Source organism: Xenopus laevis, chromosome 5L (assembly GCF_017654675.1).
Source record: "Xenopus laevis strain J_2021 chromosome 5L, Xenopus_laevis_v10.1, whole genome shotgun sequence".
Taxonomy (NCBI): Eukaryota; Metazoa; Chordata; class Amphibia; order Anura; family Pipidae; genus Xenopus; species Xenopus laevis.
The window spans coordinates 139,959,217-140,031,305 of NC_054379.1; the positions used below are offsets into that span (position 1 = coordinate 139,959,217).

General features: G+C 39.9%; 1 protein-coding gene across 1 annotated transcript; it reads right to left on the minus strand.

Moving 5' to 3' along the window:
• Window positions 1-19,163: 19,163 nt before the first annotated feature.
• Window positions 19,164-48,906, minus strand: slco2a1.L (solute carrier organic anion transporter family member 2A1 L homeolog). Its single transcript, NM_001089868.1, is given in 14 exon segments — window positions 19,164-20,040; window positions 20,667-20,790; window positions 20,937-21,001; window positions 21,088-21,257; window positions 24,005-24,152; window positions 24,490-24,688; window positions 26,997-27,161; window positions 28,139-28,220; window positions 29,065-29,198; window positions 29,319-29,417; window positions 29,505-29,729; window positions 30,710-30,872; window positions 30,983-31,120; window positions 48,623-48,906. Coding segments are annotated over 14 exon segments (1,914 nt in total). The 5' UTR covers window positions 48,704-48,906; the 3' UTR covers window positions 19,164-19,919.
• Window positions 48,907-72,089: the final 23,183 nt, after the last annotated feature.

Genomic DNA, 72,089 nt, shown 5'->3' on the forward strand with positions numbered 1-72,089 from the left:
GAGCGGCATATTGGCACATGCACAGTTGGAGCAATCTTCCAGTTCGCGACAACTGTGCATGCGCCGAAAGAGATAGAAGTTGCCGAAGGGGAGAAAGAAGAGACAAAGATTACCGAAGAGAAGAGGATGGCGCCTGTGAGCACCGCTGAGCTCACTCTGCAAGTGAGGTCTCCTTTTCTTGGAGGGGCAAAATTCAGGGGTAAGGTAGAGGGGGGGCAGCAGAGGGGGACCAATGGGGGCTTTTCACAATGGGGGTTTAGTTCCCGTTTAAAGGTGAACCACCCCTTTCATTTTCTTGCTCACATGTTCAATATGCCTTCAGTTCGGCCACTCACTGTTAAGTTCCAAACTGTCTTTGAAAACAATGTCAGCACAAGAACTAATAATTAGGAGTATGGACTTTTTATGGGTCATCAAAAAATCTAACATCTACAGTGCCAAGCGTCGGCTGCTTTGTTTCACCTTCACTGAACTCTGAAACAGTGGATGTGTGAAATGATAAAAGTCATTTAACCTTGTGGCAATCTGGTGCAAATCTTGGTTCTGGCAGATGCCAGGAGAAGACTACCTGCCTAAATACATAATGCCAGTAATAAATAATAATAATAATATAAATAAATAAATAATAAATACAAGAAAATAACAGTTTGGTGGAGCAGGAATAATGGTCCAGGGTTGTTTTCCATAGTTTGAGCTAGGGAATCCTGGTTCTTCTTGACAATTCTTTGCTTCCCATTTCAGCACAATAATGTTCCTATGCACAAAGTGATCTCTGCACTGAATGGGTTTGCTGAGATGAAAGTGAAAGTACTTGACTTTCCTGCACAGAGCGTCAACCTCAACCCAACTGAACATCTGTGGGATGAATTGAAACACAGACTGAAGCTGGCCATAGATGCAAAGATCTGATCGTACGAATCCTCGATTCTCAATTTATGTCGGCTGCTGATAATATCTCTGCATGTATTTCAGAAGGAGACTGTCACAAGCTTTTGTCGGACATAACTTTCGTACGATTGCTGTCAGGGGCAGAACATCGGCTGATCTGTTCTTTTACTACTTTATTTGATCTGAATGGTTAGTGGCGGGTCTGGAGATCGGGAAGTCCGATCATTTGAGGATTCGAACGATCGGATCTTTGCATCTATGGCCAGCTTAGGCCAAGCCTGATCCACAACCTCACTAATGCTTTTTTAGTTGAATGGGAGCAAATCCCATCAACTATGTTCCAGCATCTAGTGAAAACCTTCCCAGAAGAGCATAGGCTGTTATAGCAGCACAGGGACAATCAACTTCATTATAATCAGATGTTGGACACACAGGTGTAAGGATAATTTTGGCAAAAGTGTATATATCTGTGTAGTAAATGGGCTGGTCAAAGTAAGCTATCACTTATGTGTTTGCATACAAACTGTTATGTTTTGGGTAGCCGAGGATGAGGAGAGTATAACAGTGCTTTATTAGCAGAGTCATGCAGGCATTACACAACAGTAACTTTCACTTTTAAGCTACCAGGAAGTATGCACAGTATAAGTATGAGCACAGTGACATCTCTGGGCCATTTGTATAAACACCATATAATCCCCCTATAATATACATTATTCACATCACATAGTCCTTGGTCCATGCAGGTAGTTTTCTGATTCTCTCAGTACGCCTTATAGGTTCACTTTCTTCAGGCCTATTGCAGTTGACATCAGGAGTAGGAAAATGTCCATCATCAAATGGAGCTTCTCCAAAGTCATATCTAACAGGAGCAAGATGACTTGCATTCCATATGCGTCCATCAGACAGTTCATATGTGTATGGTCCTCGCTGGAGTCTCACTTGAAGTGGTGTAGTAAATTTAGATTGTCCTTGTTTCAGTATTCCTGGTTTCTTAATTCTGACTTGAGATCCAGGCTGAAAGTGTACTTCTCTTGCACCACATTTTCTGTCAGTATAAGCTTTACATTTGACTTGTTGATGTTTCACAATGTCAGCAGAAGATGATTTTGTAGGCACAGTATTTTGTGGAAGTTTTATGTCTGCAACATGTAACTTAGTGCGCATCTGTCTTCCATGTAATAATTCAGCTGGAGATGATTGGGTTGTTGCATGGCACGTTGCTCTGTAGTTATGTAGGAACTGTGTTGTAAATACTTTCCAAGATTTCCCAGTAAGATTTGCTGTCTGTAGTGCTTCTTTCAGACTTCTGTTGAATTGCTCAATTTCTCCATTTGCTTGTGGGTAATACACTGAAGATTTCCTATGCACAATATTCCTCTCTCTCAGAAACTATTCAAACTCAGATGAGACAAACTGAGGTCCGTTGTCTGATATTAACTCCTTTGGATTACCTTCTCTGCTGAAGATTATAGACAGAAATGTTATTACTGTAGCTGATGTTATATGAGAAACAAACGAAATGTTAGGCAATTTACTGTTATAGTCCATCAAGGTTATAGCAAAGCTACAGTCTATAGGAGCATCTGTAAAAGGACCGACAATATCACTAGCAAGTTTTTCCTATGCTGAATCAGGGAATGGTACTGGTTTTACATCTGGTCTCAACTTAACTTTGTGTACAAAGTTCTTTGCACAGCCTAGTGAAGTGTTGCTTTGTGGTGAAATTTAAACACTGGCTGTGTGGCAGGCACTGGTGCTGTAGTAATGAGACCATCAACTAATTGTAGGTTTAATGCAGCAAAGAGATCCCTTCCAAGTATAGCAGTACCCTTATTCACAATGTAAAAGTCACATTTTGCAGTATTTGATTCAAATTGTACAGTCACTGGCAAGTAACCAAGCACAGGGATTGGATCCTTTAAGTAACTGACCAGTTTCAGGGCAGGTGCAACAATTGGATCTTTTGCAAAGTATTTCAAGAAAATATCCTTTGGTAGTATAGAAACATCTGAACCTGTATCAAGCATCAGGTTAATGGAGTGTCCCTTGTCAGCAGAGGCAGAACTGACACTGACAGTGCATATAAACTAGTCTGGAATAAATGTACCAGCTTTATCCACACTTAATACTGTGACATTTGTAGTAGTGACTTCATGAACATCTTTAGCAGAACTACGGCAGATCTTAGCAAAATGTCCTACCTTTGTGCATCTGTGGCACCGTTTAGCTTTTGCAGGACATGTAACATGATTTGCAGTGTGTTGTGTTGAACCACAGTGAAAGCAGTATTTTCTATTTGTATTTGCTGCACGGTTTTGCAGTGTAGATGAATCCCTTTCCTTAGCACTGTATTTTGCCTGTGACTGTGCATTATTAGGCCACAGTGCTGAATTCACAGTCTGTACATTCCCAGCAGTTCCCTGACTGAGAGTTTTAGCCTCTGCCACTGCTGTTTCAATTTGGCAACTGTAATAGTCTTTGCAAGGGTTAAATCCTGCTCTAGGAGCAGTCTCTCTCTAATGCGAGGTGAGTTTGTTTTTTCCACTATTTGGTATCTTAGCATTTCATCTGTTAGATTCCCAAACTCACAGGTAACAACCAGCTCTCTCAAAGCTGCTACAAATTGTTCTGTGGATTCGCCATTACGTTGTCCACGTTGGCGGAATTTATATCTTTCAGCAACAACCACATTTACTCTTGGCACAAAAAAGTTCTTTATATCAGTAAGAGCAGTTTCATAAGTATCATCAGTTAATGGTAATGTATAGAATATACGCTGTCCCTCTGCTCCCAGGCAGTGAATAAGTAAAGCACGCTTTCTAGCAGCAGAAATCTCCCCTTGGTCAAAACATATGGATCCAAGCAGTAAAAGGGATAGTAGGCTCACCAGGGTTTGGAAGAAAAGGTGCAGGCTGCTGCAGAGGTAGAAGAGACATCCTTGTCGCCATTTGTTATGTTTTGGGTAGCCGAGGATGAGGAGAGTATAACAGTGCTTTAACAGCAGAGTCATGCAGGCATTACACAACAGTAACTTCCACTTTTAAGCTACCAGGAAGTATGCACAGTATAAGTATGAGCACAGTGACCTCTACAGGCCATTTGTATAAACACCACACAAACTTGGGCTCCACAATTAGTTGTGTAGACAGGTGCATATATACAGTCATATGAAAAAGTTTGGAAACTCCTCTCAGCCTGCATAATAATTGACTCCACTTTCAACAAAAAAATATAACAGTGGTATGTCTTTCATTTCCCAGGAACATCTGAGTACTGGGGTGTTTTCTGAACAAAGATTTTTAGTGAAGCAGTATTCAGTTTTATAAGACAACACCAAATTAGTTGGATTAGCTCATGAAGTCTTGAACTTCATAGGCAGGTGTGTCCAATCATGAGAAAAGTTATCTAAGGTGTCCAATTGCAAGTTGTGCTTCTGTTTGACTCTCCTCTGAAGAGTGACAGCATGGGATCCTCAAAGCAACTCTCAAAAGATCTGAAAACAAAGATTGTTCAGTATCCTGGTTTAGGGGAAGGCTACAAAAAGCTATCTCAGAGGTTGAAAATGTCAGTTTCAATTGTAAGGAAAGTAATCAGGAAACGGAAGGACACAGACACAGCTGCTGTTAAACCCAGGTCTGGCAGGCCAAGAAAAATACAGGAGCAGCATATGAGGAGGATTGTAAGAATGGTTACAGACAACCCAAAGATCACCCCCAAGGCGTCTAGAGGCTGTTACATTTGCAAAAGAGCTTCAACTAAGTACTGATGTAATATCTCTGTTGGGGTGCCCAAATTTATGCAAGTGTCTAATTTTGTTATGATGCATATTGCATATTTTCTGTTAATCCAATATGTCACTGTTGAAATACTACTTTTTACATAAGGTATTTTTTTTTAACTTAATCTTTTTATTGTTTTGTACAATACATGCAGTAGTTCACAGTTGTTAACCAATAAGTTTCCAATACATGTCATACGTACAGTAATGCCAGTATTTTTACATAATAACATTGTTATGCATGTAAGTTGAAGCAAGATTTACCTATTTCTACCTCTTTATCAACAAAGTGGTTCCTTTAACCCTTACTATCTTTATACTGTAATATTGTTTCTCCTTTTACCCATTGTGCTCAGTCAGCAAAGCCATTGCGTTTCCTGATTACCTGATGTATTAGGCTTGTTATATATTAAAAGGAAATTGCTACTTTGAAAGCTCAGCCAATGATAAACAAAACTCCAAAGAATTCACAGGGGTTCCCAAACTTTTTCATATGGCTCTATTATGAAACCTATCCCCCTGTCCGTATTATTATAATTGTTGTGTAAGAATGTTAAGTTTCACATAGGTTGTGCTTTATATAACGGGAATAAAATTTGGAGTCACCAAGGACTTCCATTGCTTTATAAACACATGAAGTTGGAGCCTGAGTGCTTTTATCCTCATCATGGAACTCCAAGGTAGTTAATGGCATCTCTAAGGACTATTTATAAGGGTATATTTACTAGTGATTTATGGCTCTTGTCACATTAAAACACCAAAATGCACCACTGCTTGTGAAGGCACCAAGCTTAAATATTTTATATAATGTGCTGCAGACAGGAGATGCTAATTGTCTCTTTATGTTTTTATGAATGGAGTAATTTAGCAATAAACCTCCTAATCTTAATCTTTTGCCGTTCAGATATTTGGCAAGTGCCCGTCAGTAGAATCTATTTATTTATAAGTTAATTATTTGTGAGATTGTGAAGAGAGCTTTTATTCTGCTGTCTTGGTGACTTCAGTCCACTGCACCTGATGTTTCATTACTAGTAACGCTGCCACTTACAGTTGCATTACTAACCCAAAAAAAAGATTCTGCCCTTGCTACTGTATTTACTGACCTCAGCATTTTCAGTACATTTATTCCTTCACGCACTGATATTTTTTATCAGTTCTTTGTTAGAAAAAAAAAAACCTCTGTAATGAAGATTTGCTTTTCTTACCTGGTCTTGAGGGTGCCAGTGACATTTGTGATATAAAAATGTAGGGTTATGTAATAAAATGCACTAAGTTTGCCCAGGAGCAGTAGCCCATAGCAACCAATCAGCAGGTTTGCTATGAGTTAAGGTGGCCATACACAGGGAGATCCGGTCATTTGGCAACAAACGAGCGGATCAGAATGGAGGCCAAACGGGCGGTTGGAACGCAGGACTGCATCAACAAAAAGAAGCAGCCACGTTCTGACGGGATTTTTTAACCTGCCCGATATCAATCGGGGAAGCCCATCAGAGGGCCCCACACGGGCCAATAAGCTGCCGACTCTGTCTGGGCCTTTACTGCTCCTGGGCTAACTTAGTGCCTTTTATTACGTATGGTGGATTGTGTGTTAAAGGGGAAGGAAACCTAGTTGGCGCAAACCCCCCCCCTCCCGTGTGTTGCCCACCCTCCCTCCTCCCCCCTGGCCTACCCGTCCTGCTAGGCAAATGCCCCTAACTTGTTACTTACCCTTCTGCGCAGGTCCAGTCCAGGGAGTTCACCGACGACATCTTCTTCCACGCGATCATCTTCCTGCTGTGAACGGCGTTTTGGCGCATGCGCAGTAGGAGCATTTCGCCGGTACGATCTACTGCTCATGCGCCAAAAGTACATCATGACTTTTGGCGCATGTGCAGTAGATCCGTACCGGCGAAATGCTCCTACTGCGCATGCGCCAAAACGCCGTTCAAAGCAGGAAGAAGATCGCATGGAAGATGATGGCGTCTGTGAATTCCGTGGACTGGACCTGCGCAGAAGGGTAAGTAACAAGTTAGGGGCATTTGCCCAGCAGGACGGGTAGGCCAGGGGGGAGGAGGGAGGGTGGGCAACACATGGGAGGGGGGAGGGTTTTTGCGCCAACTAGGTTTCCTTCCCCTTTAAGGCTGTTTATGTTTGAAGGTGGATCTTTAATTATTGCCTGTAGCTATGCAAATCATTCCAAGGAGACTTGTAAATCAACGCTGAGATTGTAACTTGACACATGGCTAAACTGATGATTTTTATAGAGTATGGAATGGAACAGATCAGAACAGACATTCCTTGTGGTGCCTGACCGGCTTTTATTGTGCGAGAATATTTTGGAAATTATCTTTAACTCCTTGTGGTGAAGAGGCATGGCAGGTTTCCAGAACATAATGAAACTCCTTGTTATAAATATTTCATTAATTATATAGATGATTAATCTTAGGGTTATAGTTTAGGCGTGAGAGTTTTCCTTTGCTTTTTGGGATCTTTGTTAAAGGATAAGTAAACCTTAAAATATATGTTCAATTTCTCAAGCTGCTTTTCTAAGCAAAATATAATGAATTGTGTAACAACAGCGGCACACAAGGTTGTTCCTGTAACTGTTTGGTCAACGAGATAAACCCTTTGTATGCAGAAATGGAAAAAGAGCATATTAACCACAGACATGTCAGTAAAATCAAGGTAGAAATTAATTATACGAATATTAACCACAGACATGTCAGTAAGATCACTGCAGAAAATGGTTTATGAGCACATTAACCGTAGCATATTAACACCAAACATGCCAGTGAAATCACTGCAGAAATGGATTATGAGCCCATTAACTCCAGGCATGGCAGAAAGATCACAGCAGGAAATGGACAATAAACATATTAACAGCAGATATGCTAGTAAAATGACTGCAGAAAATGGGCAGATTTACTCACCTACACTTGCAGAAATAATGCTGCAAACGTTTCTTCTCTTGCTCTTATTCTGGTTGCCACACGCTGCCTCCTTCACCGTGGAATGCACAGTAATTTTTGATGTTTTTTTTTCATCTGCTATCAAAGGAGAGAACGATGGTTGGAGATCAGATGAAAAACCCAGGTCCCAAGAATTCCAGATAATACACCCCATACCTGTAATTGTCTTCTACTAAATGAGTTCATGAATATGTGTTATAGGGATGTACAATTATATGATGGGATAACAAGATATGCTGTCAAAAATATATGTAAATCTGCCTGATAAATTGCCTTAAATATTTGATGAGGCTTTTAGTCAATTTAAATGGAACATTACAGTACTTGGGCTTGATCTAAAGATAGATTTAAATATAAAGCCTCTGGTTTAAAGAGGATAACTTTGAAGTTAGATGAATGGACATACCATTTAGCTTCTTTTATTATGCTGCTATTAGCTAAGCGTGGGCATGAAATCATTAATAAAATATCATACACAGCAGCAGCTACTTAGTGGTGATACCTATTGCTTTTTATACATATAATATTTTTACTGGGTCTAGTGGCATTTTGCTTGATGCTCCTATTAAAACTAACATAAACATATAGGATAGTCAAACATATTGCAGTCAGGAGTATGCAGCAAATCATGATCGGTGCCTGTATGCTACTACTTTTCAATCCTGTTCTTGGTTCAATACATGATAATGGATTAGTAAACCTATTTGTAATTTAAAATTGCTCTGTGTGCTTTTCTAAGCCCTTTTGCCATTTACATTATTTTTCATTTCAGAACTATTCAAATCTTATTTTCCTTTTTCACTGTAATAATATAACAGTACCTTGAACTTATCCTAACCAAGATGCAGTTAATCCTTATTGGAGGCAAAACAATCTTTATTTATTTAATGTTTAAACATTTTTGTATTAGACTTAAGATTCGGTGATCCAAATTACATAAAGATCCCTTATCCAGAAAACACTAGATCATGAGCATTCTGGATAACAGATCCCTTACCTGTATAATGAATTGTGTAACAACAGCATGCCTGCTGGTCAGTTCCTGTGACTGTACAATCAAAGAGATTTACTTTCAGAAGGAAAACAGAGAGGTTTTCTGATGTTGCTCTGCTTAGGAAGGAGATGGGTATCTGAGGCTCATAATCCATTTCTGCAGTGATTTTACTAGCATATCTGTGGTTAATATGCTCATAAACTAATTTCTGCAATGATTTTACTGGCATGTCTAAGATTAAATGTGCTTGTAATCTGTTTCTGCAGTGATTTTACTGGCATGTCTGAGATCAAAATTCTCATTGTCCATTTTTACAGTGTTCTTACTGGCATATCTAGGGTTATAGTGCTCATAAATTCTTGTCATGAAATGCTGGCACCACAGTTTGTTGTGGAATGTTTAGGGCCAATATGTCATAAAATGTTGGGGCCACTGTGTCACTTTGTGCATATGATGCTGCCATTCCAACCATGGAGTAGGGTGTCTATCTGTAAAATGGGCGTAGTATTTCGGGTTGTGGTTATAAAGCAGGCATGGCCAAAATGTATCTTTTTCCCTCTTTTTCTTTTTCAGATGTTGGAAGGTATGGTGTATAGTGTACTTTAGTAGGTCAGAAAAATACAAAGTTACAGGTAGTCAGTGGCAAAACTACCAGTTTCGCAAATTCGCGAAATTCGCGGCAAACCGAAACGGGACAAATTCGCCCATCACTAATAAGGAAGAATAGAATTCTTAATGAATCAGATGAAAGTTGAGTAATTGACCAGCTTAAATATATTGTTTTGTTTAAAGGGTAAGGCATTTTTTAGTAGCAGTATGCACAAAATGTCTCAATGTCTTAAATATATTGATAATGGGTTGAGTGCAGAGGACTCTTGTATTTGTCTATATGTATTTTGTGGTCACAGCCTCATTGCATATTTTAAAAATTAGTGGTGAGTACAACTTTCCCTTGTTTGTTATAGTTATACAGGAGCAGTGACCAGCTCCATGTTGTAGCTCCCACCCTTCCCAGCTATAGTCAGGTGATCCCAGTGGTGGCCAATAAAAGGGCAGCCACGTTTGGGAGTTTTAACCTTGAAAGCAGCTAGTAAGTTGCAGGTAAAACTTAGTTCCTGTGTAAAATGTATAACGAAGCAATAGAATTCTTAATGAATCAGATGCAATTTGAGTGTAGGACTGGCCAGATATGGGATGACTTTGACGTAGTTGGCCAGCTTAAATATATTGCAATATATGGACAAACAATCCCTGTTTTGTTTAAAGGGTAAGGCATTTTTAGTAGCAGTATGCACAAAATGTCGCTGTCTTAAATATATTGATAATGGATTGAGTGCAGAGGAATCTTGTATTTGTCGATGTCACTACTGTCACATAATTCACAGAAGCTTCTGTCTATAACAGATTTTCAAAAAAAAAAAAAAAAAAAGTATGTTAGATATTAACTTGGTGTTCTATGACTTATATTAAAGTACCTGTAGAAAAGAGTGTGGCCTTATATCTTTATGTGACCAGAAGCACAGAGATGAGTTCTAATATTCTTTTTTTTAATTTCCTATATATACACCGAGATCCAACACTCCATACATATTACATGGCAACAATAATATGTTTAGCCATTTTTATATCACACAGTCCTTGAGCGTTTCACAGAACAGTGTATCAGGGTTCCAGCCTCGTACCTTCTATATTTCACTCTCCAAAATACAGGAGGTGGGCTCCATATTGTTTTGGAGCTTTGCTTAACAAATACATATCACTGAGACGTAACACAGAGCAGTGCTAATTAACACTCATACACAGCAGGAACATAATGCCCTTAGAAATTTTTTGTAGATGAAGATTTATGACAGACCACATGAGGGCACTCTCTTGCCTGATATTGCAAGTCCTGCTGGTCTTTTGTATAAAGATGTAGGTTTGTTTTAAGTTTGTGGCTGTGTTCGGACACTGAATGGAGGAAACCTTCTGGTACCATCGACAACTCCTTTGTATACAAAACATATTGGATGCCTGACCGCAGTGGTATTCCCTATTGCCACATTTTATTAATTTAGGCACCGACTATCCCAGGGTTAAACGTGTGCATCCAGGGCTCACTGGGAGTGCAGCTGTCAGGGCCCTCCATGCCAATTGAAGGGCCCTCCTCTCAGAGCCCCCTTACACCACTCCCAGAGAGGAGAGGAATGGGAGAGCAGAGGCTACGGTTCAGGGTAGGGAGTGGGTTGGGTTGCCACCTGGCTGATAAATATTAGGTTTGATGTCAATGTTATTAATAAAAAACACTTTTTGTTCAGCTGCAGTTGATTGCCATGGGTTACTGCACTACTTCCAAATTTACTAGGCTGTCAGTGGGCACTAGAACCTACTTTAGCAGTGAGGTTAGAGTAGAGGTTGAATGCTGTGGGACAGGCAGGTAGGGATGTAGCGAACGTCGGAAAAAAAGTTCGCGAACATATTCGCGAACTTGCGTCAAAAATGCGAACGGTTCGCGAACGTCGCGAACCCCATAGACTTCAATGGGAAGGCGAATTTTAAAAGCTAGAAAAGACATTTCTGGCCAGAAAAATGATTTTAAAGTTGTTTAAAGGGTGCAACGACCTGGACAGTGCCATGCCAGAGGGGGATCAAGGGCAAAAATGTTTCTAAAAAATCCATTGTTGACAACAGCGCTGCGTTTTGGTGCTGTAAAGGGCAGAAATCACACTACATTTCTAAACCTGTGTAATAAAATGCTTTAAAACGTCCGGCGTCTACATGCCAATCAAGTCGTGTAAAGGTTACAGCCTGTTCACACGCAAAGACGAAACGCGGTGCTTACTGGCAACGCAAAAAGACGCAAAGAGCTTTAATGAATGATACCGTTAAGTGAGCAAATAATAGTTTTTAATTACTAGTTGCTTGTCACCTCCAGGATGTTCGTCCTGTTGGTGGCAATATTTCTGTAGTGGTGTGTTTAGCAGTCACCGTGCTTGTGCGCACGTGCACTGTCAGGCAGAGGTAATTCAATGTACAGTGAAGTGAACCAAAAAACACTGATTCTGCAGTGTGGGCCCAGTTTTGGTCTACTTTATTGATCACCTGCGGTGACCATAAAAGATGCGATTTTGCCACTGTTGCAGAACCCTGAAAAATTAGGCATGTGTACTTTCCTGAAAAATTATGTTTTTTTTGTCGCAGCCACTGGACCAGAAGTCCAGAAACAATATGCCATATAAATGCTGAAAATATTAATTTTTTTTTGTCGCAGCCACTGCAGCACAGAGGCCAGAAAAAATATGCCATATAAATGCAAACAATATTAATTTTTTTTGTTGCAGCCACTGCAGCACAGAGGCCAGGAAAAAATATGCCATATAAATGCTAACAATATAAATTTTTTTGTCGCAGACACTGAAGCACAGAGGCCAGAAAAAATATGCCATATAAATGCTGAAAATATTCTGTTTTTTTTGGTCGCAGCCACTGAAGCACAGAGGCCATAAAAAATATGCCATATAAATGCTGAAAATATTCTGTTTTTTTTGTCGCAGCCACTGAAGCACAGAGGCCAGAAAAAATATGCCATATAAATGCTGAAAATATTCATTTTTTTTGTCACAGCCACTGAAGCACAGAGGCCAGAAAAAATATGCCATATAAATGCTGAAAATATTCATTTTTTTGTCACAGCCACTGAAGCACAGAGGCCAGAAAAAATATGCCATATAAATGCAGAAAATATTCTGTTTTTTTTGGTCGCAGCCACTGAAGCACAGAGGCCAGAAAAAATATGCCATATAAATGCTGAAAATATTCATTTTTTTGTCACAGCCACTGAAGCACAGAGGCCAGAAAAAATATGCCATATAAATGCTGAAAATATTCTGTTTTTTTTGGTCGCAGCCACTGAAGCACAGAGGCCAGAAAAAATATGCCATATAAATGCTGAAAATATTCATTTTTTTGTCACAGCCACTGAAGCACAGAGGCCAGAAAAAATATGCCATATAAATGCAGAAAATATTCTGTTTTTTTTGGTCGCAGCCACTGAAGCACAGAGGCCATAAAAAATATGCCATATAAATGCTGAAAATATTCATTTTTTTGTCACAGCCACTGAAGCACAGAGGCCATAAAAAATATGCCATATAAATGCTGAAAATATTCTGTTTTTTTTGGTCGCAGCCACTGAAGCACAGAGGCCAGAAAAAATATGCCATATAAATGCTGAAAATATTCATTTTTTTGTCACAGCCACTGAAGCACAGAGGCCATAAAAAATATGCCATATAAATGCTGAAAATATTCAGTTTTTTTGTCACAGCCACTGAAGCACAGAGGCCAGAAAAACTCAGGATTTACCTGGATTCAAATTAAACCAGTAGGGTTTGCACCCTAGTTTGTAACGGTGGTGGAGGGAGGAGGACGCTAAAGGACAGCTGTATGTGGAGTCATGAGGCGTGCAGAGAAGGACAGCTGCATGGGGAGTCAGAATCAGAAACTCAGCACAAGTCTTCCGGCGTGCAGTAACCCTCCGAGATCCACCCCTCATTCATTTTAATAAAGGTCAGGTAATCCACACTTTTGTGACCTAGGCGAGTTCTCTTCTCAGTTACAATCCCTCCTGCTGCACTGAAGGTCCTTTCTGAGAGGACACTTGAGGCGGGGCAAGACAAGAGGTTCATGGCAAATTGTGACAGCTCTGGCCACAGATCAAGCCTGCGCACCCAGTAGTCCAGGGGTTCATCGCTCCTCAGAGTGTCGATATCTGCAGTTAATGCCAGGTAGTCCGCTACCTGCCGGTCGAGGCGTTCTTTGAGGGTGGATCCCGAACGGTTCTGCCGCTGCCTTGGACTGAAAAACATTTGCATGTCTGACGTTACAGAGTGGCCAAAGTGCTTTGTCCTTGCAGGTGCGCTCGTGGCAGGATTACTGGCACCTCTGCCCCTGGAATGTTGATGAGTTCCTGAAGTGACATCACCCTTAAAAGCATTGTACAACATGTTTTGCAGGCTGGTTTCTAAATGCAGCATCCTTTCAGACTTGTGGTATGTTGGTAACATTTCTGCCACTTTATGCTTGTACCGAGGGTCTAGTAGAGTCGCGACCCAGTACAGGTCCTTCTCCTTAAGCCTCTTGATACGGGGGTCCTTCAACAGGCATGACAGCATGAAAGACAAGGTTGGATGCAGAGGTATCCATCTCCGCTTCCTCGTTATCAAGGACTGCATCATCCACGGTCTCCTCCCCCCAGCCACGTACAAGACCAGGGGTCCCCAAAAGGTCACCACTAGCCCCCTGGGAAGCCTGCTCCTGTTGGTCCTCCTCCTCCACAAAGCCACCTTCCTCCTCTGACTCCACTTCTGACACCTCTCCCTGCGTTGCAGCAGGTGCCTGGGTTCGTTCTGGTGATTCCGACCAGAAATCGTGCGCTTCCTGCTCCTCGTCACGCTGGTCTACAGCCTCATCTGTCACTCGTCGCACGGCACGCTCCAGGAAGAAAGCGAAGGGTATTAGGTCGCTGATGGTGCCTTCGGTGCGACTGACCATATTTGTAACCTCTTCAAAAGGGCGCATGAGCCTGCAGGCATCGCGCATAAGCACCCAGTAACGGGGTAAAAAAATCCCCAGCTCTGCAGATCCAGTCCTACCACCCAGTTCAAACAGGTATTCGTTGACGGCTCTTTGTTGTTGCAGCAGACGTTCCAACATGAGGAGCGTTGAATTCCAGCGAGTCTGGCTGTCGCAAATCAAACGCCTGACTGGCATTTTGTACCGCTGCTGAATGTCAGCAAGGCGTGCCATGGCTGTGTAGGACCGTCTGAAATGGGCCGACACCTTCCTGGACTGCCTGAGAACGTCCTGGAATCCTGGGTACTTTGAGACAAAACGTTGTACTATTAAATTCAGAACATGTGCCATGCAGGGCACATGTGTTAAATTGCCCAGTCTCAACGCTGCCAACAGATTGCTTCCATTGTCACACACCACTTTTCCGATCTTCAGTTGGTGTGGGGTCAGCCACCGATCGGCCTGTGACTGCAGAGATGACAGGAGTACAGATCCGGTATGGTTTTTGCTTTCCAGGCACGTCATCCCCAAGACAGCATGACAACGGCGTACCTGGCACGTCGAATAGCCTAGGGGGAGCTGGGGGTGCACAGGTGTGGAGGAGGAGGACCCAGCAGCAGAGGACGAAGAAGAGGAAGAAGACGAGGTAGAGAGCGAAGGAGGAGTAGAGGTGGTGGCAGAACCGCGTGCAATCCGTGGCGGTGACACCAACTCCACTGTCGTTGTTGAGCTACACATTCCCTGCTTCCCAGCCATTACCAAGTTCACCCAGTGGGCAGTGTAGGTGACATACCTGCCCTGACCATGCTTGGAGGACCATGCGTCAGTAGTCATATGGACCTTTGGCCCAACACTAAGTGACAGAGATGCGGTGACTTGGCTCTGCACATGGTGGTACAGGTGTGGTATTCCCTTTTTTGAAAAAAAATTGCGGCTGGGTACCTTCCACTGCGGTGTCCCAATTGCTACAAATTTGCGGAAGGCCTCAGAGTCCACCAGCTGGTATGGTAAAAGCTGGCGGGCTAAGAGTGCGGACAAGCCAGCTGTCAGACGCCGGGCAAGGGGGTGACTAGCAGACATTGGCTTCTTACGCTCAAACATGGCCCTCACAGAAACTTGGCTGGGGGCAGATGACTGGGAATGGGAACTGGTGGTCAAGGTGGAAGGCGGAGTGGAGGGTGGTTCAGACGGGTGAAGGACAGCAGAGGTAGAGCAGTAAGATGCTGGACCAGAAGGAGGGTGGCTTTTAGTTTGCCTGTTGCCTTTGAGGTGTTGCTCCCAAAGTGCTTTGTGCTTGCCGTTCATGTGCCTTCGCATAGAAGTTGTACCTATGTGGCTGTTGGGCTTCCCAAGACTCAGTTTCTGACTGCACTCATTGCAAATGACAACGCTTTTGTCAGAGGCACACACATTAAAAAAATCCCACACTGCTGACCTTTTTTGAGGCTGGCAATCTGGCGGTAACAGTAGAAGTCGGCGGCGTTGGCGGCAATGGCGGGTGCGTTGGCCGGCTGACCACAGGTGCCGATACATGTTGTTGCCCTACTGTTCCCTGCGAGCTGTCCTCCCTGCTTCTTCTAAGTCTTATTCTCCTCCTGCCTCTCTGACTCTCCGTCTCTCCATCTGAACTATCCTCCTCTTCCTCTCTTCTACTGGGCACCCATAAAACATCAATCTCCTCATCCTCATTCTCCTCAGATGCATCAATTTCTTCTAACAGCTCACAGAAGGAAGCAGCAGCGGGGACCTCCTCGTCATCACTCATTATGTCCATCTCTGTTGTGTTCTCTGCCAGAATTAAATCTGGTGTAACGTCCTCATCTCCTTCATCTTCTTCTGCCAATAATGGTTGCGCATCACTCAGTTCAAGAAACTCATGTGAAAATAACTCCTCTGACTCCAGTGAAGAAGGGGCGCCGGTGGTGGAGGAAGTGTTACGTGGGGTGCCCATAGCAGTGGAGGATGAGGATGTTGTGGTAAAGTTAGAAACGGTAGAGGATGGGGTGTGCTGTGTAAGCCAGTCAACTACCTCTTCAGCATTTTGGGAGTTCAGGGTCATTGCCTTTTTAAAACTGGGCAATTTCCTAGGGCCACAGGATAGCATAGCAGCACGGCCCCTTGTGCCTCTGCGTGGCGGCCTGCCTTTGCCTGGCATTATTTTTAAAACAACAACAACAACAACTCAGGTGGTGTTTCTAGAGACGGTATTATTATTGATATTTAGACAGAATGTGAACAAGCTCACACAGCTAGATGGGAGTTGTTTGAAAATGAAGAAGAAGAACACACTGGGCAAACAAGGCCTACAAGGTCAACGTATACACTACTACAGCAGTGGATACGGAATATATTATTGCTGCCTGAAAAACGTCACTCGGGTGGTGTTTCTAGAGACGGTATTATTATTGATATTTAGACAGAATGTGAACAAGCTCACACAGCTAGATGGTTGTTGTTTGAAAATGAAGAACACACTGAGCAAATAATGCCTACAAGGTTAACGTATACACTACTACAGCAGTGGATACGATATATATGATTGCTGCCTGAAAAACGTCACTCGGGTGGTGTTTCTAGAGACGGTATTATTATTGATATTTAGACAGAATGTGAACAAGCTCACACAGCTAGATGGTTGTTGTTTGAAAATGAAGAACACACTGAGCAAATAATGCCTGCAAGTGCACTACTATTGGTGCACTACTATGAAGAACAGCAACAGCACTGTACACGTTAAAGAACAGTAAGATAAGTAAAAGAAAAAAAAAATATATGTATATTAAAAAAAATATTTTTCTCGGGTTGGTGCTGCTGAACTACTAGGAGCAGCACAGTAGCACACCAGTCCCACTCCCCAACACTGCTAGACTAATAGCACTGGGCTTATAGTAGCAACTAGCAAAGTAAAAAAACAAAAAAGAAAATAAAAGCAGTCCTTACAAGGACTATTGGGTTATTACAGCAGTCAGCAGATGAGATCAGAAGAGATCAGTGCCCACAGCAGGCAGCTACATACAGAGCACTGCAGTAGAAGGTAGATTACTAGCCAGCAAAGCTACCCTAAAATGTCCCTCAAATCCCTGCAGACTTCTATCCCTCCAATACAGAGCAGTATCAAGTAGATTACTAGCCAGCAAACTTACTATCAACTGTCCCTCAAAGAAATCAGTGAAATCAGTAACAGCTCTCTCCCTACACTAGCTCTTGCAAGCACACACAGGCAGAATGAAAAAACGCTGCAGGGCTTCAGTTTATATATGGAAGGGGAGTGGTCCAGGGGGTGTGGGGGTGGTCCAGGAGGGAGAGCTTCCTGATTGGCTGCCATGTATCTGCTGGTCTGGGGTGAGAGGTCAAAAAAAAGCGCCAGGTAAGGCGAACCCAAAATGGCGAACGTCGCGCGACGTTCGCGAACATTCGGCGAGCGCGAACAGCCGATGTTCGCGCGAACAAGTTCGCCGGCGAACAGTCCGCGACATCCCTACAGGCAGGTAGAAAACCATGCAGCAAATTCTTATCCCCAAGTGGTTCTCTCCGGTATGTTTATAATGGAGGTCAATCGGATGGCTATGGGCCCTTTAGAGATATTGACTGTGATCAGTTGCCCAGTTTGCACTTAGAATCCACCACTGAAAAGATCATTCCACTAGAGGGAGTTGATATAAAGGGTATCATGCTTTACTTTAATAATTATTTAAAAACATATGGATAATATAGAACCGGTTTATAAAGGGGCTTTGATGTATATCAGAACAATGCACTATGCAGGGATCACATCTCATTTTCCTTTTATTTCTACTGATTTCATTTATTCCAAAGGGCAAATAGAAGGAATCAAAGCAAATACACCACGGTTAGCTTTGCTTTAGCTCCACTTGCTTGTCCCTCTAAAAGTGTTCAAACTTCAATCACACGGGGACCTGCTCCCATCTATAATATCTTGATATATATATTGATATATATACTCAATATCTTGAGTCTCTGTCCTGCGTGTAAGTAATTCTAGTCTGCCACAAGAGGGCACCACATCCCAAGCAACGCAATTAACCAAATCTATTTGAACCCTCCCTTCTTTCCCTTTTCTTTCTGTCTAAAATAATTTATTCCAAAGAAAAAAAAAACATGTTTTTGGCTTTCCCTTACTACATATTCAGATTTTTTTCCCCAAAAAAATTACTGCAAGTTTCGTTTTAGTAATTTCTTTTCTAGGTTAAAATCACCACAAACTCCCATATGTTTATTCATTTTGGGCAAGAATTTCTTATTCTGTATTACAAAGCCCCAGATAATTCCTTCTTCAGACACTGAAAGCAATAAAACTATATGCTCCCATACTAAATTGTTCTTTTCAGTTCAGTTCTGACTTTTTTCCAAGAGGATTTGGTAATTGGGTCATTTTGGAAACAGACACAGATCATTTCAGCAGTGAGCATTTCATCCAAAAATGTTCATGTGTATGGCCAACTCTATTGACAGTCAGTATCTTCTTTGAATCTTTTCCATGTAATTTTTAACTATATCTATTAACTATATTATTAGAAGCAAACATGTACTATTTATTCTGCAAATAGAACTTTTGACCAGTGACTCCTGTGTTAGTGACCTTGCTCAGCCATGAGATCAGCTTTTCACAAACACATTCTCTAACTCGTTAACCAAAGTTACCAGGAACCCCAAATATTTTTTCATCCCTGTAACAGGGAAGGAGGTTGAATTCCAGAAGGAGGTGAACTTCTTGACTAGCACGAATGTGCCTCTCTCAGTACCTGGGTAGAATCCTTCATTATAAACTTCTGGTACATGGACTTTGCAAGCGTCAACCAGCAGGGATCCATTCAACCAGTAAGGATCCATTCAACCAGCAGGGATCCATTCAACAAGCAGGGATCAACTGCTTGCGTCAGGCTAACTCCATCACTTTTACGTGATTAATAACATTTATTGGATATTTCTACCCTACTGGCATCATCATAGAGAAATGAAAAATAAGATATTGATATTGCAATTGTGTATAAATACCAGTGTTAATTGGAAATGCAATTTCATATACAAAGCCATAGGTGGATACAAAAAAAAAATCACATATTTAAATGAATGATAGGATTGCTAGAAATCATAGAAACAAATTCTTCAATGAAAATTTATGATACAATGATATTTACTGGCCTATTGTCCAATGCAAAATAGATAAGTCGGAGTCTCCCTAAATCAGCTTATAGGAGCACACTCAACGATGAGGTTGAACGTCTTAAAGCAACAGTTGCTGTAAATCAGCTTGAATATATCAGGGGGAATTGTCTCAGATCCTCCTGTACAGTAGCATTTGTTTTGGGGTATAAAGGTCATTAATACAAAAATGGTGCTTGGACCAGAAACAGTGATTCCTGTAGCTTGATTGCAGATACAACCAAGGTTGAAAGTCTTCTAGCAGAAGGGTTAAATACTGTATTTGGGTTCTGAACTTCATCTCAGTCTGTGTTTGAATGCAGAGCTGTAGGAAAGCATGTTGGTATATACATGATATTGCATCATACAAAAGGTTTCCTAACACATGCTGCATGATCTACATTTGGCTTGCCATCCCGAATATGTCCTTGAAAGGGTGATTCGGGTCCAGCTGGCCCAATATCAGCCTCGGTGGTGTGACTTGCATTGATAGAAGAGGCTCTGGAATGATGAGTATTGACTGCTCCCTGAGGAAGAGAGTTTTGGGGTGGGGTACAACATTGGAAGCCAAGAGTCTCTGGATACTGTATTATGCCTATGCCATGCCAGATTCTTTTTCTTGCACATTGTATTCCTTGCGCTTGTTCACCTTCCAGGCTATAACACACAATAACAATATCCCTAGAATTTTGTATCCCATCTGTAGACCAAGATACCTGCAAATAGAGGGTGAGTTGTCATTCTGGAGGAAATGCATTATATTCTTTAGATATACATTTGTTTGATCTCTTATGCAACCATGCAGATGACTACTTATCATGTATTATTCTCCAGAACATGAACTAACAACCTAACAAGCCTTCAGATAACTTCCCAACTACATACGGACTGTCAGACTTCCAGGCCTGTAATTTCCAGGTTGAGACCATTAATGCTTTTTAAATATCTGAATTAGGGTTGTTTTTGAACCCTTGCTACCATATTAGATGAAAAAAATAGAAATAATGGCCTGGCTAGTACTGAACAAACCTCTCTTAGTACTCGTGGGTGTATGTGACCAACCAAAATATTTCTATTTTTAAATAGAGACACACAGGGCTGCCATCAGGGTCCTCAAGTGGCCTAATAATTAAGCTCCCTTTGGGAAGGGTCCTGCTAACTTGGTAGTATAGGCACCATGATTAGTGATTTAAGAAACAGATAAATCATTCAACTCTTGGATAACTGATAACTGATGAGTTATCTCCTGATAACTCATAAATATTCCATGCAAGTATCACTCCAAACACTAATAAAGCAGAACCCAGTAGTGCTATTTAACTGCAAATCCCTTTTGAGTCACCTGTTACGTAGAAGATCATTATTATAATATCTGCACGCCCCTCTCGTTCCGGTACAGGATTGATCCCACACAAGGCAAGTTGAGTCAATGACAAGTCCAAAGAGCGCTGGAGCGGGCAACCAGGCTGTTGAACACACAAAGTGGGATTTAGTAGAGGGATTTAATTTATGGATGAACATTGTTTTACATGTTCTTGTTTACAGATGATCGAATGTGAATACTAATTATTTCTAGATGGAAATCAAAATGTTGATGGGGGCTTTTACTCACCTAAAAACCTCATTAGAAGGAACTGAACTCCAATCGCAAAGGATTTTTCATCCTGTTGCACAACCCTGTTAAAAGAGAAGTGGTCATTTCAAAGAAAGAGAATTTATTCAGCTAGATTGGGTTTATGTAAGTACTATGTGCCGAGGCCTACCGTAACACCATCATATACAGGGGGTTGTGTGTCAGACAGGCAATGAGACCAGCAAAGGAGATAAGGAACATGACGGGCAGCAGAAGGTGAGAGCAACTAGTAGGGCAGGATCCTGTCTTCGCCGTCCCTTCCCCAGAAATGTCAGCGACGCAAGAGCAGTTCTGATACATCTACACAGAGCAATGAAAACAAAAGGAGAGAATGAGTCATGCCTTGTTCTTGTAACTGAGACATCTATGGCTTTGCCAACAAAACCTAATGTCAGCGTATTTCATTATAAGCCATTCTAGTATTGCAAGAGCAAGTTTTAAGATGTGTATAAACAACTAGGATTAATGATGCACAAGTCTCTCTGTGTAGTACAACATACTGGCAGTGGCATGAATTCAAAATTGGCAACAAGCCTGTCTCATAAACTTGGTGACATAGAGAAGTTACTGGGTCCCACAGCAAAATCAATTTTTCTTAACTTTAAGAATGAAACATTTTTTCACAAACATATATTGAAACTGCTTATCAGTCAGTGTACTCAGCACAACAGAAAGAGGAGAACTATAACTACCAAGCTGTTCTACCGCTGTACATCTCCAAAGCTATACAATGTACATGGAAATCTTGGGAGGAATCCTTTTTCGCAGGGTTCATTTTGCTTGGAGTGAGGAAGGTATCCTCTCAACCAAAATCCTTTTCTTTTGCTTTGAATATGGTAAATTGAACATCATTGTTTTCTCAAAGGTCCGCGGCTAGATGGTATTCATCCCAGGGTAATTAGCGAGCTTAGCTCTGTGATTGCCAAACCTCTTTACTTAATTTTTCAGGATTCATTGAGATCTGGCGAATTGCTAATGTGGTGCCTCTATTTAAAAAAGGATCCCGTTCTCAGCCTCAAAACTATAGGCCAGTAGTCTGACGTCAGTGGTAGGAAAGCTTTTCGAAGGGTTAATAAAGGATAAGATACTGAACTTCATTGCAAATCATAATACTATGAGTTTGTGGCAGCATGGTTTTATGCATAATAGATCTTGCCAGACTAAATTAATTTCTTTTTATGAGAAGGTAAGTAGAGACCTCGATTCTAGGGTGGCAGTGGATGTGATTTACTTAGACTTTGCTAAAGCATTGGATACAGTGCCACACAAAAGGTTACTGGAATGTTGGCCTGGAACATAGTATTTGTACCTGGATAGAGAACTGGCTAAAAGATAGACAACAAAGAGTGGTGGTAAATGGAACATTTTCTAATTGGACCAGTGTTGTTAGTGGAGTACCGCAGGGCTCTGTACTAGGTCCCTTGCTTTTCAACTTGTTTATTAATGACCTGGAGGTTGGCATTGAAAGTACTGTTTCTATTTTTGCAGATGATACTAAATTGTGCAGAACTGTAGGTTCCATGCAGGATGCTGCCACTTTGCAGAGTGATTTGTCTAAGTTGGAAAAATGGGCAGCAAACTGGAAAATGAGGTTCAATGTTGATAAATGCAAGGTTATGCACTTTGGCAAAAATAAATGCAAGTTATACACTAAATGTGTTGGGAGTTTCCTTAAATGAGAAGGATCTAGGGGTTTTTGTAGATAACAAGTTGTCTAATTCTGGGCAGTGTCATTCTGTGGCTACTAAAGCAAATAAAGTTCTGTCTTGCATAAAAAAGGTCATTAACTCAAGGGATGAAAACATAATTCCCTGGTAAGGCCTCATCTGGAGTATGCAGTTCAGTTTTGGACTCCAGTCCTTAAGAGGGATATAAATGAGCTGGAGAGAGTGCAGAGACTAAGTGCAACTAAATTGTTTAGTGGGATGGAAGACATAAATTATGAGGGGAGACTGTCAAGGCGCTTGCGAGGGGACATTATAGACAAATAGCAGGGGACCTTTTTACCCATAAAGTGGATCACCGTACCAGAGGCCACCCCTTTAGACTAGAAGAAAAGAACTTTCATTTGAAGCAACGTAGGGGGTTCTTCACAGTCAGGACAGTGAGGTTGTGGAATGCACTGCTGGGTGATGTTGTGATGCTGATTCAGTTAATGACTTTAAGAATGGCTTGGATGATTTTTTGGACAGACATAATATCAAAGGCTATTGTGATACTAAACTCTATAGTTAGTATAGGTATGGGTATATAGAATTTAATCAAAAGTAGAGAGGGGTGTGTGTATGGATGCTGGGTTTTCATTTGGAGGGGTTGAACTTGATGGACTTTGTCTTTTTTCAACCCAATTTAACTATGTAACTATGTAACTGAATTTGCTTGTACAGGTAAGGGACCTGTTATCCAGAATGCTTTGGACCAGGGGCTTTCCAGATAATGGATCTTTCCTTAATTTGTATCTTCAAGTCTACTAGAAAATCATGAAAGCATTAAATAAGCCCAATGGGCTGGTTCTGTTATTTATAAGGGTTAATTATATCTTAATTTGGATCAAGTACAAGGTACTGTTTTACTATTACAGAGAAAAAGCTAATCGGATTTAGAAATTTGGATTATTTGGATAAATTGGAGTCTATGGGAGATGGCCTTTCCATAATTTGGAACTTTCTGGTTAACGGGTTTCCGGATAATGGATCCCATACCTGTACAAGTATCATCATATTGAAATAGCATGTTTCATTTCTTTAAGCAAATTATCCGTTCATTAGTGATGGGCGAATTTCTCCTGGTGAAAAATTAGTGAAACACGCCGGTGTTAAAGTCAATGGGCGTCCAAATAGTGTTGACGCGCAGAGATTTTGACGCAAGCGACTTTCCGGACGCGCGGGCAAAATTTTTTGACACAGTCAAATTTTTACGAATGTATTCGAATGCGGAAATTCGCTGTGAATTTGCGCCAGGTAAATTTATGCTCCCATCACTACTGCTCACTCAAGTAATGACTGGGATTCTGTATGTATATGACCAGCCATAAAAAAGAAACTCACCCTAAGTTTCTCTGATGATGTTTCATTGAGTGATCTACATCCTGCGTGACATGGAGACAGATATTCCACTCCGTTAGACCCACACACCGGTTGGAAGGCATATTCTGGGCATGCACATTGCGAGGTACAGTTGGAGAGAGTGTTTCCACTGCAAAGTATTAGAAACCTTACATTAGACTACATAGAATACTATTCTTCCATATTTATCCTATTTGTAGAAATTGAGGAAGACAATTTTAGTTATTATTACGTTGTAGAAGTAAATATAGCCTTACTTATTTTACTTCTCCTTATATATTATATTTAATTTCTCTTTCCTCTAGAAGTGGCATGCTACCCAGCAATTGATTCCTTGCTCTGTCTTGCAGGGATAAAAGAGGACTAAGCAATGAAGAAATTCTGGCCTATACCTTTTGCTTGTCTTCTATGCCACAGTGGTTGTATTTTCTGAAATATAGCATATTTAAAAGCAATAATCATCTTACCTTGGTGAGTGCTTGGTAATTCCCATCTCTAGCGCCTGTGTTGAGCAGCCCATGAAGAAAAGAGGAACACAGAGCATAATGGAAAGAAGAAGGATTGCCAGAGCAAAACGAGGAATGACTTGCAGGGAGATACAAAACCTCTTCATAATGATTCCACCTATCAACATTCCCAGAGCGGCCGATGGCAGATTTACTGCTCCTTTAGAAGACAAAAGCAGCAAAATGTGCTGTTTATTTTACTTAAAATAGCAGAAAGGTTGAATACGATCTTTATTTCTCAGTAACACTTCTACAAACATATTGTGATAGTAAAAAAATGCTTTGGTTTATTTATTAAGGGAGTCACTGTTTACAATGTTGGAACAACTTTCCCAATAACACTGCTATTGAAGGCACACAGGTAACTAGTATATATCAACCATAGCTAGAGTACATCTAGTGATATATCAACCATAGCTAGAGTACATCTAGTGATATATCAACCATAGCTAGAGTATATCATGCACCTCTTGCACCTACCATCTGCCCTATGGCAAGCTCTAACTACAGTTACACAAGCAGATATGCAAAACACTCTAAGTTGTACCCAGCAGATATTTAAGGGTTATTTACTAAACTCTGAATGCAAAAATCACAAAAAATTTTGATTTTTTTTTTATATAAAATCGTACTTTAAAAAAAAGCACACATTTTCGGAATTTATTAAACCCCGAGGATGGGAAAAGTCCGAATCTGAAAATCGGGCATCTCAAACCTGTCAAGGTTACATATAAGTCAATGGGAGGAGTCCCAATGATTTTTTTGATGTGCGCTGGGTTTTTTGGCAATCCCCCGAAGTTTTCAGGTGAAAAATCTGAAAAAATCTTGAGAATCGGATGAAAAATCCCAAAAAATCGTGAAAATCTGATTTTTCACTATTTTTTCAGTTATTTTCCCACAAACAAAATTTTCGGGAAAGTGTTTTAATAAATAAGACCAAAAACCCATGCGGATCTGGTCAGAGTTTTTTTTCAGAAAATATTGAGATAAATTCAAATTTTGATAAAAATTCATAAAATTGCTTGAACTTATCAATTACACTGCATCTGCTGATTGGCCTGTCATATCACAGCATATAGCAAATATTTCTTGCTTTATAAACAATATGTGGCCCAAGTTTGACACTTATCAGCCCATAATCCACAATCCTGATTTGGCTTTTGTATATTTTCAGATTTGGGATTAATGATGGAGGAAGTATAATATGGAGAAAGCTTAACTGTTACATACATAGGTGCACATTTACTAATGATCGAATATCGAGGGTTAATTAACCCTCGATATTCGACCCTCGAATATAAATCCTTCGACTTAGAATATGCTATTCGTTCGGTCGAACGATCGAAGGAATAATCGTTTGATCGAATGATTAAATCCTTCGAATTGAACCATTCAAAAGATTTTAATCCATTGATCGAACGATTTTCCTTCGATCAGAAATTGGCTAGAAAGCCTATGGGGACCTTCCCCATAGGCTAATATTGATGCTCGTTAGGTTTCAGGTGACGAAGTAGGTGGTCGAAGTTTTTTTTAAAGAGACAGTACTTCGACTATCGGATGGTCGCATATTCGAACGATTTTTAGTTTGATTCTTTCGATTCTAAGTCGTAGTCGAAGGTCGAAGTAGCCAATTCGATGGTCGAAGTAGCCAAAAAAAACATTTGAAATTCAAAGTTTTTTTCCTTCTAATCCTTCACTCGAGCTAAGTAAATGTGCCCCATAATGTATACAAGTACAGGTATGGGACCTGTTATCCAAAATGCTTGAGACCTGGGCAGTGTCAGACTGGGATACCAGGGGCCCACTTTCCAAACTATTGTACCTAGTCTCTTTTCTCCACATACTATACTCTATTCTTCCATTTCCAAGAAATAGGGAATGATCATGAAATAGGCCAAATGGTTAGAAGCAAGAGGCCCACCTGGGCCCACCGGGAGTTTTTCTGGTAGCCCGGTGGGCCAGTCCAACACTGGACCTGGGGTTTTCTGGATAACGTATCTTTCCGTAATTTGGATCTTCATACCTTAAGCCTACTAGAAAATCACGTAAACTTTAAATAAACCCAACAGGCTGCTTTGCTACCTAAGGATAGCAAGGATTAATTATATCTTAGTTTGTATCAAGTACAAGGTACTGTTTTACTATTACAGAGAAAAAGGAAATTATTTTTAGTAGTGTGCAACAAAAAAAGGGCAGTTTTTGATTGACCTGTAATATGCCCCCTATACTCATACTTTTTACCATCAAGGTAAAAGTACATTGACTAATCAGTGAATTCCTAGTCCTTTGCTAATGTCTGCTAGTTTTTAAGATTTTTATGTAAATGCTGCATCTTAGATACTATTCATCTGATCCCTGGCTACTTGATAAGCACAGTCGTTTGGAGACTAAACTAGAGATCACAATATTCCATATCAATGTATCTGTTCCCATCACCTCTATAGGGCTTATATTCGGTTTCCACTAACCAATAAGAAAGTTGGCATAGGAAGTGCTTGAGCTGTATTGCTTTTCCAAAAATTTGTTGAGGAAAGTAGACAAGGCGGCGATGACCGAGGAGAAACTGCACTGGCACAGGACCAACATCAGAAAGATTGGATTCGTGAACAGCCGTGCGAAATACCGAGGAAACTCTGCCACAGAAAGAGAGGCGTGCATTTTTAAAAATGGAATCAGAGTTAACACCCTAAGACATTCTGTAGCTCTAGGGAGTCGTTACATTAGGATAATGTTCTTCAAATTAATTCTCAACCAGACCTCTGTACGGCAAGAGTAAATATCTTGTAGATGTGTGAGTCAGTTCTAAATTTAACCATGCATTCATGTAAATTGACTCATGTTTTCACAAAGGGTTTTTCCCTAGATATTGATATCAACGCTCCAGTCATTGCCAATCAGGTTGGAGTGTAAAGCAAGAAGCCAAGAGCTAAATATGGGAGAACATTGTTTCTCAGAACTCAATGTCTTTGTTGTGCCAGGAAAGTATACCACAAAATGAGTGCTGTCCCCAAATAACTACAGACCTGGCATGGCATGTTATATACTAAAAGACCATACAGTATATCTGCAGCAGGCTGCACTTCTAAAGATCAAAACAGTAAAAAAAAGTATGATTGTGTCTGTATGAAAGATGTTTACTTTCCTGGAAGTTTGCAATGATTATTCAGTTAGAAATAAAAGCAACACCCTTCCTGAGTTTTTTTCTGATGTATTGCTTATTCATGCTTTCCAAGAACATCTGATTGAAGTATATTTCCCTTAATCATGCACTCTCTGCCATAACTTTACCAGCATTGCGTTTCCTTTATTGTGTGTGTGTGACTTACGAGTGCTATATATTAATTATATACTGGAGATCTTTTTGTGTCAACAGCTCCTGGGATTATCCAACCACTTCTATCAACAGGAATCATTGCAAATGCATAATTCTAGTTAATTCTTATTTACACTAACAAAAAGGAAACAGTGCATTCAGCAAGGAAATGTATCGGCAGGGACTACAAAAGGGCAGAGTCCATCATTTTAGGGAGTCAAGCAATGAATGGCCTCTGAGCTCAGCCTTTCCTGTGCTTTGGTTATCGTGATGCCCCCTGAAGTGCTGTCTCCTTACTCTTTATAAAGTTGGTCAGAGAACCTTCTTCTGCTTTAACGTCTGGTGTCTTTCTCAGGACATTCTGCTCCGGTGATGGCTTCTGGTAGAAAAAATAGAAATAGGAAAAATAAATAGCACAGGAATCAGGCACAATAGTCGTAACAGGGATTCTTCCTTTAAAAATCCACATATATTAGATTAGTCATTGTATCTGAACATGGTTTATGGAGAGTTCATTAACTTTAAAAACATTAGTTCTTTTGCATGCTTTTTTGAAAAAGTTAACTGTTTAATACAGAGACGTATTTAGGGATAGGTGACAAGTTATATATATGGAAACGTCGGAATTGTAGAGTCAGGAATACCAGGTAAAGTAGGGCATGGTGCCAACAGTTGGGCAAAATGGAGACATTGAGAGTAAAATGGCAACTTGATACTTCACATCAGCATTGACCAACTTGCATTCATTCAGTTATTCCAAGTACCCGCTCACATCAGATGAGTCTTAGGTAGGAAAGTTCTTCTTTGTATAAGTAATTGAACACACCAAATATGTTTTTCTATGTGAATACTAAATACAGCCCTGATAATATCTTAGCCCCGTGCACTATATTGCCTCCATAAAATGTTTGTCTTTAAAAAGTAAATCAATTACATATTAGAGTGTGGGCTTTAGTCTGTCTGGGTTCCAAAAGGTTCATTTGTGCAGGTGACTGAAGATTGTATGTTGAGATACTTATCACAAAAAATTTTATTAAACCTTGAAATATTTCGTAAAATAAATCCCTAGTGATATATTTTATATAATATTTGTGATATCTAGAGCTATATTAATTTCTATTTTCTATATCATTTTGTCTCCAAGGGTATTACATGGCATTTCTTCTAAAAATGTCCCAAAAAGACTGTCTTGTTTTTTATGGTATTCCACAACCAATATTCACCTCATTTCTCAGCATTTCCCGTGGGAAGAAGAAATATGGGATAGAAGTGATCACCAGGCAGCCTGAAGCAATGAGAAGGCCAAGCCACCAGGCACCTATCCAGCGAGGGTCTGCTACTGTCAGATCCACATGCTCTGTAAATGAAATGCAAAGTATCCTCAGGGAATGCTGTTGATTATATTAGTTGCATGTCCTTTTCCTCATGAATGATGGAAAACATTCCTGAATTATTCACTGTGCATTCATGCACTTACCAAGATTCACTCTTCCAATGTCCACAAACATCCTCAGGACCACAGAGCCAAGAAGATATCCAAACGCAGGGCCAAACACAGCCACTGAAAACAGGATGGCTACAAAGAAAAGGATGTCATTGCTGGGCACCAAATGGTATCAAGTTTAAAGCCATGGCTCGTCTTTAGACCTATAAAAATGCATACCGATATATAAAGCAGAATTGTTTGGTTCAGCAAAATCATCCACGTAGGAGATGCCAAAAGGCTGTATGGGAACAGTACCAATGCCAGCCAGCAGCTGCCCCACCACCATTATTGCCCACATGCTGGTGCCCCCATTGTTGGTCGTCGTTGATACGTGCTGGCCTTGTGTCTTACAATGAGAAGTCCTGTTCTCTTCAGTGCACAGTAGAATTTGACTTTTGTTGCCTGTCCAAAAAATACAAAATCGTTAGTGTACCTGAAATATGAAAAGACTCTGGTTATTGATTGTTGGCATTATTTTATACGTAATAGTATTAAGTGTTCTGAATTTATTGGATTTAAAGTATGGTATGGAACCAGTTATCTAGAATGCTTGGTGACTAGGGTTTTCCAGGTAACAAAAGTTGGATCTTCATAACTTACTCTACTACAAAATCATGTAAACATTAATGGGAAAACATGTTTTTTTCAAAACACACCAGTTAATAGTGCTGCTCCAGTCGAATTATGACCTGAAATCCATTTTTCAAATGAACAATCTTGAAAGATTCAATCTTGAAATCAGACATGGGGCTAGACATATTGTCAGTTTCCCAGCTGCCCCAGTCACGTGACTTGTGCTCTGATAAACTTCAGTCACTCTTTACTGCTGTACTGCAAGTTGGAGTGATATCACCACCTCCCTTTCACCCCCCAGCAGCCAAACAAAAGAACAATGGGAAGGTAACCAGATAGCAGCTCCCTAACACAAGATAACAGCTTCCTGGTAGATCTAAGAACAACACTCAATAGTAAAAGCCAAGTCCCACTGAGACTGATTCAGAGAGATAACAGCCTGCCAGAAAGTAGTTCCATCCTAAAGTGCAGGCACAAGTCACATGACTGGGGGCAGCTGGCAAACTGACAATATGTCAAACCCAATAGACTGGTTTTGCTTCCAATAAGGATTAATTATATCTTAGTTTGGATCAAGTACAAGATGCTGTTTTATTATAACAGAGAAAAAGGAAATACAATTTCAAAATTTGGTTTATTTGGATAAAATGTAGTCTATGAGATATGGCCTTTCCATAATTTGGAGCTTTCTGGATAATGGGTTTGCAGATAACAGATCCCATATTTATCAGAAGATATTGAGGCATTACAATAAAGCTCTGCTGTGTGTTTGCAAGAGACATTTATATGGCTTACCACACATCACTTACCACTATCGAGTGCAGTGAACTGATATTTCTCTGATACAAAATGAGGCACGGTCAGAAGAAACGTCCCCAAGGCCAGTAGAAGACCTCCTACACCAATGACTCGTGGCCTGTGAACTCGGCTTCCAAAATAGCTGACGAAGATGATGAGAACAGCGTTGCTGATCTAAAAACAGAAGAGTAGTGTACAAAGGATATATGCTCATTTTTGTAGGTACATAGAGAAGAGGCAGTGACAGTGGTCGTCATTTACTGAGCCAAGATCTTTCAGCTTACCTCGTGGATACTTGAGAGAAGGCCAGAAGAGGAGCTTGAAAGCCCAAAGCGTTTCTCAATGGTGGTTAGGCAACTTTTAAAGTAAGCACTGTATAAGAGCTGAGAAAGCTGCAGGAGAGCATGGCAAACTACAAACACCTGTAAGAAGAAAATATGGAGAGAGTCAGTAATTCCAACCTGGGACATTCAGTATCACTCTGTGTTTTGACATGATAATAGAAAACTAATTTAAAAACACTATTGCAAAAATATAGAACACGATTGCAATAAAATGGAAAGCTCTACCACCTGAAAAAAATAATCATTCAGCATCTGCATTCATTTGATTAAGGGAAATTGTGTCATAGAAATATTGGTGGGTTAGAGGAAAGATTCTATTGTGAGACTATTTGCCATTGTAGGAATTATCCCACCTAAAGTGGAAGTGCCTTTTGTCTTTTTTCTCTACAAATCTATATCAATTCTTTATTAGGCTGCATATATATAATTTAACCAAAGAAAAGACAAACACACCCCATAGTCTTTCTATTGTGTTACATTTCCATTATAATAAGCAAGCAAGTGGAATGGCCTACTGCATACATCTCCATAGCATTTACAGTTTCAATGAGATGCCTTGTTTGGGTACTAAGCACATTTCTACAGGAATATTAAAGCACATGGTGTCACTTTAAGATTTCAATGTATTATTAATATTTTAATATTTTATTAGAGAGCTTGGCAGGCATCCATTGTGGTATTACTTTCTCTGTTTGTAGATTCTGAAATATATTTAATTAGATCCTTTATCTTTGCAAAATATCTCATGTCAGTTGGTACCAGGGGCAAGTAGCCAAGAGGGTAGAGGCTGATGTTACTGGGTTGTACGACCAGTTGAAAGTGGATGGTCATGACAAAATCAATCACAGCATCAAAGGAAACACAAATGCTTGCTTTTAGATTGTAAAGAGAGATACAGAGATATTCCAAAACCTACAGTATATGTAGCTAGGAACTCCCCAGAACCTAAAACAAAAGGCAAGAATATCTTAAGAATGTAGTGACCATTTAATTGCATGTAGTCTACAAAAAGAAAAAGACATGGAGTGTTATACTACCCTGAGACCACTGAATCTGCCTTAGGTTTTATTGTACACTATAATGAAATAATATTATATAACATCAGTCAAAAACTATTGAGGAAGTAATACTCAAACAAATCCAAAAATAAGCACTTTGATTAAACAATTTCAAGTACAAACAAAAAAAAACCTTTCTATTTATTGTGTCCCCCGTGAAATGTAGCCTCCTCCTGCTCCACCAACCCAAAAAACTCCTTACACTCTCCTGTCATCTATTCATAAGCAGTGCATCCCAAAGAAGGCAAAGAGATGGAAAATAAACCTGGAATAAAGGCATATCTGGTTTGCCATCTTTGGTATTCTGTGTCTTTGGGGGTCACTAGACGGGGGCACCTACCCTAGGCCCACAATTTCTGGGTCCTCACAGTTTAGTAGTTGCATTACTACAGAATCTCCCCTTGCAACCACCAAGGCTGCAAGGCTGGAGAACTATGGCTTGATTCTTAAATAATCTTAAATAGTGTAGTCTCATCCTCAGCTGGTGCATAAAGAAAACAATCTCTTGCTTGCTACAAGAACTGAAAGCAAAGGTATTTGTTAGAATCTGAGCATCACATGGAAAATCTTCAAGATTTAAATTTTCAGTCATCCAGGTAATGGGAATTAAATATCAAATAACTCGTTTTATTTCTAAAAGTCAACTGACTTACAATTTACCTTTTTTTTCTGTTAGAATTATTTGTGGAACCTGAAATCTTTAAAAAAAAATAATAATTTGCCCCGATATAATTAGTAGTGTTTGAAGCCAAAATCATTTTAATAAATTTAGTATATATATATAATATTAAGTATTTTGGTGACTGTGGTATTTTGTAGTGTGATGCCAGTCTGACTCAGAACTACAAACATCTTACTGGCACAACTAGGAATTATGGGACTGTACATGGTAATAGATTAATAGTCCAGTGCTATATAATTTAATAATAACTTCTTAATAAAACTGCTGTTGTCAGAACTTCACCATTATCCACCATGACCTGGTTTTCGATTTGCCATTTGATTTGCATATCTATATGTGAACCAGGAAACACTGTCCCTCTCCTTTACATGGGTAATTAGGGTCCTCCTGTTGTCTGCAGTGTTCAGGTTCATTGCAGCAGGATTCAAACCCTTCTATTAAAATGAAGTAGGCTTTTTGCCACCTGCACCTCAGTGTGCCTAAAATTGATCTGGCAGAACTGGAACAGACAAGTCCAAAGTATTTGGAGAGCCGATGACGCTGAAAAACCTCTGCAAGTACGTGTTGTTGGGATTAGATAACTAAGGCCCATAAAACGATAAAATAACATTGTTATCGAAAACTCAATGGACCAAAAGGTATATCCTGAAAATACAATAGCATAAATAATTAACAAGAAGAATGTTGTACTGAGAAGGGAAATTGTGCATCAAATTAGTAGCTCTACAAAGATGTTCTAGGAGCCAAAGATACTTAGGAAATCACAACAAAGTAATTTGTGGTATCTGAGATCACCCAAACAAAATAAATTGTTTGAAACAGCCTCCATACTGTCGTGGAGGGGTTGTCAACTAAGTGGGAATGAGGCCTTCCAAATGTAGTGGGCCCTTGATTTTCATGGGAGAATATTTTTCAAAAAGAAGACATTATTTTTTAACCTTTTCTTGCAGGCAGGACTGATAGGTATTTAAGAAAGCTGTGCCAGATTCTTCTGTAGTAGGGTCTTCATTCTCAATTTCTCAGAGACAATAATGCTAATGCCAAAAAAATTAAGGAATATATAAAAAGTTCCAGTGTGAGATGTGTGCCACCTAGGATGTTAAACTACAGTGGTTCTCCCACCAGCAGGACTAAAAGCTGTGAAAGGCCCTAAGCACGAGGGCCAATTGGGTGAATGAATTTGCTTTTCCTAATACTCAATGATTAGTGATGGGTGAATTTGCGCCGTTTCGCTTCGGCGGAAAATTTGCGAATTTCCTGCGAAATTAGTGAAAAATTCGCGAAACGGCGCTGGTGTCTCGTTTTTGATGCCGGCTCCCGTTTTTGACGCCAGTGCCTGTTTTTTTTATGCCGGTGCCCGTTTTTGACGCCGGCGTCCGTTTTGGCGGAAAAAATAAAAAAATTTTGATGCTGGCAAATTTTTTCGTGCGAATGTTCGCGGGTGTTTCGCGAATTTATTCGCTGGCGGCGAATCGCGCAAATTCGCTCCTGCCGAATAAATTCGCCCATCACTATCAATGATACTATAACAAGGTAAATGTCTTTATATATTATAACTCTAGTATGAGGAATGGGGTCCTGCAAAAAGGGAAGCTTAAAGTCAAAATAACTGAAAACCTCTGCTACATTTTCATTGTGAAATGTTAGTACTTATATTCAAAGAAATCAAACCAGATGCTTAATGACTTCAGTGCTCATGGTGATAGAGAGAAGCCAAATACACCAGTGTCTCCAGTAATATTTATTACAGGGCTGTACTTGGAGGGATCAGAATGAAGACTTTTCCAAAAACTTCCTGTTTCCTCCTGCAGGGAAGGTCCAAGTCAATGTGAAAATAATATTGCAAAGTTGGTGTCCCTTTAGTGAAATAGGCTAGAGTGCCCAAAGCCTGAAATACTCTGCAATAAGTTCTGTTGTTACAATCTTCCTGGTGTACAAATACATTTTAACCTACTAATGAATCTGCCCTACAAAAGCTTTTAAACAAGGTTTACTGGCACCCAAATGTTCCCCTCGAAAAGCTAACATTTTTAATTCCAAACACATGTGCAGTGCCATTATTGTGAAATTACCCCACAAAAATTGGCGAGTGGTCAAAATATGCTGGCATTTCTATGTTGGTTCAAATCTGCGAGAATTGTAGCATAAAAAAATACACAAGATAAATTGTTGGTGTTAGTGTCTAATGAAGCTTGGGAACAGCAAGTCCCAGGAAGAGGAAATCTGTGAATGTCACTCAAATGGTTGTACATTTTGTCAGGGCATGTGACCTTTTGACAGCTCTGCTACGGAATTCACATTGGCTGTGAATGTGTTTTACAGCAGGCAAGATTGTTCCTGTTTTGTTAATTTTTTTAAACTTGTTCTTTCTATGGCATTACCTTATATGAACTCTGGGCCAGATGAACGTTTCTTTTTACCCTTTATTTCCCACTGCTTCCTAGCGCAACATGTTGTGAGAACAGAAGAACAGTGTGCAGCATGGGGGTTTTATTACTAAAAGTACCTTAATGTATGTACAGGAATTTGTTGCAGAAAAACAAATTAGGTATAATAGTGTTTAAAGATAAGTGGATTGAGTGAGGCCTAACAAAAACCTCAAATTATGAACCGACACAGCAAAAACTGTAGGTGTTCTACCATAAGTGGCAGGTAAAAAATGGCCTCTGTCGTGAAATCACAAGGCATAAAATGGCAGGATTTTCTTTAGATCCAGTGGGCTTTGGAGTTGAATGTCATTCTCAGTACAAGTAAGAAGTTTGCTTCTAGCCTTCTTTGGAGCCTTCAAAATTATGGAGTTAGTTGGTGTGGCAAGCGACAGAGGAGAAGTTAAAGTGTCTGCTTAAAGAATCAGAGAGTGAAGCTATTAATAAGGAGACTGAATCCAGACCAGCTCGATAAGGGGAAATGGATCCTGTTGTCAGTAGTGGATTCCACAATATGACTGGTTGCTCTAGGGTTGTGCTCCACAACCAGTTTCTTGTGAATTCACAAACCCATTGGATGTTACTCCCAATGGCCTTAATCCATGTGCGTATTTTTGAATTCCTGGTTTGAAGGCAAGCTTTAATTGCATACAAACCATGTGTACTTTCAAAAGAGCCCCCTGCATGCTGCCAGTTCACATAGGAGCTACCAATAGCCAATAGCCGGTTCATATCTGGCACCCCCAGAAAATGTATGTCTTGCTCTCCAACTTCTTTTATATTAGGATGTGCCCCATGGGTAAAAAATGTTGAAGACCCCTCCTCTGGGGCTAGACTGAAGTGTGCAGGACCCTTGCTGATACACACCAACAGATAGGGTTCTTTTGCTTTTCTGGCTTGCTGATCCAGTTAGGTCTGTAGAACAGTGAATGGAAGACAGACTTTTTGTGTAGGGTCATTGAGAAGACAGGATCAATGCAGTAGGAAGATGATTTAAATGCTTGCTTCCTTGCCCAGCTATTTTAGTACTTTGGTGGTTAGCTAATTGGGGATTCTTACATCCACAAAGTCCCAGAGGAAAACCAAACTGATTTGGAATTTTTGGGAAAGAAAGATATAAAATGGGGACAACCAGAAGTGATAAGGTTCTATGGCGTGTTTACGATCTTCAGTTTCAGCAACACCCTGCAAAAGTATTGGATTGTCATGTCCAAGCTGAAAGATTGTATCTGCCTGCGTGTATGTTGATGACTGCATGGGACATGAAACTGAATATGCCAAATGTCCAAACAACCTTTCATTTAACAGCACAGCTGCAAACATTGGCCTGAAAGATTGCAACAATAGAATTAGTATGTCCAGTTGTAAAGTATCCATTTTTTCAGGCCGCAATTCAATTGGTTGGATACCTTGAGGGTTGGCCAGTATATCACAACCTTTGGTCAACTGCCTACTGGAGTCAGAATGCCATCTTTATGAAACAAATGTCATAAATTGAACTTTTATTGAGCAGCAGCAGCAATCTGCTACTTTTTCACAAGATACAATCAAACATTTTTCATTAAGAACAATTAATGGCATTAAATAATATTTTTTTTAGAATGGAATAGTGTACATTAGAGAAGATAAATGCATAGCCATTTTGGTACAATAGGAAGTGGTCAGGAAGACAATGAGATACAGGGGCCTACTTCCTTGTCCCTTCAGGGGGTGTTTGATGTCTTTTTTCCGGACACAAGTGTTTTTTCTATTTTGGGTTATGTGTGAACACAGGCAGCACAAGCACAATCACAAGCAAATCCAAACTAAACAGAATTGGAAATGTGATATCAGCAATGGGAAACCCAAGAGGGGCCAAGAGAAGCAATGGGGATGAAGATAACATTGACGCCAGAAAACATTAGATAATAGTTCAGTCCAATGGGAGGTATTACTAATGCAGTTACTTTACCCAAACCACTTTTAAAGTAATCCCTTTTGCTACAACATAAATGATTATCATGCAAAATGCATCTATATTTATTATCAACTGAGGGTGCCTTGACCATGGTATTTACCAAAGGCATATTTTGCCTCAAGCTGCAAGAAATGATTTTACTTCTATATTTCTCCTATATATTGTTAATTTTTCTGGAAAGAACCCTTAAAAAGGTTCCTTATCCCACATTTTACACAACCCAGGATAAACTTGAGTTATGTTCTCTTCCTGGCAAGAGCTTAATAAACATATGAAATAAGCCCAGGGTAAATAAATAAATATTTATTACTACTATCTTCAAAGAAGAAACTTGATAAAGGACTAAACTGGACCTGAAACTGAAAGGTTACTTCTGTATTGCCAAAAGTGTGCAATAAAGGCATCTTAATTCATTATTATTTGTGGTTCTATTCCAGTTTGATCTTACCGCACTACAAAGAAACGGAAACTAATTGTCATGTTGACTACTTGCTACTTACCATCTTCAAAGAAGGAAATGTATCTGAAACATTCTGAGAATGCTTACAACACTTAGTTCTATGTATGCACTTCACAAAATATTTTTCTGTGTGGGTAGTTGGGAACACGATTTATCATAATTTTATCATCAATGTATGGACGGGGTCAAAAATCATCTGGAAAGTGCAAACACAACACAGTTCCTCTTGCAATGCAATGGGTGCTGAACACATTCTACCAGAATATGCAAACCCCAATGAGACATTATTTCAGGTATACAGACAACAGAGGAGTTTGTGGACTTTTTAAAGGGAAAAGCTTAAGTAAACAAAAAAAAGACTACAAAGTAACACCACCCAACCGGTAAACTTAATATGGGGGTGGATAATAAGTGCTGCTGTATGTCAGAGAGCATTTGCAGTGATGAGTTAGAGAGATATTACAGCTTTTGCCATGAGGGATTTTTTGGGAAAAATGGAGCCCTTTTCAGTGTCCTTTATATTTAAAGGGATCCTGTCATCGGAAAACATGTTTTTTTCAAAACGCATCAGTTAATAGTGCTACTCCAGCAGAATTCTGCACTGAAATCCATTTCTCAAAAGAGCAAACAGATTTTTTTATATTCAATTTTGAAATCTGACATGGGGCTAGACATTTTGTCAATTTCCCAGCTGCCCCTGGTCATGTGACTTGTGCCTGCACTTTAGGAGAGAAATGCTTTCTGGCAGGCTGCTGTTTTTCCTTCTCAATGTAACTGAATGTGTCTCAGTGGGACATGGGTTTTTACTATTGAGTGCTGTTATCTTGTGTTAGGGAACTGTTATCTGGTTACCTTCCCATTGTTCTTTTGTTTGGTTGCTGGAGGGAAAAGGGAGGGGGGTGATATCACTCCAACTTGCAGTACAGCAGTAAAGAGTGATTGAAGTTTATCAGAGCACAAGTCACATGACTTGGGGCAGCTGGGAAATTGACAATATGTCTAGCCCCATGTCAGATTTCAAAAGTAAATATAAAAAAATCTGCTTGTTCTTTTGAGAAATGGATTTCAGTGCAGAATTCTGCTGGAGCAGCACTATTAAACGATTCATTTTGAAAAAAATTTTTTCCCATGACAGTATCCCTTTAAGGTTCAACCATAATTCCCTCTGTCTCTCTATTGTTGCCACTTGCCAGCTTGAGTTGTTTTCTCTATTGGATTCTGTCAGTGCCCTTTTGTTCTTTATTTCTGTTTAACTTTCCCCCTGTCGTATCCCAAGTTTGTAACAAAGGATTTTTTCCAGCTATGTAAAAATAGAGAAACTTTCCCACTTGGAACATTCCAAGTGATCATTAGATAATGATCATCAGATAACATATATGCTGCCAAGAATGCCTGCTACTGGATACTTTGTATACACAGTCACATATTGCTAGATTAAGGCTAATTGATTCTGATTATGTTTAGCTGGAAAGAACTGTTTCTGTTATTCGTTGCAGGGATGGGTCCATTACAGATTCACATAGAGAATTTTATGTTGGTTATTTCGATTTTATAGCACTGTAGTGTGTATCCGTGGCACCAACACGCAGGGCCTCTCTCTGGCATGGGGCAGACATTAATCATATGTTCTTTTATATAATAAGCCTTGATTTAACTTGGCACCTAATGATGCTTTTATGCCAGGGCTGGTAGGAGGTCTCTAATAGGAGATCTCTCCACCAGAGCTAGGGAGAATCCTGCCTGATTTACAGTGTGACTAGGGACTGTAGCACTGAAACTGCAGTAATAAAGAAAATAGGAATGCACCGAATCCACTATTTGGGATTCGGCCAAATCGACGAATGCTTGGTCAAAGATTCGGCCGAATACCGAACCGAATCCAAATCCTAATTTGCATATGCAAATTAGGGGTAGGAAAGGAAAAAGTGGAAACAAATCTTCTTTTATGACGAAAAGTCACGTGATTTCCCTACCCACCCCTAATTTACATATGCAAATTAGGATTCGGATTCGGTTCTGCCAGGCACAAGAATTCAGGCGAATCCGAATCCTGTTGAAAAAGGCCGAATCCTGGATGAATCCCGAACCGAATCCTGGATTCGGTGCATCCCTAAAAGAAAATAAGTGCATGAACACAATGTTCAGTTGGGATTGTGCTGAGATTCTCTTCCCCACCCTGTTTCATATAAAATTTCCACTGTGAATGCATCACAAACAGGCCAAGCACACAGCTTTGTCCACCTGAAACAAATACAATTAATCCTATTGTCAGAGTAAAAATAAAAAAATGCAGAATTATCTACATGAGCAGTCAAAGTTGTATATATTTGTTTAAAAGGAACGTTTGTGTAAAACTGGGTGGCCGTAACTAACAGTTTGCAGTCTAGCTCAGACAAGAGAAGTAGTGTCTTGACAAAATGGAAAAGTAATTGTAACCTACACTGCAAATCCAGTGTGAAATTTCAAACTAGTTTGATCTACTTCATCTCTTTAAAACTAGATATATACAAACCAAAGTCTGCAGGCCTTATTATCAGTTATCAAATTGTATATGATAATTTATGGGAGCACAGAGACCAGCAAAATCAGCAGTATAATATTCCTCTAAGTTGACTGCTTATTTTTAATTCTTGATTTTTAATGCAGGATGAAAAATGTATATGTTTATGGTCTAATTACTAAAAGTTCTCCTTATATATAAATGCTTTAAAGGGGGATTTAGAGTTGCCATTTTTCTAATATTTTACTAGGCTGGCTACAATGCCAACTTGATATTTAAAGGGGTGCTCACCTTTGAGTTAACTTTTGGTATGATGTAGAGATAGATATCTGAGATAATTCTCAATTGGTTTTAATTTTTCATTATTCCTGAGTTATTTATTTCAGCAGCTTTTCAATTTGCAATTTCCATAATTTGGTTGCTAGGGTCCAAATATCCCTAGCAACCATCCATTGATTGGAAAGAGAGACTGAAATATGAATAGAGGACATGAATAGAAATATGACTAATCAAAAGCAGCAATAACAATAAATTTGTAGACATACAGGGCCTTTGTTTTTTAGATGGGGTCAGTGACCCCCATTTGAAAGCTGAAAAGAGTCAGAAAAATTAGATAATAAAGACCAATTGATCAGTTGCCTTGAACTGGCCATTCTATAACATACTGAAAGTTAACTGAAAGGAGAAGGAAAGTCTTTGTGCACTTGGGGGTGCCAAATGTTAGGCACCGGCAAGTGATTGTATTGACTTACCATGTTTTTCTGCTGACAGGGGCACCGGCCCGTGGTTATACAAATGAGCACCATGGAACGATCATCTTCCGTCTTCCTCTTTCTTTACGCGGCTGCGTATGCTCAGTAGAATGAAAAGCCGAACTTTAACTAAAAACTCTGCTTTTTGTTATACTGCGCATGCGTCTGCCCCGGGAAATTTGAAGAAAGAAGAAGCCGGAAGAGACTCGCTCGCTGGAATAACCCCAGGCCGGTGCAGTTTTCTGCTGATAGGAGCACCGGCCCAGGGTTACAGGTAGGTAAATACAATCCAATTGCACAAAGACTTTCCTCCTCCTTGAAAGGTTAACCATTCCTTTTAAAAAAGCTTCTTTTGCCACAAGATGTGTTAGCCCTAGGGCAGATACACAATGTACAGGACTATCCAACGCACAGGTGAAATTGTCATACTTTGTTCAAAAGATTATCTTTAGAGATCGTGTAGCAGAACAACACTCAATATCTAGCTGTTTGTTTCTGAATTTTTCCCTTTTTACTTCCTCTATGTTATGTTGCCTTGCACCCAGCCATTGCACCCTTTAAAGTAATGTGGGAGTGAATCATTTGAACTTGATATTGTTTAATGCAATGTTATTGAGGAGATATAGTAGGTTGTATACATTATAGGGAGGGGAGTACTTGGAGTTTGACCTGGTTGTAAAAGACCTAGTTCCGTGTGTTCCTCTTGCTTAGGTAAAGTTCTCTCGCACCACCTTTATTATCATGAGTAAACAGTTAAGTGGCAGACATTAACCTTTCCCCATTCCCAAGATTCTAAATATGAAATTCCTGTCAAAGTTCAAAAGCAGCTACCTTTGCTTTGCATTAGTCTGTATTTGCTTAAGTACAATAACTGCCTTCTTCCTTTCATTCCGATATATATATTTTCACAATGATTGAATTGATTTCTATTGCTATTCTTGCAAGCTGCCAGTCAGTGTAGATGGGGGCAGGATTTATGGCTCCATACACCCAAGGTTGGGCCCTCATTATATGGAGAAACACTGTATGCTAAAAAGCTATGTTTGATAAATAGTCCCTATCTATATATATATAAATATATATATATATATATATATATATATATATATATATATATATATATATATATATATATATATATATATATATGTATATATATATATATATAGTCAGCTGATGATTTCAGGCATATCAAACAATTCACAGTGTTATGTGACATTTATACAGGAGCCACTGGTGAGCTATTAGTGTCCTTGCAAAGGGAAGTCCCATACTGCTCCATTCTACACTAACCAGCAGCATAAACACAAGTTGTACCTTTTTTACCACCAATAGTAAAGGGAAGGTAAAGGGGAAAATGTACTTTATTCACAGGGCATGTTTTGGGTTATGACAGGCCCTCGTGACAGACTGTTAGATGACAGGAAGTGACCTCAGTTCCCATATTTAAGAGTAAAGTCACTTCCTGTCATATAGCTACTTGAGTCTGGAAACTATAACCAACAGTCCCACTTCATCAAGGGTCTGTGGTATCCTGCAACAAGTTGTGTAAACAAAGAAGATTTGCAAAAAAACTCTTTTTTCTGCTATTAGTGAAAATTATTCAAGGGTCAGGATTGGGAACGGCCTAGTGAGTTTAGTTTTAGTTTTGACTATTTGAAATTGCATACCAGCCAGGACCCCACAATATTCCTGGGGAGAGCTGCTGCCCTTATTATTAAATATTCATCAGGAGCCAATTAACCTTCCTGTATGCATCCGGGTGGAAACCCGAGTTATAGGACTAAATCAACACTGACACTGAGAGAGCATAAAATACTTTGCTGATGTCGGACTCAAACTCAGGTTCCCACTGCTGAAAGGCAGAAGAACCACCCCAATTGCAAATGGGGCAGAGGTGTAGCCTGTGCAGTCTGTGGAATTTGTGGAATTTTGCAGTCCTACCTTATATATCTCTATAGATGTTATATAAAGGCTTGGTATAGTCCTATATAAATCACATTGCTGCCAATAACCAACTTTTTTTTGCCTCAGGGAGCAATATAAAACTCTGTGTATTTTTACACATTTAAATTGCAAGTCAGGCAGAAAAGTAGAAAACGTATAAAACACATGAAATAACATGGATAACAAATAGGTTTTTACTTTTGTTCTCAGTAAACTCTATAGCATAACATAATTCAGCTTCAGCTTTGAGCAATACCTTTTGGGATACAGGGTTACCATCACTTCTGCTTTTTCTGTGCTGCTTGGTTATTGGCTTAATGACAATTTTGATAAAAATGGTTTAAATCCTACAAAATGCCTTTTGTATGTATAAACATTAGTATATTTGGATACTTGGTAGAACAGACAACATGCTCTCATCTGACAGGTCACGGCCACTTAAATAACATTCCATGACTTCCAAGCTTTTTTTCTGACATAATTCTCTTACCTGTCCTGTTCCATGATTGAGTCCGGACACTTTCAGATTGAGGACAACAAGAATTTATGAATTAGTGGAAGCCTGTTCTGCAAGGATTATTTACTCTTGACTCATTGAAGAGATGTCAGTTAACATGGTGTCATTAAGGCAATACTAATATATATAAATACAGAGATCTACAGTCTGAGGTTGGGAAAAGCTGGCAGTGGTGGTTTAAAGGGGACCCGTCACCCAAACAAAAAAAATATTCAAAATCCTATTTTATCACATTAGTCAAGCAAAATGAACTTTAATTACACTATATAAATTATTTGAATCTTGTTTCCTTCGGTCTGAGAACTCATAATTATAGCAAGCAGGCAGGAGCCATTTTGTGAACACTGTTATTAAGACAAGCCTTGTATCATCTCAGTATCCATCCCCATGCCCTGGCTACACAATTAAATGGTGAAGAGAGAGGGGGAATGTGGGGAGAGCAGTGACATCTAGGAAGGGCTGAATGGAAAGTGAAAGTAATTGTCTGCCCCGCCTCTATGCCTAGGCATAGAGGAGGGGCAGACAATATTTGATTGACAGCTGAGATTTTTAAATGAGCTTACAACAGCTATAAATGCTTTAATAAAAAATAGAAATTGGATTTCATGTTTAATTTGAATAGGACTTTTATTATACAGCTTTGTGTGTCTGGGTGACAGGTCCACTTTAATAAAGGCACACAAGATGCTATTTGTTAGCCTCACCTATAATTATATATACAAGTGCCAGTGGCTATATGTACCACAAAAGGTGGTGGATCATGGAGCACACTGTTTGTTAGCCTTACCTGTAATTAACAAGTGTAAGTAGCTATTTGTAATATGTAGTAAAATGTGGTGAATTTATGGATTGACCTAGCACTGCAGATGTCAGAGGTTAATACCTTTATGGCTATTAGAGAAATCTTGAGCAAAAAGTGCACCTGCCCTGAGGGTAGCAAGCTAAAGATCATTGAGAAAATATGGAGTGAAACACGTAAAGAGATTTGCATAAATGGCACTCTGTCCTGCCTGCAGACGGGGGTCTTCCAATAAGGGGTACTGAACAGCAGCCATTTCCTGTAGCACATTAAGTTACTTTACTTTGTTACCTAAGATATATTTGTAGCTGTTTCATGTAGCTGCCCAGAAAGAGGTCTTATATTTTCCTATGGGAGCATTATAGGGGGCATTATAGCTTACTTACTAATTATACAGGTATGTTATCTGAAAAACTTATTATCCAGATTCAGATTTTACCCTTGTCTTGGAGGTTCAGGGCTAAACAAGGGTAAGGATATAGGAAAACATTGGTGTGTCAGTCCTTCAGCCTCAAGGATTTCTAGGTCAGCACAAGTGTTCATCCCAAAGTCTCGCCCTAACAGGCCTTCAAGACAGGCTTTCAGGTGCATCTAAAGATTAAATATGCATGTAGCACCTATTTGGCTGTATTTAGTCAAATACCCACTAGTGTGATAGAGCATGGGCTACACATGACCCTCTTTCACCAGGCTGGGCTTTCGCAAAAATGGAAACACACGTGTTGATGTTGTTAAACTACAACTCACTACTGCCAAAAATAAACAAAAATAGAGTTGGACGCCAGGGGTTCTTTGCAAAGCAGGAGATCAGGATTTATTTAAAACAAAATGCCAAAGGGATTGTAATACTTACACAGGAGGTAGCCACAGTACATCTCCAAGTACATTCATAGGTTTAGCAGAGACAGCATATAGACCCACCACACTAGGCATAGCCCAAAGGAGTTGAGAGATCACCTTCCAGGATTTCAGTACCTCATGTGGCTTGGACCCCCACAGCAGACTTGGAACAGGGTTACACCTTAGCCTAATTCCCTCATTACTACTGCGGTCCCTTCATTACAGGCAAAGCAAAGCCAGGGGGAGAGCTACTCCCTTCTATCCTCCTAGTTGGAGCTTAAGCTGCTCTTTCTCACTAGCCTCACTGTCTCACTGTCTCTATAGTGTGCTACAACAGGAGCTACATACACACTAGCTGACCTCATTCACGGGGTCGCTGTACCCTGACTTATTCTGGGGCCTTGTTTACTCCAGGCTCTATGGATCCACTGCCCAGCTCGACTGCTGCAGGCCAAAGTGAAAGTGCCCCTCCCTGCAAAGCACTTTGTTACAGCACCACAGAAAGTGGTCACAGCCTAGAACCAATGGAAAGGGTATGCAAATAATGTATAATATGTTACATGGGGTTTAATCCAGCAACAGTGGGAAAGAGGCACTGGCAGGGAATGAAGCCATAAGGGCCATTACACTTATGGGTCCCTACATGCATTTTTCCTAAATCTCAACCTAACAGGCCTTCAGGCTGAGACCCACCCCCCCACACACACACTGCTCTTAGCCCACCCAGAGTAACCACTGATCAATGGTCACAAGAACAATCAGGGCTGTTTGAATAAATGCAACATCTCTGGGGGTGGCAAATTGTTAGGCACCCCCCTAGCGATTATGTTCCGTTATTTTTTTTTGGATCCCTCTGATGCACTGTGGGTCCAGACAACAGCAGTGACATCTCTGGAGCTGACCTGCAAAAACACCCCAGCCCAATGCAGCACATACTGATATACTATAGGCTACAACAGCCCTGTCTATTGTCACACATTAAGTAATTCCATTTTGCTTACAGAGTCACAGTGTAAAATCATGCACTTCTTAGGTCCCTGCAGAACAGCAGCTTAATTGTATTTTCTGCAAAAGATCCAGAATGAATGCGCCCCAAAGGCTGCTACCAAACTTCTCTAAAACCAGATTTAGAAGCAGCTTTTCTCCTGGGCTCTGTTGCCAATATGACAGATAATGAACAGGAAGGAGCCAATAAAATCAGCACCAAGGAAATACACGTCAGGTATGATAAATAGCTAGGGTCAAATATGGGTAACGCCTTTGTGACTGAGGTTATACATTAATGATCATGTGAATATATAAACAGAGGATTAACAGGTTGGCTCCTGAGACATTAATATTAATCACATAGTTAAAGGGTCTGAAAATAGACTGAGGTTAGCTAAGAAATTTTGCAACTGTCTGTCATGGTCCTTTAATATATTATCCATATTTTAAACATTGTTTTATCTGTCATTGTTACTAGGAATAGTGGGATTCTAGTAACCAGATAACAATTCTAATTCTAGACTAAGAAGCAGTACAAATCATGTAATAAAAGACTGTTAAAATATTATTGTCTAATATTGACTAATGTCTGTGTGATAAACATGTTCCTAGAGAACTGGCAAGAAATATTCCATTTCAATGCAATGTGTTGGAGGAGAATGGAATGTTAGTGGGTATCAGCTGCTCTCAACAAGTTTGCAGTAAGCAGAAGCGATTGGTCTTCTGAATCCACAGAATCATTTGTGGAAATTATAATTCATTTTGAAATGTTTGAATTAAAGTGGTTATTTTATTTCTTAGAAAATGATATATATATATATATATATATATATATATATATATATAAATTATATATAATTTATATATAATTTTCTATATTATATGTTAAAGTTATAGGTTTTAATTTACTACGACTAAAATAATATATATTAAAATGTACTATATGTACTATATCCAATACATATATGGTACAATAATAAGTCAAAACTGGCTCACTGGAAGCCTTGCAATAGCAGCCAATCAAAAAAAGTCTTTGGCATAGCAACCCCACCCCATCCGTCCATTCAAGTCAAGGGCCAGTTCACATGTCTCCCCTGAATGGTGAGCTTTACTACTACTACTACTACTACTACTACTACTACTACTACTACTACTACTACTCACATTTGATTATATGAATCAATCATGATTCATTATATATAATTTTTATATACATAATATATACAGAGAAAATCGTCAACCGTATATGAATCATTTATTATGACCATAATTCATTCAGTCAGTATTTATTCCTGTTATTGCTGCATGTCTAATAAAGCACCATCCATCACATTTATAAAAATATGTTACCTTTAAAAAAAATAAACAAAACCCAAACCCCCACTGTACTTAATCCCTTGTATTTAGTGGTACGCATATGACAGGAAAGCGAGTCTCTACAGGTACAGCTATAAGAGATTTTCAACATGGGGAAAGTAAACCTTGTGTCAATAGGTACAGTAGCTGGTGACAGTCACTAAAACAAACCTCTGGCTGAGGTTCCTGGTACTGTCTGAGGATGAAACCTCACACACTAATACCCTGCAACATAGTTGGACAGAGAAGACATTTCCATCGGCCCCTAGCTTCAGAGGGCCCCATGGATAATGCCCTTGCTAAAATGAAATGCTTATTAGTTCTGTAATAAAGATTACATTTCCTTTACTATCAGGGATGTCCAACTTGCTGCCCTCCTTCTGTTGCTGAGATGCAAATACCAGCCTACAGAGAAGCATATCTATCACCCCAACTACAGAAAAACAGATTGTGGGGCACTGTAGTGAGGAAAACTCACTTGTATTTTGTTCTCCAGAGCAACCTGCTAAATCTCACCGTGAAACTGGAGGATGAATTGTGATGAAAATATAAAATACTTAGCTTTCCCATGTGCTTACTCATGAGGTTAGCATCTCTGCAATATTTGATAACCCTAGCCTTACCCAACATGAAAGGCAATACATTTCTTGCACTGTTCCTAATACTTTAGATCAGTATGATACCCCTTTAGATGCTTTTAGTCCTAAAGAAGGATATTCCCGCAAGAATAAAATCTATAAAAGCTTTTGTGTCCTGGGTGGTCCTGTAGGCTCAATCTGCAACTGGCTTGTATCCAGCAGACACTTATATGGAACTTTTTAAACATAGTCCTAAAGAAGCATTATCACAAGACCATAGTAGAAACGCCATTATGGGTCTTTATAAATATTGTTTTACAAGATCATAGTGGTGATTCAACACTATCTGCTGCTGAAAGGTGGGGGTGCTCTAGGAAGTCCTGTAAGAACCTCTCAGCAGTATGCTTGTATGCAGGAGGCAACTGGATAGCATCAGCCTGAGTAGCACTTGCAATGTACCCAGTACAAACATAGCATCACTGTCTTCATAAGCTGATTTTTCCTATTTGGAATATCAGAAAATTCCAGCAGATCCTCATACTTCTTCCTCCAAGTCTATCTGCACCTCTACATGTTTAGTAAGGTAAGGAAACAAATCATGTTATCATAGTTGCTTCTTCTTGATTCAGGCTAAAGAGGACAGCGGCATTGGCAGATACATAATAAATACACAGTAATCTGGTACTAAGTTACTTATGCAAAAAAAAAGTTTTTGTCTTACCTTGATATTGTTGAATATTCCCTTATTGCAGCCAGTTATGGATTTACTCTCTGCCTTGCTATCTACCAGTTTGACTCCCATGTTTAAAGTGTAGCAGCAGAACTTCTTCAGGTATCTCAAATTTTAGTCCAAAAGTTTAAAGGCAGCACATGCCAGGGAATATAGACTTCAGATATGAGCCCTTCTACCTGTAGCTGTGCCTGGGAGACTCCTTTCTGTTCTGTTCTGTCTTCTGTGCATTCTGTAACAGTCTCTGTCCCGTGCTCTCTCTCTCTCTGCCTCTCACTCTTTCTCTCTGCTCAGGTGTCTGCTGAGGTTTAAGTTGAAGGGGGAAGGATTTGTAACTTTTCCACTATGACAGATTCCTTTTCTCCTTCTCCGCCTACTTTTCAAACAATTAGAGGAAGAAAAAATGCAGGAGCGGAGAGAGAGAAAGCGAAATATAGATAAAGTCAGAGAGAGCAATGTGACAGGAGAGGAGTGAGCTGAGACGAAACTGGGAGACACTTCAGTTCATATAATCAGTTTCAGCTATGGTATCATGTAGCAAGGCAATGTCCTTCTGTAACTGCGGCATGACTTCAGATCCTTCATTCAGTATAGGGAAAGTTGTAGAGGAGACAACAAGAAGGTTACAAGGGGCACTAATACAAGGGAGGAAAATGATTTACACCTTAAAAAATAGTGTTTGATGACTCAAGTGAAAAAGTAAAAAAATACATATTAAATCCCAATGCAGCATTTTGCCCAGAATTATACCATAATCGCATAAATAGTTATACTCTATTTACTAGTGTCAAAGCGTATAGTGTAAATTGCACACACTGTTAATGGTGTCACTTCCACTGATACACACACCGCCAGAAATGAAACAATTTTTTAGTGAGTTTGGTGCGTAGGCGCAACAAGCAAATACAAGTAACATCCTTAAGACAGGTGTTCATTTCAGGATTCCTGTGCATCTCTGCACCTGTGCACCTTGCATGCTATTTATCAAAGCAGGCTGGACCAGCAGGATGGCTTTAGCGGCAATTTGTGTATAAACACAAAGTACCATTGTAAATTGCATTGTGCATAAACAAGCCCTTATGTTTTATGCTTAGTTAATTAACATTCAATATAAAGTAATTACTTTTCAGAAAGATATAGCCAGTGCCACCTTTTTTCTAGATACAAAGTTACACCTAAAGTCTCTCTGTTGGCGTATCATCTAACAGAAAAAAGCTTCACACTCTTCTATGCTGCCTGTCATTTAGAACAGATCGAAAATGGCTCTCATCTCTATGTCAGGTGATTTTCAGCCCAAAAATGTGCAAGCGTGCCTTTTTGGGCCAAAAGCCTCCTATAAGGCATTTGTCTGTCGTTGTTTTTCTTCCATTAGAGAAAACGCCGTATGTATAATCAGCTGAACTCAGTTGTCAGACATTTTCAATTTCCCCTTTGAAGGTCCAAGTTTGGCCAAGGTCCTTTAACTCATGAAATTAGTACATATATAAGACAATACCAGTGTACCAGTAATAGAGAATATCTAGGACAATAAATACATATTCATCCCATTTCTCATCCTTATTGACCTTCAGACTTTGCTTTCATGTGTATCTACTGTAGTCTAGCAGATCAAATGACCATCCTCCCCAATTCTCACCCTAACTGGCCTTCAGGCTGAGCCCGTCCTGTCACTGCTCCAAGCCCTCCAGCTGTCACAATATTGCAGTTTGGGAACCACTTGTCTAAGGGAATATATTACAAAATCTGAAAATCTACCAGATACAGTATATATATTGAGCAGGTTTGAAAATCGAATGAGGACCACATTGGTGCAGTTGCTGTAGGTCAACAGTTTCATCGACCTGATTGCAGTGGCCGACGGGGATATATGTTGCCCGTGAGTATTTATGCATGACTGCTGGTGACAAATCTCACGAAAATGCGTATCTGAACTGAAGTCGGCGGCAGTTAAACCAATATATCTCAAAGTCGCCCAAAGTTGCCTCTGGAGAAAACTTTGGGACCGTTGACTCAACTTCTCTCCATCAGTCACTGCTCTTATGGGTGGGTGGCTAGATCAGGCAATGATTTTATAAGTGGTTGTTATGTTTTCTTACATATCTATTATATCTCTCTTATCTATCAATTTTCTTGTGCAAACAAATCATTACTTCATTGTTGCAAACCAGGACAAGTTCTGGCTCATAGACTTTTTCTAAGGTGAGACTAGGCCAGCATCACATGACTAGCATGTAGTGGACAGGACCATGTGTACCAGAAATATAAATACCATAGAGAAACAGAACTAGAACATTATCAAAATTATTTAAAAAGAACTAGCAATGTATGTGAGCTTTACTCATATGCATTTGTTGCTCCAGCAGTTCTGTTGAATTGGAGGTCAATAACATTTCAGTGGGAAATGCTGAGCTGTTTATCGGGTTTATTGTTAGTACAGCGCTTCAAACAGGTCATTCACAGAACACTTTTATAACCAAGCACAGCTCTTCCCACGAGGATCCTCCAGTGACACAGATTTTTCTCTCATTTCAATCACACTTGTGGCCCATCTGCATAGTACTGTCAACTCCAGGACACCTCCTTCTCACAGGGACTCCACTACCAGGCAGAGACCCCTACTTGCTCACAAATTTCCCTTATACTCCTATCTCCTTCCACCAGCACTTGATTGAAATTGACTAGCCTGCTTAGTAATATCCCTACTTTAATGGGGTGAGGGTCTACCTAATTGATTAGGAGGTTCTGCTAAACCACTGCTCTTCTCAATGGAGACAAATACTGTTTAACTACACTATTTTCCATCTCTCACCCCAAAGGTAACTATTACAGGACTAGGCTTCATACTTGTCTACCCAAACTTCTAACCAATAGGCAATGCACTCTATATGTGCAAGCATGTAGGGTAGAAGAGGAGTTTCCCCTTTCCTCTAATCTCCACTAATGGGGTTTTACTGCAAGTATCCACCTTAGTAAACTGCTGCTGCTTTGGGTGCATATATAGAAAATATAGTTCTGAATAAATAGTACTGTTTCTATTTTTGCAGATGATACTAAATTGTGCAGAACTATAGGTTCCATGCAGGATGCTGCCACTTTGTAGAGTGATTTGACTAAATTGGAAAAACGGGCAGCAAACTGGAAAATGAGGTTCAATGTTGATAAATGCAAGGTTATGCACTTTGGCAAAAATAATATAAATGCAAGTTATATACCATATGGCAGTGTGTTGGGAGTTTCCTTAAATGAGAAGGATCTAGGGGTCTTTGTAGATAACACGTTGTCTAATTCTGGTCAGTGTCATTCTGTGGCTACTAAAGCAAATAAAGTTCTGTCTTTCATAAAAAAGGGCATTAATTCAAGGGATGAAAACATAATTATGCCTCTTTATAGGTCCCTGGTAAGGCCTCATCTGGAGTATGCAGTGCAGTTTTGGACTCCGGTCCTTAAGAGGGATATAAATGAGCTGGAAAGAGTGCAGAGACTAAGTGCAACTAAACTGGTTAGAGGGAGGGAAGACTAAAATTATGAGGGTAGACTGTCAAGGTTGGGGTTGTTTTCTCTGGAAAAAAGGCGCTTGCGAGGGGACCTGATTACACTTTACAAGTACATTAGAGGACATTATAGACAAATAGCAGGGGACCTTTTTACCCATAAAGTGGATCACCGTACCAGAGGCCACCCCTTTAGACTAGAAGAAAAGAACTTTCATTTGAAGCAACGTAGGGGGTTCTTCACAGTCAGGACAGTGAGGTTGTGGAATGCACTGCCGGGTGATGTTGTGATGCTGATTCAGTTAATGCCTTTAAGAATGGCTTGGATGATTTTTTGGACAGACAGAATATCAAAGGCTATTGTGATACTAAACTCTATAGTTAGTATAGGTATGGGTATATAGAATTCATGTGAAAGTAGGGAGGGGTGTATGTATGGATGCTGGGTTTTCATTTGGAGGGTTGAACTTGATGGACTTTGTCTTTTTTCAACCCAATTTAACTATGTAACTATGTAACTGAATTTGCTTGTACAGGTATGGGACCTGTTATCCAGAATGCTTTGGACCAGGGGCTTTCCAGATAATGGATCTTTCCTTAATTTGTATCTTCAAGTCTACTAGAAAATCATGAAAGCATTAAATAAGCCCAATGGGCTGGTTCTGTTATTTATAAGGGTTAATTATATCTTAATTTGGATCAAGTACAAGGTACTGTTTTACTATTACAGAGAAAAAGCTAATCGGATTTAGAAATTTGGATTATTTGGATAAATTGGAGTCTATGGGAGATGGCCTTTCCATAATTTGGAACTTTCTGGTTAACGGGTTTCCGGATAATGGATCCCATACCTGTACAAGTATCATCATATTGAAATAGCATGTTTCATTTCTTTAAGCAAATTATCCGTTCATTAGTGATGGGCGAATTTCTCCTGGTGAAAAATTAGTGAAACACGCCGGTGTTAAAGTCAATGGGCGTCCAAATAGTGTTGACGCGCAGAGATGTAACTGTGAATATAACTGTGAATATAAGACACAACCGTATATACCCTATACATAAATGCCTCCAAGATACACTTTTTTTAAATGTAACAGCATGACGTGACCAAAATTTGGCTTACTGAAAAAAGGACTTTTGGATGTGATGTGATATTTAAAGACAATTTATGATTGGTTTTGTTGGTTTGTATTGGTTTATTGGGTTTATTGATTAATGGCATGTGATTTATTTAACTTTTTTGGTTCTACAGATCTTAAATATGGAATTTAAACTCCAGGTTGCTGGGTGTAACTTATTCTAGTAATTAAACTATCAATGCAAAGTCAATTGCAGATATGACCTCAAAAAAACCTTTAAACCTTTTAATTATGTAACATGTCACAGAGGTCTGTATCTACTTTTATATGCACTGCGCTGGCCATTAAGATGTGTATAACCTGCACATGGGCAGACTATAGTTGTTAGTGTTAGGAAATCTGCCGCCATCTAATCCTAAACATGATTTCTGCTCTAGTGTAATGGAGAGGTCAGTTTGAATTAACGTTGATTAAAAATGAAAAGGAAGCAGCACTGATCCCACAGAGGATTGTGCAATTAAATGAGCATCACATCACATTTTTAGACTTGCTCCCATGCTGTCACGCTGAGATGACAGAAAATCCGTTTCCTGGTCCCTACGAGTCTGAAGCCGCAATCCTTTTGCTACTAGTTGTGAATACACTATTCAGACTGCAGGGGGCTCTTTATCAATATCACATAATCCTTTAGTGTACAGAATTAGAAATCACCAACTTTGCTGGAAGAGAGACTCTAATGTCTTACTGTAAGTGAAAGAATGAACTGTAATCAGTTACCTTATGTTTATGCTATCTGCCAGCCTAGTTATTGTAGTAAGAATATTACTGGATTCTGGTCACACGAAGGCTGAATTCATATCCCCCTGATATAACACAGATATTGCCAGAATAGCAATATGCCCTGGCATTTCAGGTACACAGAGGCCCAAACAGCCCCACACCAGCTCACTAAATAGTGTGTGTCTATGGCAGGGGTCAGCAACATTGACTATCAAAAGAGCCGCAAAACACAACACAGCTTATAAACTTTTAAAAGTTTTAAACTTTTTTTTAATTTTAACTGTTACAACAACAAACAGAAGTACAGTGTGTATGTGTAGGCCTATTTCAAAATAAATAAAACACTGAATAGCCCTATTAAATGCTAATGTTCTCATCTGTAAAGGGTCTGGCCACACGAGCAGATTTGGGGAGATTAGTCGCCCCAGCGACAAATCTCCTCTTCTTCGGGGCGACAATCTCCCAGAACTGCCTTACCCCTGCCCTCCGCCGGCTAAAATGAAAATTCACACTCACTTTGGAAAACGAAGCGCTGCGTGTGCATTGCCACAGGCGATTTTCATTTTAGCCGGCGGAGGGCAGGAGGAAGGCAGTTCTGGGAGATTGTCGCCCCGAAGAAGAGGAGATTTGTCGCTGGGGCGACTAATCTCCCCAAATCTGCTCGTGTGGCCAGACCCTAAATGTGACTTCTGTTTCTGAAGCTCCATGCTGATCTTCCTTCTCTTGTCTTGAGTATGTGACCATGGTAAGGACCATCATCTTGCTGTGGCTCAGTCTAGCCTGTCACTCCTGGGACATCTATGCAGCCCCCCCCCCCACCTGCTGGCTGATTCCTGAGTGCGCGACCACGGTAAGATGACCGTTAGCTTATCGTGGACGCACACTCAAGAAGGCACCAGCAGATACGAGAAGACGACCGAGCCGCAGCAAGCAGGATGAAGAGCCACATGAGGCTCAGGAGCTGCAGGTTGCCTACCCCTGGTCTATGGCATCTTACAGCAGCCCCTCTGGCATTTGCCAGAACCCACAGTTTGCCAGTCCGGGCCTGCTTGTAAGAAAGGGCAGTGGTGGAGCAGGGAGTTACTGAGCGCAACAGGAAAAGTGTTTATAAGGGATATTGGTAATATAAATGGGATAGTGCAGAGGTTAATTAAAGATTTGAAAACCAAGATGACATATGGGTGTCTCTGGTGTGTAAACAAGAATACACGTCTAGCTGAAATAAGCCAAGCAAGCAACTTTTCCTGATATCATGGTGACTGGGGTCCATTCCTCAGCAGTCAAATACTACAGTAAAATACTACAGTCTGACAGCAGGAAGAACACTTGATAGCACAGAGAAATGATATCTGGGGGCAGCGGGCAAGGTGCAACATGGCTGAAGAATATAAAAAAAAAAAGCAGGATGCCAGAGGCAACAATGGGCTACTAATAAGGAAAAACATGTTGGAATGTTTTCTGCAAGCAAAGCTGCACCGAAGTCTCTGAATATTTTCATATATCTGAAGAGTGAAAATGTTTACGGGGAGAAAAAGCTTGTGTTATTTGTGGTGCATCTGTAAAGATTTTATAATGTAAAGGAAGAAACATTTTACAAAGTATGTGCTGCATATTGTTATACTGTATATACAGTTACATATTGTTTACTCTTGCCATATGCGTTGCTCACTACTAGGGCTCTTACAAAGGCAATTGCTATTTGCAAAGAGATCCAATGAATGCACTTAAGCTATTCACAAAGGTATCTACATACATACGGGTTCCTTAGCAACTTCCATTGTGCCAATGTGCCCAACAAGCTCTGACGTCACATCAAAGTAAAGGAACTTCTGTGTTTCCTGCAGCCTTGGCCTGCTCTTTATTTCAGAGTTTCCTTTAGGGTAAGGGCACACCTGGAGATTCGGGGAGATTTATTCGCCTGGCGATTTATCGCCTCTTCTTTGGGGCGGCTAATCTCCCCGAACTGCTTCCCTGTGTCTTCCTCCTGCTTTAATGGAAAAACGCCTGCGCCAATGCACTCGCGGCGCTTCGATTGCGACTTTGGAAATCGAAATGCCGCGAGTGCATTGGCGCAGGCGTTTTTTCATTAAAGCAGACGGAAGACACGGGGAAGCAGTTCGGGCAGATTAGTTGCCCCAAAGAAAAGGTGATTAGTGGCTGTGTTACTAAATCTCGCTGAATCTCCAGTTATGCTCTTACCCTCAGAGCAGTGATCCCCAACAAGTGGCTAACAAGACACATGTTGCTCAACAACAACATGAATTCATGGAGTGAAGGCAAGTTTTGGTGCATAAAAAATAAAGCCTACTGTATATTGTCAGTCCACACGAGGCTACCAAATTACCAATCACAGCCCTTATTTGGCACCTCAGGGACTATTTTCATGCTTGTGTTGCTCCCCAACTCTTTTTATATTTGAATGTGGTCAGATAAAAAGGGTTGGGGACCCCTTATTTAGCGGCTTACTTCTATAGGAGCATCTTATGGCCACCATTGTAGTACTGATACAAAATACAATGGTATGCTAGAATTGCTGCCATCCCCACTTCTAAAAATCATGTAATTTGTGTGCAACTCGCAAATTTGAATTTTAAAGCATCAAATGTAGATTCGAATGTGAGATTTATCGCACCTCGACCATGGAAACAGTTCTAATTCAAATATTCGCCACCTAAAACCTGCCAAATTCATTTACAAGTCAATGGCAGAGGTCCGTTGACCCATTTAAAAATGTTACTAGCCTTCCTGAAATTGTAGGTTTTTTTTTAAATTTGCGTTTCATTCGAGTTTTCAGATCAGTAACATTTGTTCGAGTTTTAGACATTCAAGTTTTTTCTTAAATAAGATAACGTTTGAGTTTTGACTACATTCGTATTTATTAGAGTAAAAAATAAATTCACATAAATTCAAAATTCGACCATTGATAAATCTGCGCCATAAATCAAGGAGCACTGAAGAGGACATCCATTGAATAAAAATCACATTTATTTCCAAGCATTTAAAGCATCTCTGCATACAGGACAGTTGGCCATCCACCTTACGCGTTTTGTGGCGTCTCGTCATTTCCTCAGAAATTACTGTAGATACCACGAAACGCCTAAAGCGCATGGCTAAATGTCCAGTATGCAGAGATGCTTTTAATGCTTGGAAATAAATGTGATTTTTATTCCATGGATATCCTCTTCAGTGCTGATTTAAGTGTACTGTATGGAAAGTAACTGCTTGGGAAAGCAGCCGACGTAGCACAAAGTGATTCTCTTTGCCGGTAAGTGCTCCAATAAATTTTTGGGTATGAATTCAGGTCTCTTAACTGTTCAAAAAGAATAAATATCCCTGCACAAACCAATTCAGCATGAGCAATATAAAAATCCTGGCCGGTGTCACTTTAACAAAGACCATCTAAACAACCTTGTCTTGGCTAGAAAAGCTCTGCCGCACCATTAGCTGTATCAAGTTCTTTGCAGAGAAACCCGAGGGGAAGGAGCAATAAGATCCAATTTTGGGACAAGCTGAGTCATGTGAGGTATTGAGATAATCTTGCCTCACAGCAGGAAAGTAAACTGTGCATTTATGGTAAAGCTGTAATTCTCAGTGTACATGTGTTTAAATAAACAGGACTAAAGGGGAATATTTCTGTGGCAATTTTCTATAAGCACTGTTCCTCTCAGACTAGCACAGAAAGGGCAATAGGCCCCACACAGGGGTGTCCATATACCCTCGTTGTCTCCTACCCTACAGCTTTCCTTTGCAAAGCCTGCCAAACAAAAAGACTATATATGTCTATTAGTTCCTCTCTGAATCGAATGGGAATAATAGTCTTTAAATGCATAATTATATCTCACTTTACTGTCCAAATAAAATTAAATATTACAAATGTTACAGGGGTCCTTTAAAAATGAAAGGACAATATAATATTGATAAGAGCACCAAAACCAACACAATACATTTGAAAGCGTAATGTCATATCCTTGCTTTCAAACAGCTGACCACTAAATGCTAACTGGTGACTGGTTTCTATGAGTTACTGGACCTGTAGCAAACGTTGCCTCTTTTATTACATTACCCCCAACTGTCTCATAAAACAAAATCAAAGCATTATATGTGCTAATGTGCTAAAGGGGAGCAAGTTTGCTACAGGTCTAGTCACCCATAGCACCCAATCAGCAGGGAGCATTTACTAGCTGCCCATTTAAAAGTAAACATCTCATTGGTTGCTTTGGGTTATTACACCTGGGCAATATTTGTGCCTTTTATTACATATGTCAGTTTCTTGAGGATGATGATGCAATCACTGTAAATATAAGTGTCTTGCTATCACTGAGTAAGAGTTTAAATTCATTGTATCATACTGTAACCAGATTCAATTTTATTATATTAGCCCGGCTGTCTTAAATATTAATTATGACAGAGAGAGATGTTTGGCTAATTTTCTGTTCGGAGGAATCCTCAGGGGGTCAGTGATGCCAGACTGCAAATATCAACACGGCTGTATTCTTACATGTACCTGGAAAATACTATGATACAATGTAGCGGGGTAACAAACAGAAACTATACTTAACATTGGTCTGTGGGACATAATTGATGGTGTTGCCATATGACTGCAGCTTAGATGATGTAAGGGGAAATAATTACAGCACATGTTGGATAAACAGTTAAACAGTGCAGTGATTATTTGTTTGCATTTACCTCTTATAGTAATTTGGGTTGAAAAAAAGACACTATGCTGTTTGGACCCTAACCCTGGAAACTAGGTATGCACTGAATCCACTACTTTGGATTAAGTCGAACATCCGAATCCTTCACTAAAAATTCGGCCGAATACCGGGACACTTTTTACACTAATGCACTATGCGGGGAACAAGCAGGGAGGGGGGGTTATGGGGTTAGTGGATGGGGCTTTTCTCATGGGGGGGTTAGTTCTCCTTTAAAAATGCAGAGAACAATTAAAAAATCTGGTTTTAGGGGGGTTTCCAGTAGGGATGCACCGAATACAGGATTCAGTTCGGGATTCGGCCAGGATTCGGCCTTTTTCAGCAGGATTCCTAATTCTAATCCTAGAATCTTAATTTACATATGAAAATTAGGGGTGGGAAGGGGAAAACTTTTTTTACTTCCTTGTTTTGTGACAAAAAGTCACGAGATTTCCCCCCACCCCTAATTTGCATATTTAAATTAGGATTCGGATTCGGTTCAGCCGGGCAGAAGGATTCAAACCGAATCCTCTGTTCGGTTCATCCCTACTGGAAACCCCCCTACAACCAGATTTTTTAATTGTTCTCTGTATTTTTAAAGGAGAACTAGCCCACCATGAGAAAAGCCCCATCCCCTACCCCCATAGCCCACCCTCCCTGCTGGTTCCCCACATAGTGCATTAGTGTAAAAAGTGTCCTGAATTTCAATCTCACTTCTCCATGCAGAGAAGCACAGCAGAGCTCAAGGGCGACATCTTCCACATCTTTGGAGGGGGGAAGGAAGCAGGGAGGGGCACTGTTGAGCCTAGTGGATGGGGCTTTTCTCATTAGTTAGTTTTAATTTTGTTGTTCTTTTTTCACAACATTAAACAACTTACTGATCTTCTATTCTGACGTCCACATTGCTGCCTGCTCATTAGGGCACTAAAACCCCAGGACCACATATCAGTTGCAATTCCAAGCCCATTGAGTTCAAAGTGAAACCTGCCTAGTTGATTCAGAGGAAGACAAAAACCCATCTGCAGCCTCTACATTTTCCCTCAGAAGAAGAACATTCCTTCTGTGCCAACATGGCAATCGGACCAGTCCCTGACTAAGAGTTAATTTCATTAACTCTGTATTATCTCACTTTCTAAATACACATCTAACCCTTTCACGAAGCTATCTAATGCATCAGTCAGTAGAACCTCTTGTTAACACACAACTTACCGGCTCTCACCGTGAAATATCTTTTTTGGAACTTCCTTTCTTCTACCCGGAAAGAATGATCTTGTGTCTGCTGGAAGAATGTAGTGGTGAATTAGTGTATAGTTAATCTTATATATTTATACATAGTTATCGCATCTCCTTTCAACAGACTCTTCTCCAGTGTAAACAATGCCAACGTGGCCAGTCTTTCTTCATAACTGAGATTTTCCATACCCTTTCCAGCTTTCTCTTTATTATTAATGTTCCGTTTGAGCACTAGAGATTTTCTAGATGGGGCCTTACCTGCACTTTATAAAGTTGAAGAATGACCCCCTCCTCCCGGAAATCTATTCTCCTATTAATACAGCTCAAAGCCTTGTGACCCTTAGCATCTGCTGACTGGCATTACTTGCTACAGCAAAGATTTCAACCCACCAGTACTCCACTGTGCTTTTCCATTATGGATTTGCCTAGTGCAGTCCCGTTTAGCGTATAAGTGGCTGCATATTTCTGCATCCCAGGTGCGTGACTTGAAATGTATCAACATCTTATCTGCCAATTTAGCCACCCAGATTGCCAATTTGTCAAGATCCTGCTGGATGTAGTAGACCTAAGGTATGGAGATACAAATTACTGAATGGTCTCTTATCCAGAAAACCCCACGTCCCAAGCATTCTGCATAATGGGTCCCATACCTGTATGGATTTACAAACTGAACATGGCACAAACATTATGTTCTTTCCGTAGACACATTAAAGTAGTTTATCACAATGCTTATGGTTATCTGATTTTATTTGACCTTTTCCCTCATCCCTTTCCTTTTGCTATCACTTTGTACTATTAACTTTTTTTCCATTATTTTTCCACTGTTCCTTTGATTCTTATGTGTGAGCTCTTTGAATCCCTATGTGGATGGGGACTCCTGTATTGTTACTGGTTTTATTGTTTTTGTGGGTGCCAAGAATTCTGTGCCGGGATATACACTTGCAAAAGGATTATGTTCCACAGGCAGTGTTAGGGCAGTGACACACCAGGAGATTAATCGCTTTTGATAAATCGCTGCTTCTCTGGGCAACTAATCTCCTGTACTCACCAGTAAAAAGCTTTCCTATAGGCAATAATGTGAATCGCTGGTGGTAAAACCCATGTGTCGCTCCAGTCTCCCAAATCGCTTGAAGTTTCCTCTTGTAGTGATTTTGGGAGACTGGAGCGACACATGTGTTTTACCACCAGTGATTCACATTATTGCCTATGGGAAAGCTTTTCACTGGAGAGTGCAGGAGATTTGTTGCCCAGAGAAGCAGCGATTTAACGATAGCGATTAATCTCCTGGTGTGTCAATGCCCTAAGGGTAAAGCCACACTGGGCGTTTTGGGGAGATTTTGGTTGCCTGGCGACTAATCGCCTTGTCTTTGAGGCGACTAATCTCCCCAAACGCCTTCCCTGACTCTGCGCAGGCTATAATGAAAAAACGCTGGCGCTAATCACATGCAGCGATTTGTTTTCCGAAGTTGCCCGATGAATCACCGCGTGTGATTAGCGCCGGTGTTTTTTCATTTTAGCCGGCGCAGGGTCAGGGAAGGCGTTTGGGGAGATTGGTCACCGCAAAGATGAGGCGATTAGTCGCCAGGCGACCAAATCTCCCCAAAACGCCCAGTGTGACCTAACCCTAAAGCTGGCCATAGATGCAAAGATCCGATCGTTCGAATCCTCGAACAACCAGACTACCCCATCTCCCAAATGAAGTAGAAAAGAACAGATCAGCCGATGTTCTGCCCCTGACAGTTAAAAAGTTATGTCCGACAAAAGCTAGTGAAAATCTTTCAATCTGCAATACATGCAGAGATATTATCGGCAGCCGACAGAAATCAGAAATCTCCGCCGTACGAAAAATGTCGGGACTCTCCACACACGGTCCGAAAATCGTACGAATCCTCGATTCGTACGATTGGATCTTTGTGTCTATGGCCAGTTTAAAGCTTTCACAACCCTCAAGATTATGTCAGGAGCTGTAACTCACAACTGCTGGAAGGCATCATGGTTAGAGAAACAAGTGGTGAACTCCAATCTGATCACTTATGTTCTTTTGAACTGGTTGTTGCTTCTTCCCTTATCAGTTTCAGAATTAGCAATCATGACTTCATATGCTCTATTTAGTAACAAATGCTTACAAGGCTTACAACACATTTCCGAACTTGTCCACTGTACTGTCATGGGAAAACATGTTTTTTTTCAAAATGCATCAGTTAATAGTGCTGCTCAGCAGACTTCTGCACTGAAATCCATTTTTCAAAAGAGCAAACAGATTTTTTTTCATATTTAATTTTGAAATCTGACATGGGGCTAGACATATTGTTAGTTTCCCAGCTGCCCCCAGTCCTGTGTTCTCTGATAAACTTCAATCACACTTTACCCCCCCCCAAGCAGCTCATCAGCTGAACAGCACACAATAGTAAAAATAGAAGTCCCACTGCGGCTCCTTAAGTTAAATTGAATAGGAGAAACAACAGCCTGCCAGAAACCAGTTCCATAGTGCAGCACTGGCTCTTTCTGAAAGTACAGGATGAGGCAAAATGACCTGAGATGGCGCCTACACACCAATATTACAACTAAAAAAATATACTTGTTGGTTCAGGAATTACATTTTACATAGTAGAGCAAATTGTTTGCAGTGTAAACAATGTAATTTAGAAATAAAAATTATACTTTCTTTAAGAACTACCACCCTTTGGAAAGAATTTCAATGTATCCCAGCCCTTACCTTCCTAGACTGCTGGTGAAATCTCTTTGTCTCAGACTAAATTAGAACCAGTGGGGTTATGGTAAATATCGTCCTAACCTCGCCCTTGGCTTGGAGTATAAGGGCAGGGGCACACAAAGCTACTCAGGAAGATTAGTCGCCCGAAGAAGAAGCGGTTTTAGCTGGGCGACTAATCCCCCCCCAGTAGCTTTATGTGCCCCTGCCCTAAAGATCACACAGACTCACTTTTGTCATGCACCCTCCTAATAATGAGAGGGTAATTAGGTAAATGCATATACCAGTCTTGTATATGTTTGTGTCTGTTGTTGCTCAATTCGTCTCTAAGCACCTCTTATGAAAGATAAACAAATCTAATTTGTCAAGCCTTTTACTCTTTACTTTAACGATAGTTTAATCCACCCATTCCCTTAACTGATGTGCTTGCCCTGATGAACCTTATTCTAGATTCTCTAGGATCTATCTGAAACTATCTGAGGCCTAAGTACATAACCTTGCAATTATCTACAGTGAGATCATCTGTAATTGCTCTGTGTGAGCTGGAAAATTGAACTTTTTTGAAAAAAAAAAGAGATATTTCACTCTATATTGTATGTAATGTAGCTCTCAGAAGGGTTCATTTCAGTAATAATTGGCTAGCTGGTAGCCCATTAGCTGCCATGTTCTGAATAGGAATGCAGTAGACAATCTTGTTACTAAAAGGCTCTGCAAAAAAGAGAGATCATTCTCTAGAATGATACTGTGGCCCATTCAGAATTAAATTTTTACTGGAAACCCATTAGGAGACTGTTAACCCAAGAAGTGCAAGGGTTTCTGTAGCACTACCTGTGAATACATTGTCACACCCTTAAACTAAGTGCAGTTCAATGGTTCAATGGTTCAATGGTTCAACGGTGAGCGTGTATAGGAATGACATGTAAAAGGCAGCCCTGTACTCAAAACCTTCTCAAGGCAGTTATTATATAGAGGGGTCTCTTGATCCTGCACTCTATAACCCCTATAAATGCTCTCAAATGAACTCATAAACGTATAATCTGTAAGGAAGAAAAATAGGCCATTAACACAGATTTATTCAGCATCCTCTGAAGTCAAGTACATCCTCTATAATAACATTTACCCTATAGGCTATAGGCCCTTCAATCCTTATTCGGGAATCTATGTTGGCAGTTTTCTCCCATTGTAACAATGCTTAGTGGGTTGGTCTCATTGATGAAGGATGAAGGCCTCTCTTACACTAGCTGAAGGCTTACCTGAGAGTAGATACAGAAAGCACAGCAGTGGAGGGTAACTGGGAAACCAGTAAAGAAGTACTATGGGGTCAAAAAAGAGCAGGGTCAATAGGTGTGGGTCAGGGCAGACAGCAGAGTATCCGATTTGAGGTTTAGGCCAAAGGTCAAATCAAGAAATAGAGAACAGCTAAACGGAAGCAGGAATAAATGACAGACTTGATTACCAAACAATTAATTCTCAATCCTTGGCATCTTCTTGGAATTGTTCAGTGTAAAAAGAGATATTATCGGCAGCCGACAGAAATCTCTTAACCTGTCCGATCGACCAAACGACCGATCTCCGCTGGACGAAAAATGACGAGACTCTCTACACACGGTCCGAATATCGTATGAATCGTCGATTCGTACGATCGGATCTTTGCGTCTATGGCCAGCTTAACTCTGAGTTAGTCAGCATCTTGAAGGGGGGGCACATGGGATATAACTGTTCAGTGAGTTTGCATTTGATCCTCAGCATTCAGCTCAGATTCAAAAGCAACAGTTATGACCCATGTGCCCTCCCTCAAGTCACTGATTGGTTACTGTCTGTAACCAATCAGTGGAAACCAAGAGAGCTGAAAAGCAGGAAGTAGTGTTCTGACTATTATGTTAGACATCCAGTCACTCCAGCCTTTATACATTACATTTTTGGCTAACCAACTAAATTAAAAAAAAAATTATTTTGCACAATTTACCCAGTTTTTATTTTTACACTGAACAATTCCTTTAAAGACATGAGAGGAGAACCTGCGTCAAGATTAATGCACTGGTGTCAGGATGCAACAACATCACCACATTGGATACAACAAATTTGGCACCGGCACTCACCTGTGCATTGAGCTTCTCTGCAGAAGCAGATGGGTTTGCACGTGTCCCATGAAGACAGTACGGTGAGTATCCTTACACTGAACTACATTGCTTTTGTGCAGAAAAGCCCCCTATTTTTAATGAGTGTATCTCTTTGTTATAAGAGTGTGGCCTGGGTTCGTTTCTTGTCATGGCGCCTACTTGTGGGACTAGAGGTCAATAAACAAACTGTTTGTGACAAGGAAAGAAGTATGAGAAGAAAGATGACTTTACTGAGGATGATTAAGCCAATGTGTGTATAATATGTCTTGCTTCCTTCTTCTGTCTTTATATTCACCCATTTATCTGAATTCCATATGAGAAACCTGCTCTACACATTCACATCACCAAAGGCAAATCTACTACTGTCGGGTCAGCACTAACACTGTTATTTACTGAACAATCACAGGGTTTGGCTAACATTTATAATTCTTGAATTAATATGTTTAAATAATATATTAGTTACTTGTCTTTTTTGGTGTGTTTAAATGCCATTGTTCCAAAACTGCCCAGACATCTCCAGGGTTCCCACAGTGCACTTGTGCTGAAAGAATTGACTGTAAACATCATGCTCAATGGCAGAAATGATGACAACCAGATTTTTTGGTACAATTGTATAGAGTTGCATACTGGGACAAAGGGATGTATATATAAAATGTAGGAACATAATATGTGAGCAATCAGTTTGCAGCTGATGAAACTGCATGTTATTAAGTTTTGTATTGGTGAATGGTTTACACGAGAGGGCAGATTTATCAAGGGTCGCAGTGAATTAGAGGGAATTTTCAAAGTAAAAAAATTCAAATTCAAAGTAATTTTTTTTGGATACTTCGACCATCGAATAGGATAATACGACTTCGACTTCGAATTCGATTCAAAGTAAAATAGTTCGGATATTCGACTATTCGATAATCGAAGTACTGTCTCTTTAAAAAAACTTCGCCTTCAATACTTTGCCAAATTAAACCTGCTGAAGTGCGACGTTAGACTATGGGGACCTTCTAGAGCAATTTTCTAAGTTTTTGGAAGTCGAAGTAAAATCGGTCATTCAATCGATGAAATCCTTCAAATCGTTCGATTCTAAGGATTTCATCGATGAAAAAAACTTTGACTTCGATATTCGAAGTCGAAGTATTTTAATTCGATGATTGAATTTCGAAGTATTTTTATCTTCGAAATTTGACCCTTGATAAATCTGCCCCGAGGAGTCCAGTCCATAGCCCCACTCCATGTACGTCTTCTAAGATATGGCTTCAATGCCTTGACATTTAAAGAGGTTTTTCACCTTTAAATGAACTTTTAGTATGACGTAGAGAGTGATATTCTGAGACAATTTGCATTCGGTTTTCATTTTTTATTATTTGTGGTTTTTGAGTTATTTAGCTTTTTATTTAGTAGCTCTCCCGTTTGCAGTTTCAGCCATCTGGTTGCTATGGTCCAAATTAACCTAGCAACCATGCATTGAATTGAATAAGAAACTGGAAACTGGAATATGAATAGGAGAGGCCTGAATAGAAAGATGAGTAATAAAAAATATCAAAAAAAATAAATGTGTAGCCTTAGAGATCATTTGTTTTTTAGACAAATCAATTTAAAAAACTAAAAAAAAAGAAAAAATTAAGTCCAATAGAAAAGTTGCTTAGAATTAGCCATTCTATAACATACTAAAAGTTAACCCAAGATGAACCACCCCTTTAAATAGCTTATTTTTGTAGTTTCCCTTGAAACGTTTTTCTTTGGTGATCCTTGATTCTAGGGGGCAAATTCACTAACATTCGTAGTTTCGCCAGGCGCAACTTCGCCGCGCTTCGCCGCACTTCGCCAGGCGTAGTTTCGCAAGGGCTCCGCAAATTCACTAAAATCAGAAGTTGCGCTCAGGGGTAGCGTAAGGTTGCGAAGTTGCGCTAGCGTTGATTCGCTATGTAAAGCGAAGTTACGCTAGCGAAGGCTAATTTGCATACGGCGCCAAATTCAAATTTCAATGGAGGAATACGTATCAGCACTACAAATGCCTAGAAAACCTTCAAATCAGCAAATAAAAATTTTATTTTGCCCTACACATGTGCCCACTGTCTAGGTAAGTTGCCATGAGTCAGGAAATGTAGGGGGGAAGGAGGGGAGCCCCAAAAAAAATTTCGATCTTTTTCAGCCTATCACCCATAATGTAGAAAACACGCCAGCGTTTTTTGGGACTTAGAAAAAATTTTGACTTTTTTTCAAACAATCCCTATCTACTCTATTGCGCTTCGCCAGGTCTGAGGTGGCGAAGGAAGTCTAGCGTAAAAGGTAGCGTTCAGTACACTGCGCAAGTTAGTGAATTTGCGTAGTTACGTCGCTAGCGAAAATTCGCCAGGCGTAAGGGTGCGAAGTAACACTAGCGAAACTACGCCAGCGTTCGTTAGTGAATTTGCGCAGTAACGAAAATGCCAAACGCTAGCGAATTAACGCTAGCGTTCGGCGCTTCGGCGCTTAGTGAATTTGCCCCTAGGCATCTGGTTATAGAATAAGATATGGATCATGTAAAGTGATAAGGATTTTGGAGACACTGAAAGTAGCAAATTGTGACTTTCCCCCTACCAGAGACTTGTAATCAATTCCAGTCAAGTTAAACAAAACAATATGTTGAAGACAAATCTGTTTCTGGTTATTTCTTATATCTATATATATATATATGTGAGAACACATGCTGCAAGGGAGGGAAAAAAAGTGGACAAACAGTATTCCTTAGGTTTTAGGAAAAGACTGGGATACAAACAAACACCATGTTATAAGACCACAAAGACATTCATTCCAATGATTAACTGAAACTCAGTAGAGGTGCCCAAGCAAGTTGCCATCAGGAGAGCTGGGCAAGCCATTGTTTACCATGTATATTAAAAAAAAATACATACATTAAGGGGTAGATTTATTGAAAATTCAATGTTCACATTTTTTTAGGTCAAAACTGTCAAATTCGAATAGGGATTTATCCAAACACAATTCGAGTTTTTAAAGAAAGTTCAATTTTCGAGATTTACTGTATCATACTCTGGCCCTTTAAAAATTCAAATTCGACTATTCGCCAACTAAAACCTGCAAAATTCCTGTATAAGTCAATGAGAGAGGTCCACGGACCAATTTGGAGATGTTTGTAGCCTTCCTGACATTTTTCGGAGAAAAAACTCGAATCGAGTTTGATCGAATCCGATTTGAATTTTTGGGTCGTTTAAATTCGTCCGAGTTTTTAAAATTAGACTTTATTAACAAATTTCCCCAGGTCGAATTTAGAATTCAATTGAATTTAAGTGCGTTTTAAAAAAAAAAAAAAAAAAATCACATGAATTTGACTCTTGATAAATGTGCCTTTATAAGGGCAGAGCAGAGTTTAGAGCTTAATAAATAAAAACTCACCCATGTTCTATTCATTCCTATGGGATTTCTAGAACCGTATTAATCAAATGGTTCTAACTTTCACCCATTCGTAAATACAATTCTAAAAATCCCATAGGAATGATTAGAACGTGGGTGGGTCATTATTTATTAAGCTCTAGACTCACATTTTAATAAACCTGCTTAGAATAATGGTGGGTATAATCCCACCTGGGCAATGGGAAGTTTGTTAAGTAAATGGAAACTGTTTACCAGATGCAAGATGCTTCATAACATTCCTTAAATATTTATTTCATAGGAAACGTTTTCACTGTGCCAAGAATTGTAAAAGAAAATGTATCCGAAGAATGTGCAGAATACATATATAGATTAGATAAGGTTGAAAACACATGTGGAACTTTTTGTTAGATAGCGAGGATATGAAGAACTCACCTTCTGAACTGGATGTCAGACAGCAAAGACGAATGTTACCGAATAATTCATTTCTTTGGGGTCATTCTGTTGCTCATATTTTACACAGAATTTCCATTTTTGACATAATATATGTTTTTTTTTAACTGGTGTTGAAACTGGATCCAGTACCTGATGAAATAAATGAATAAGAGATTAATATAACTGTACAACTATTCTTTGGTGTGATTCATCACCCATAGACATCTGTCATGGATTAGTGCATGGGCCTGGGGCAAACATGCTTCTATTACAGGTATTTTTGAGGGTTTCAAACTATCTCCTCCTTTAGAATCAAAATGATACTAATCAGCGTGCTAGTTTAGTTGCATGTTTGCAGTTTAGCTTTGAACCCTTAGGCTAAGGCCACACTAGGCGATAGCGCCGCGATTTGACTCACGGCGACTTTTCGCCGCGACTTTTAAGCCGCAATCGCTGGGGAAACTTTTGCGCTGGCATCTATGGGGAATCGCCAGCGTAAAAACACACGCGGCGATCTTTTTTCTATTGTCGCTCGAAATCGCCTAGCGAGGCAATTTCGAGCGACAGTAGAGAAAAGATCGCCGCGTGTGTTTTTACGCTGGCGATTTTTCGCGATTCCCCATAGACGCCAGCGCAAAAGTTTCCCCAGCGATTGCGGCTTAAAAGTCGCGGTGAAAAGTCGCCGCGAGTCAAATCGCGGCGCTATCGCCTAGTGTGGCCTTAGCCTTAGGTGGTTATTTATTAAACACCAAATGCAAAAATCTTTTTTTTATAAAATAGGACTTTTAAAAAATCACGAATTTTTCGGAATTTATTAAACCCCCGAGGATGGGAAAAGTCTGAATCAGAAAATCCGGCATCTCAGACCTGTCGAGGTTGCATATAATTCAATGGGAGAAGTCCCAATGATTTTTTGATGTGCGCTGGGTTTCGTGAGTTTTCGGGAGAAAATTCCAAAACAATCAAGAAAATTGGATGGAAAAAATGGTGAAAATCTGATTTTTTTTTCCCACAAAGCAAATTTTCGGGAAAATGTAATAATAACTACGTATGAAAAACCTGAACGGATTTGATCAGAGTTTGTAGCAGAAAATATTGAGATAAATTCGGACTTTGATAAATAACCCCCTAAGTGACAGCTGGGTAGCCAGACTATTGACTGCAGTGGGCACCATGTCAATGAGCGGCACACACATATATGACTAAAAGTCTTTAGCTGGAGCTGGAAATAGATAGCCTGGCCGCAGGGGGCTGGTACCATGGAAGAACCACATAATGCCCATTGAGCAGTGTTTAGGGTCAGACTTGCCTTACCCTAAACCAATTTGCATTAGCGATTTCCTGTAGCACCAGAGGTCTATATAAAACCCAATTTAGCACATTTAGCACGGTCTACATCTACGGGCCCTTGATTTCAGGTGCACAGTTCCGATTGGGCCCTAGGAGGCCATGCTCCTCAAATTGTAGGAAAGTTTGTTGCTTCTTGTCCTTCTTCACAGTTACTCTCTGTACTACAATGGCTTCCCCAACACTTAGGGGGTTATTTACTAAACCTAGAGTTTATCTCATATTTTTATTAAATCAAGCTCGACCAAATTCCCATCCTCGATTTATCTTATTTATCAATAAAATAACAAAAAAAAAGTCGGGTCGGGAAAAGGCTCAGTAAAATCTAGCAAAAACTAAAATCGTGAGAATTTTCTGGATTTGACTTCCAAATCGCTTGGTTTTTTCCGTTTTATCAAAAAAAACAAATTATTTCAGATCCCAGATCATGAAATCTTCGAACAGTGACATCTCCCATTGACTTATACATGACCTCAGCAGGTTTGAGATGACGGATTTTCAGATTCTGACTTTTAGCAGCTTCGGGGTATAATAAAAATTTGTAAAAATTTGAGGTTTTTTTCTTCAAAAAAATGGAGGTTTTGCCCAAAAAACCCAGATCATAGAAAATTGAGGTTTAGTCAATAACCCCTAAGTGTTGGGGGGGCCTACATTTTATTTCCACAGTAATTATAAGAATTACCACTGAAACTTTTTTATGTAGAAATTTAGATCTGCCCACCAACTTAGTTGGGCTCTCAGTGTAACTAGGGTGTAAATGATGAATGTATAAGGCACTGAGCCACTGTGTATCAGTTGTGCCAAGTATCTCAGGTTTGTGTAGCATCTCCTGCTCAAATGATTAAGGGGGTTATTTACTAAACTCTGGTACGGCTTTTTGGGGCAAAACTCAAATTTTTCAAGATTTATAAAAGCCTGATGCAGCAAAAAGCAAGAATCCAAAAATCCGCCATCTCAGACTTGCCGAGGTTGTGTATAAGTCAATGACAGAGGTCCCTATCTTATTTTGAAGTTTCTGTGGCCTGCGCTGGACTTAGCCTGAAAATCTGACCATTTTGGACTTTTCGGGCAAAAATCTGAAAAATATGGGCTTTTCGGAAAAAACTCCAAAAAAAATCGATTTTATCGAGTTTTTACCTGAACCAATTAAATTGAGCTTTTTTAATAATAAATAAGGTAAAATCAGGTATGATCGTGATCGTGTTTTTTTTTAATAATGAGATAATTTCAGATTTTAGTAAATAACCCATCTGATGTAATATAAAGATTAACAGGTTAGCTCTCGACCCATAATAGATCTTGAGCAAAATTGCATCAAAACTGCAGGAATAATGGTGGGGCATCAAGTGGAAGGGTACATTTGCAAATAACAGGAACTGACCATATATAGAGGGGGTAGCGAGCAAATAAAAGCAATGAGAGCAAAGTTGTGTTATGTAGAAGCAAGAGAAACCAGACAGCACTGAGGGACCACCTAGTCACTACTCCCCTTGCTTCCCAACCACAAAGCAGTGACAGAGCATGCCTCACTCCTGCACCAATCACAATGCTGAGAAGCAGTAAGCCAAAATGCAATCTCAGATATATGTTTAACACTAGATAACAAGATAACAAGAAATACCAACAGGTGCCCAGTCTCTATTGCACATATGGGTACCACTCTGAGTGATGCATTAAATGCCTCTCTTTGAGGAGATATTATTACTTTCTCTGGGATATAATGGTCATGTGAGAGGCGCCAGAGAGCCAATGTAGGTATTGCTTTGCCACCATTATGAAAATGAGAGCCTTATCTTAGACATCTTCAGGGAAGCACAATGGATGCCAAGGAATCCTTGGCATCCGTGTGATACAACTTCTCATAAACTTGTGGCCTCCTGACATGGTGTGGGTGTGATAATGCAGCAGACACTGGCCTGGGATTAATCACTGTTGTAATGAGGAAGATAAATATTTGTATTCATTGTTAAATGCAATGGGCTCTTGGGAACCATGTCTGCCAGGAGGGCGTTTCTCTTGATGTTCCACTACTCACCATGACATTGTATAGATTTCTCTAGAAATGGTAGTAGTAATTTCAATCTGTAATCATCACAGTCTCCCTGCCCCTCCACCTAATTAGGCATAAATATTGCAACAGAGGTCTGTTTCTCTTCATTCTCTCTTCAAGCAGCAGTTGGGTGTCAGATATTCATTGACAGTCAGATCC